Below are 72,089 nucleotides of genomic sequence, written 5' to 3'. Positions count from 1 at the left end.
AAAACTTTGAGGCGTGAAAAAGTAAGATCTTTCCAGACAGTTTTCACGCCTTATTTTGTTCACTTGTCAATAAATTACTAATCACTTATCAATATTTAATTCAAGCAGAACTAAATTCTTGAAAATGAGCCAAATTGAAGTTTTCAAAAAGGGACGAGGTTGCAATTTGTATTATGACGGATATTTTTATTTAAAAAATCGAAGCTACAACCAAAATTTTTTTTGGCTTTGTACTGAAACTGAAGGCAGTTCCAGGATCACTTCAAATATTGAAATGGATACCTTGTTAACTCATCCAACTTCTCATACCCATATGCCCGACTATAACCGCTATAAAGATCTCACTTTAAAAACTAAAATTCTTTCGGAAATTTCCCAAAACCCTCTCGAGTCAGTTGCCCAAAATTACGAAAAAAATTGTAGCCGCAACCAGTGATGCAAGTCTCGTCTCATTCAGAAACGTAAGATCGACATTGTATAGCCAACGATACACGATGATGCCTAAATTTCCTAGAAGTATCGAAGAATGGGCAGAAACACAGGATGGAAAATTTTTTTGTTAAAAATCGACATCGGGTATTGCGATTTTCTCAAGCGAGTGGCAATTGAAAGCGCTGTCGAAATGTAGTATTCTTCTTTCTGCTGGAACTTTCAATTCATCACCGAAAATTTTTTACCAAGTTTACGTGATTTTTGGAGTATTTGAAGAATCAAAAACTCCCTTGGTTTGGTGTTTGCTTCAAAATAAAGGGACAGGAATATATCGACGAATGCTACAAATAGTATCAAGAAAACTTCAGAGAGAGGATATGCAACTAAAAATCAACGAAATTATCGGTGACTTTGAGCTTGGATTCAAGGTGAGATACAACAAAATGTTTTTTTTTCATTTATTTAAAGAAATTTTGTCAAAAGGTAAAGATTTGGGATTATCTACACCTTACAAAAATGATAAAAGACTAAACCAATTTATTCGAAAGTTGATTGCCATAGGTTTTCTACCAGAGTTTTATGTCCACCAAAAACTTCACAGGGTACTTCAAGAAGCATCGACAAGATAACTGGTTTCCCGATTTACAAACCTTGGTGTCTTTTTGAACTAATTTTAGGTAGCTTGGTTGCATCAATTTCCACCAAAAATCTACAATGTTTCTGCAAGGTAGAGCATTCTTAGAACAACAAATGCATGTGAAGGCTACAACAATCGGCTGAATACACGAGTAGGTCGTCGAATTCGCCCAAATTTTTGGGTGTTTGTTAAAACTTTTTAAAATGAAGACAGCTTGGCAAGAAGATCTTACAGGCGATTCCAACTGGGCTACCAAGCTAATGTTTCTCAAAGAAAAAAATGGACAAACTTAAACGCAATGATTTGCAACGTGAAACAGAGATTCGAAACCCAATCGCTTGATATTGACGATTATTGGGATAGTATTTCAGAAATCTGCCAAAATCTGTAAAAATTAAAGTTCAATTGATTTATTTCTTTCTGTTGAATATTCCGGTTATATTGTTTACAAGTTAAATTAAATCTTTCTGTAACTTTTCAAAAGTTAGACTGTTAATGCCATTTGGGAAGTTAACATACTTTATGCCATTTGGGAATGTTTTGGAAACTTATGCCATTTGAGAATTTTTTGAAATTTATGGCATTTGGAAAAATTAAAAAATTTTATGCCATTTGGGAACTATGCCATTTGAGACGTAATCGAAAAAAGCATGCTCATGAAAAAGTGGTCCAAAAAATGTAAAGAACAGTTTTATAGGCCTAAATTGCAGTTTTATAGGCCTCTAATAAGTCCTTGCTAATATCATTACACTAGATGAAAAAAAAACCCAAAAACTTGACTCAAAATTTCGAACATAGCCAAACAAACTTGAGGAATTTTCTTGAAAAACATCAATGAAAATGTCATCAGGAACTAAAAGAGAATCGGGAAAACGATCATCGACTATTAAACATTAAAAGGAAGACACTGAGGAAAATAAAAAATGTAGTCTAGTGCTAAAGAGATCCGACAGGGATCCTTAGGGGTGAGGCCTAATTTGAGACGAGGCCTGCCATGATCCTTAAGGTGGGGCATCAAACAGTTTTGGAGCCAAAAACTAAAATGTCTTTCGCCTACCCATCACCGAAAAAATGCTCTTAAACTAATTTTAGGATTCAAAATTTTTTCGGTCTCCCAACTAAGATTTTAACAAACAGTCGCAAAATGCTGCTTCACTGGCAGATTTTTTTTAGGTCTTTCAATTTTTTTCTTCCTTTATTCGAATTTTTCCTAATCTCAAATATTGTCTCAGCCACCACCTTCTTTTTCAAACATACTTTTCTACCAGCATCCAAATTTTCAATTAGGTGGTCAATTCTTTGTTAAAAGTCCGTTTCGATCTTGCGGATCTCTTTGCTTGACTGAACTCAATTACTCCCGCTGAGATTGTTTAGTGAAACTAGAGGGGCTATTTATATTCAAGTGAACTAAAAACGAGTGGTATTAATGAAATAAAGTGGTATTAATGATAAAAACCAAACTTTAAGTAAAGTGAGCAAATGTATAAAAATTGAGTATGAAAAATTTGTTAATAATTAATCGTCCTCGAGATCACTTGCACTTTCTATTCTATTCTCTTTGTCCCTTTCCTCACGTGCTTCAAAAAATATATAAGGGTTTTGGGCATATGGTCTTTCTACAACTCTTTAACTACCAGTAATATCTTAATCAAGCTCTCTTTTACTGTAGCGACGTTGTCTGAAGCCTTGATTAGGCATAGAGTAAATCGGACTGCAACACAATTGCATATCCAAGCTAACTGAGATTTGCTCCTCATAATTTTGGTCCTCTTGCAAACTGCCATCACAATTTTCTTCCTAATCAATTGTTTTACGAAATTGAAAAGATCAATAATCAATTATTTGAAAAAAATTTAATAAGATCTGGCAAAGTTTTTGCATTAATTCATTTTCGTTATGAACAATGGTGAGTTTCTTCCAATTTCGTTTTGAATCCATCGTTTTACCGAAAGCAGAGTTCACAATGAGTTCATAGAAACACTCATCAAATGCATTCTTTGCTGCCTTCCTCAACTGTGTGTTCACATCAATTAATGGAGTCATCCACTTAGCATGTCGAAACTGCAACAAACGGTGAATGTGTGAGAATTTTACATCTAATTGTACCTAGAGTTGAAGAGTCAAGTAATGTAGCTCATAACCTTCCTTCGCGCGTAGTGACTGAAACAACTTTGGTACTTTTGACTAACTTAAGATAACTATTTTTCCAAGCGTTTCAAATTGATCGTTACTCGTGTCCGCCAGTTCAACTACTTCTTTGGAGGGCGCTGGTTGGTAATCTTTGAAGTAGTCATGTAGGTCTTCGGTAAGTTCCAGATCTACTCCGAGATGTACCCCCATTCATTGTCTTTTTCGGTCAACATTAGTTTCGCTAAGTCTAGACTTTCTTCAGCCCACGAAAACTCTTTCAACGGCAGTGAATTATGCTGCATAAACCCGTCATAGACTTAATAGCGCCGATGTTACTTATCTACGACGAATCTTCTTTTCTATCATAGTCTTCTAAATACTGGTTATTTGCTTTCCAGTACTTTTTTACATAGACTGATGACATTCCACTACATGTAGCAAATCCTCCACAAACTCGAGGTGATCCCGCTCAGTGTGCAGTTGAACATCTGTACTTCATACTTTCAAGAATATGTCACCGGCTAGGATGCTCTAGTGTAGAAGTGTGCGCAGTCGACCACGTACAAACCGATCGAAAATCTTCGAAACCGAATCTAGGAGAAAATTTGTAGCAAGCCTTTTACTATCCCTTTCACCTTTGAAACCTAGGATGCTTCGAATCTGGAGACTCTCAAAGCTAATGCCTTTCCCATATTGCATCCAAATGGAAACATGTTTGGTAATGGGGTCGATGCTATAACTGAAATTATCGAGATCAATCTTTCGATTGATTTCATTGAAGAATTTCACGAATTGATCATACTCACCTTTGTGATTTTACCTATCTCTTCATCACATGGTCTGGATATTTCATCTTTTGACACTTTTAGGCTTGCTTTACCTTTGTCTTTTTTGTAGTACACCATTTTAGTATCTGTTACATTGTTGAAATGAGTGGGAAACGTTATTTCTGCCAATTCATCTCTCCATTCGCTTTGTAGATTGATACCTTCACTCAGCATATTTTAAAAACTCGCTAGCAAGTTCTCAATGAAGATGTTGATTGAGACTGATGACACCAATAGTAAAGGAATCTTTATCAACTTTTAAGTTGCTAGACCTTGTTTAGTTTGATCCTTTCCTTTTCAATCCTCTGATTAGTTCGGGCTCATGAAATTTACCCTCTATCGGTTGCTTGTCAGCGTCGAAAAAATTATAAGTTCGCGTGAGAAGTGTTCAAATCAATAATTCGTGACCATCGGCTTTGTTGGAATAAGTAATGTTTAACATAGATAACATCCAAGCCCTGTACTTGCGCCATGCTCTTTTTGAATTTGATTACTTCTTTATACTGCCTCGGCAAGAAATCTTTCAGCGCATCCGGAATCGCTATGCCTAAAAGAAACATTCTTCATGACAATTTCTACCACCGCATACAAAAAAAAACATATCAAAAAAACTAGCCAACTGACAGTTGAACGCAAGTCAGATTAAAGAACGCAAAGAAACAGAAACATTACGAGGCCAAACTGTGCACTGGATAGGAGCACAATTTTGTGTCTGTATGTTCCTGGATTCCAGAGACAAGTCTTTAAACGTGTAAAAATTTGGTCGGAACGATCCAAGGAAGGTAAAGAACAAAAGAAGAACAAAAGGAGCGTCCTTGTTGTGGAATCCGCTTACAATGCACAAAAAGCACAGTTTGGCCTCTTAATGAACAAAATAGTGACCTGTTTTTTGAAAAAAATTCAATTTTCAAATTTCGAGGAAACAAGATGGCCTTAAAGCTCTTTGAATTTTCAGAACAATTTATGATTGGCACTTTTTGATAAAATTAACCCATTTTGGAAAACCGGATCAAGAGGTAAATTTTCATTTCGCTGGTAAATCTGCTAATTAAACTCAATTTTCAAAATTAGAATTTGATCATGCTTTTCGTGTCCTTTACACATTTTTACTGTACGATAATGAAGCATGCCTTCCTTTTAGGAAGCATGCCTTCCTAGAAAATGCTGCTTCAAAATTCCAATGAGTCTCTTTGAAATGTTTTATGGAAGCCGGACTCGATCTTTTGAACAATATGTTTCGTTTATTATTGCGATTTCGCGAACAGTCAATTGCAGTATCTGCAGATAATGAAGGTATATTCAAGCAAAAAGGCATCAAACAATCTGATCAGTATGCCCTTCGTTTTTTGCGGACCAGCAAGAATGGCCTAAAACAATACTGGAATACTAGATTATTATTCGGTGCAAAATGATTGGCGTCGATTGCAATTTTAACATTGCATCAAACTGCTGAAGACATCGCCGGAAACAATTCCGATAAAACGCAGCTCAATAACCAGAATTTTTATATGGATGTTTTTGTTCTTTCATTCAAATTCGTAGACATCGCGGGAACGTCAATCTCAAATGTAAAATCTACTTTACAAAAAGGATGATTCAATCTAACAAAATTCGCAGATTCTGTTTACTTTCGAACTACTACAGTTTCTAAAATTAGGGCCGATTTTCTTATTGGAAGAACTAAAGTAGCTCCACTGAAGCAGGAGAGCATCCTTAAGCTCGAGCTACAAGCCGCTGTGTGAAACGATTTTACAGAGTCGCGACTCTGTAAATCGTTTTAGATGAAACAAGGTTTGAGCCAGACTCTGTTTTCTAGTGGACAGAGAGCACTACGGTTCCGTCTTGGCTTAAAAATATGCCTACGCGCAAGGATTTTTGAAGCAAAAGAGTCACTGAAATAATTTCCTCTTCCAAAGAGTCACAGTAGAATCAAATATCAGGGAACCGTAATCCAGCTGATCATGCAACAAGAGGAATACTGCTTTCGGATGTCCATTAACTCTGTTTCCAGCCTCCTGACTTTGTGATACCGGAATCAAATTGATTTAAGTCTCCACGTAGTGAAGTTACGTTCTTCAACGCAAGAATAGGAGAACTCAAGCCATTTATCGATTTTTCACGGTTCTCTAAATGGCTCAAGTTTCTCAAAGTATCTATCATGATTCTCATGTTTATTAGCCTGCTGAGGAACAACGGGAAAAAACTACCTTACGCATATTAATGGGATTCAGTAAAATCCCCTATTTTCGAAACTTTTCGAGAAAAAATTCCCAGAAACCATCAAATGAATCCAAGTGAAAAAATTGAACAAAGACGTTCTGTTATCTATAATACTCTCAAAGCTAGGGGACGTCTTCGACAATCGCCAATTCGCGAAACCGCCAAGTACCCTTTTATTCTTAATGCTAAAGAACCAGCAGCACGACTTTAAATCGAACACGCCCATTGCCCGCAATATGTCCGCAATTACCTTCAGCATAAATTTTCTCATCACTCCAAGGAAAAGGGCTCGACATCTTCATTTCGGATCTTCCCGCCACTCGCTTTCAGGATCCAAATAAAAACCCTTATCCATTCAAAACTATCGAGTTAACTACTTTGGACCTTTCCATATTGTCAAAAATTCATCAACGACGAAGCAAGTTATCCGTTTGTTCACGGGCTTCACTACTCGTGCTATGCATTTAGAACGGACAATTGCGTGACAGCTATTTGCAGGTTCAAAGCACGTCGCGACTCATCACAACGACTACTCTCGGACAACGCGACATACTTTATGGGAGCGAAAAAGCAGTTGCGTACAGAGTCATTTTCATTCGACACAGATAACTAATAGAATGATCAAAATTTCAGCTGGAAAATGAATTTTTCTCACTTTGGTGGTGTGTGGGAGTGACTCGGTCAGATGATTGAACGAGTTTTCCTTCTGAATCTTGGATCTGCACGCCTTTCTCGAGATATCTTAATCGCTATCGTTGCTGAAACCCAAGGACTACTGATTGGACGATAATTGACGCATGTGAACAGTGATATCTCGGACGACCTTCAGTTGACGCCGAACCAATTTCTTCTTGGCAGACCATTTGTGTACACAACCTCAGTGACCTTCGATGACCAGTCAACCGGTAAGATGTCCGCGAAGTCTTGGAGACTAGTGAAAGAGAAGATGGACTGCTTCTGGCTCCGACTGCTGAAATAATATGCCCCGAAACTCAACCGGCGCACGGAAATGGTCACAGCTAGACAATGTCATCAAAACTGGAGGACATAATCAAAACTGGAGTCCATCGCCAAAACTGGAAACAACGAGACTTTTACCGGACCTGACGGCAGAGCGCGTTGGTGCGTCATAAAAACAGCGCCAGGGAATATAACTCGACCCGCCATTAAATTAGCTTTGATAACACCTGGGGAAAAAACTAACCTCCCACGAGGATGTTATTGATCAATAACTGTCATTTTATTATTGTCGATTGTGACTTGTGATTGTAACATCTTGACTTGTTGAATGTAATTGTAAACACTATCATTTGACTGACTGTAAGATAAAGTTGGAATTAAATATGAAAAACCATGGAACTGAAAGCTTAAAAGACTAATGGTTCTTTTTGTCTTTTTTGTAGTACACCATTTTAGTATCTGTTACATTGTTGAAATGAGTGGGAAACGTTATTTCTGCCAATTCATCTCTCCATTCGCTTTGTAGATTGCTACCTTCACTCAGCATATTTTAAAAACTCGCTAGCAAGTTCTCAATGAAGATGTTGATTGAGACTGATGACACCAATAGTAAAGGAATCTTTATCAACTTTTAAGTTGCTAGACCTTGTTTAGTTTGATCCTTTCCTTTTCAATCCTCTGATTAGTTCGGGCTCATGAAATTTACCCTCTATCGGTTGCTTGTCAGCGTCGAAAAAATTATAAGTTCGCGTGAGAAGTGTTCAAATCAATAATTCGTGACCATCGGCTTTGTTGGAATAAGTAATGTTTAACATAGATAACATCCAAGCCCTGTACTTGCGCCATGCTCTTTTTGAATTTGATTACTTCTTTATACTGCCTCGGCAAGAAATCTTTCAGCGCATCCGGAATTGCTATGCCTAAAAGAAACATTTTTCATGACAATTTCTACCACCGCATACAAAAAAAAACATATCAAAAAACCTAGCCAACTGACAGTTGAACGCAAGTCAGAGTAATGAACGCAAAGAAACAGAAACATTACGAGGCCAAACTGTGCACTGGATAGGAGCACAATTTTGTGTCTGTATGTTCCTGGATTCCAGCGACAAGTCTTTAAACGTGTGAAAATTTGGTCGGAACGATCCAAGGAAGGTAAAGAACAAAAGAAGATTAAAAGGAGCGTCCTTGTTGCGGAATCCGCTTACAATGCACAAAAAGCACAGTTTGGCCTCTTAATGGACAAAATAGTGACCTGTTTTTTGAAAAAAAATTCAGTTTTCAAATTTCGAGGAAACAAGATGGCCTTAAAGCTCTTTGAATTTTTAGAACAATTTATGATTGGCACTTTTTGATAAAATAACCCATTTTGGAAAACCGGATCAATAGGTAAATTTTCATTTCGCTGGTAAATCTGCTAATTAAACTCAATTTTCAAAATTAGAATTTGATCATGTTTTCCGTGTCCTTTACATTTTTACTGTACGATAATGAAGCATGCCTTCCTTTTAAGAAGCATGCCTTCCTAGAAAATGCTGCTTCAAAATTCCAATGAGTCTCTTTGAAATGTTTTATGGAAGCCGGACTCGATCTTTTGAACAATATGTTTCGTTTATTATTGCGATTTCGCGAACAGTCAATTGCAGTATCTGCAGATAATGAAGGTATATTCAAGCAAAAAGGCATCAAACAATCTGATCAGTATGCCCTTCGTTTTTTGCGGACCAGCAAGAATGGCCTAAAACAATACTGGAATACTAGATTGTTATTCGGTGCAAAATGATTGGCGTCGATTGCAATTTTAACATTGCATCAAACTGCTGAAGACATTGCCGGAAACAATTCCGATAAAACGCAGCTCAATAACCAGAATTTTTTTTGGATGTTTTTTTTCTTTCATTCAAATTCGTAGACATCGCGGGAACGTCAATCTCAAATGTAAAATCTACTTTACAAAAAGGATGATTCAATCTAACAAAATTCGCAGATTCTGTTTACTTTCGAACTACTACAGTTTCTAAAATTAGGGCCGATTTTCTTATTGGAAGAACCAAAGTAGCTCCACTGAAGCAGGAGAGCATCCTTAAGCTCGAGCTACAAGCCGCTGTGTGAAACGATTTTACAAAGTCGCGACTCTGTATATCATTTTAGATGAAACAAGGTTTGAGCCAGACTCTGTTTTCTACTGGACAGAGAGCACTACGGTTCCGTCTTGGCTTAAAAATAAGCCTACGCGCAAGGATTTTTGAAGCAGAAGAGTCACTGAAATAATTTCCTCTTCCAAAGAGTCACAGTAGAATCAAATATCAGGGAACCGTAATCCAGCTGATCATGCAACAAGAGGAATACTGCTTTCGGATGTCCATTAACTCTGTTTCCAGCCTCCTGACTTTGTGATACCGGAATCAAATTGATTTAAGTCTCCACGTAGTGAAGTTACGTTCTTCAACGCAAGAATAGGAGAAGCCAAGCCATTTATCGATTTTTCACGGTTCTCTAAATGGCTCAAGTTTCTCAAAGTATCTATCATGATTCTCATGTTTATTAGCCTGCTGAGGAACAACGGGAAAAAACTGCCTTACGCATATTAATGGGATTCAGTAAAATCCCCTATTTTCGAAACTTTTCGAGAAAAAATTCCCAGAAACCATCAAATGAATCCAAGTGAAAAAATTGAACAAAGACATTCTGTTATCTATAATACTCTCAAAGCTAGGGGACGTCTTCGACAATCGCCAATTCGCGAAACCGCCAAGTACCCTTTTATTCTTAATTCTAAAGAACCAGCAGCACGACTTTAAATCGAACACGCCCATTGCCCGCAATATGTCCGCAATTACCTTCAGCATAAATTTTCTCATCACTCCAAGGAAAAGGGCTCGACATCTTCATTTCGGATCTTCCCGCCACTCGCTTTCAGGATCCAAATAAAAACCCTTATCCATTCAAAACTATCGAGTTAACTACTTTGGACCTTTCCATATTGTCAAAAATTCATCAACGACGAAGCAAGTTATCCGTTTGTTCACGGGCTTCACTACTCGTGCTATGCATTTAGAAAAGACAGGAAGCCTCACAACCGACAATTGCGTGACAGCTATTTGCAGGTTCAAAGCACGTCGCGGCTCATCACAACGACTACTCTCGGACAACGCGACATACTTTATGGGAGCGAAAAAGCAGTTGCGTACAGAGTCATTTTCATTCGACACAGAGATAACTATTAGAATGATCAAAATTTCAGCTGGAAAATGAATTTTTCTCACTTTGGTGGTGTGTGGGAGTGACTCGGTCAGATGATTGAACGAGTTTTCCTTCTGAATCTTGGATCTGCACGCCTTTCTCGAGATATCTTAATCGCTATCGTTGCTGAAACCCAAGGACTACTGATTGGACGATAATTGACGCATGTGAACAGTGATATCTCGGACGACCTTCAGTTGACGCCGAACCAATTTCTTCTTGGCAGACCATTTGTGTACACAACCTCAGTGACCTTCGATGACCAGTCAACCGGTAAGATGTCCGCGAAGTCTTGGAGACTAGTGAAAGAGAAGATGGACTGCTTCTGGCTCCGACTGCTGAAATAATATGCCCCGAAACTCAACCGGCGCACGGAAATGGTCACAGCTAGACAATGTCATCAAAACTGGAGGACATAATCAAAACTGGAGTCCATCGCCAAAACTGGAAACAACGAGACTTTTACCGGGCCTGACGGCAGAGCGCGTTGGTGCGTCATAAAAACAGCGCCAGGGAATATAACTCGACCCGCCATTAAATTAGCTTTGATAACACCTGGGGAAAAAACTAACCTCCCACGAGGATGTTATTGATCACTAACTGTCATTTTATTATTGTCGATTGTGACTTGTGATTGTAACATCTTGACATGTTGAATGTAATTGTAAACACTATCATTTGACTGACTGTAAGATAAAGTTGGAATTAAATATGAAAAACCATGGAACTGAAAGCTTAAAAGACTAATGGTTCGGCAATATCATTATCAGGCTTAGCCGCATATGCAGAAAAGATTCAACCAACCTGTAAATTCGATTGAAACCACACATCCAGGTTCTGCAGGGTAGTTCTCGAGAGAAGTTGAAAGTGTGGAAAAACTGTCCCAAATTCTAAACTCTTACTTTTCGAGGGCCAAAAATTTTTGTGTCAAAAAATTTTGAGCGATTTGGGGTAAGCAAAGGAGCTTCCTCAGGTTTGGGAGGTTAGTTTTCGAGTGTCAAAAACAAACGGTAAAAAATCTGAAATTTTACCATTCCTAGGACCATTATTTAAAAATTAAAAAAATTTCGAGATTCGCCGCTCATGGAGGGAAGCTTTCATATCCGCACTATTCAATGAGAAAAAAATAAATCATTTGTTTGGTAAGTTTTGGAGAAAGCGAAAAAACTCAAAATATCGGTCTCAAACTTTTTCGAAGGCTATAGACAAAGGGGTAAATAAAAACAGACCAGGGGGAACAGGGAGTATGCAGCCAGACAAAAATATAAACGGTCTTGTTTGCAAAAAATGAAAAACAAGGCCGACCATCTTTGAGCAGACAGCAGTTGAGCAGAAAAAGAATAAAAACATTTAGTAAAAAAAGTTTTAATTCACCTTGAGACTACAATGAACAACACTTGCAAACATAAAAAAAGTTGCTTAATGCACAAGAAAAATCAGTGATGTGGCAACAGCCGACAAAACTTGAGCAGATAAAAGAAACTCCGACAATTCAATTATTAACGGAAAAAACAAAATTGCAAACATACTGAAAAAAAACAAGGTCCGGTGGGACTCGAACTCACAACTTAGATGCAAAGTTAACCACGTCATCTAGGTTCAAAAAGAAGCAAGCAAAAAGGCAACTAATATTTTTACGAAATTTTTCGACGGAAAAAGTCTAGTTCCCAATTACAAGACACTTGCTCTCACAGGTGTAATAACGATACAGCTAGATAATTTAGTCACATGCCATTTTGCCCCAAGTCAACTTTTCACAGCCCAACTTGTTCGTTTCCACCATGCCCCAGATGACAACTTGTCCAATGCCACCTTGTCCCAGATAATAGAAAAATGAAACTTGCCCCAGATTCTTTGATATCATCTTAGAACATAATGTTGGCATAAAGATGAAAGATATTTTTGTTGAACAATTAAGCTTGAAATATAGGCCATGTAGGGCAAGTTAGTATAGTACAAGTTGGCATAGGGCCGATTGACTTAGGGCAAATAGTCCTGACACCGATCACTTGCATCTGCTGGCTAATTAGCGGTAAACTTTGTTTCTAAATATGCAACTTTATTTAACCTACGGCGTTTAATTACGCTTCCCATGACTAATCACTGAATGCTTTGATGTGGAAGAAGTGTGCGCGAAAAAAAGCCAGAGACCCGTCAAGGCCAGCTCAACTGGTGGTGCTACTAGTCATAACCTGAAATTCTCGAAGCTTACGGCAAAGGACAAGCTGATCAGGCCAGTTAGAAATAATGTATTACCAGACCCGTCAAAACAACCCCTGGATGCAATAATTTACAATTTTACACAAGATGACAAATATGAGAAAGAAACTTTAAGCTGCCACAAAATAGTTCATGCATTAGCATAAGACCCTCATCATCGGAATCTAATTCAACAGGTGTATTTTTGAAGCATTCAATTGATTAGCAGTAGCTCATTCTTCTGCTTTCGGCTTTTGCTTTCCCTTGTCTCCAGCCACACCCGTTGGCAGTTTGTTCTCCTCCTGTACTTGCGCCATACTCTTTTTGAATTTGATTACTTCTTTATACTGCCTCGGCAAGAAATCTTTCAGCGCATCCGGAATCGCTATGCCTAAAAGAAACATTTTTCATTACAATTTCTACCACCGCATACAAAAACATATCAAAAAACTAGCCAACCGACAGTTGAACGCAAGTCAGAGTAATGAACGCAAAGAAACAGAAACATTACGAGGCCAAACTGTGCACTGGATAGGAGCACAATTTTGTGTCTGTTATTCTGAGCTAGCAACCATATGTGCGCCGGACAAAACGCTTGCTAGGAATAAAGGGTCCTTTCTACTTTCTATCTTAGAAAGTAAATCTAAAATTCGCTGAGAAATATTTTATTAGAAAAGAAGTTAGTATGAATTTACAGCAAGTTGCCTTTTGACTCAACATATATTTTTTACGGTGAGATTAGAGATATTTTTTCTGAGATTGGATATTATTTTAGAGAATGGTGGGGGTGGTTGAAGAGAGTGGTGTTGGTGTTAGAAGAGATATTGTTGGGATATTAGAGAGGGAGGTTGTGGTGTTAGAAGAGATATTGTTGAAATCACGCCACTTTTGGGATCAAATAAGAAGTTACTTCTTAACTTCGTATTCTCTATTCGTACATTCGTATTTTACGAGAAGAAAGTTTCGTATGCTCGTACTTGACGAGAGGAATTGTTATTATTCGCATTGAATGAGAATAGTCGTTTCAATTCTCAATGCTTAAAACGTTATACGAATTATTCCAATAGCATTTCCCTTCCTTTTGCAAGGGAAAAAACATATTTCTTTTGTGGTGGCATTTTGTGAACGCAATAAAATAATTCATGTTTCTGTTTCTCTTTGAAATCAGAACATATCCATCCTCCTATTTGGAGGGGAAAAAACTAAAACTTTCATTTTTTTACTTTCACTTGAATAGTGGGGTAATTGTTGATCGATCGAAGCTTTTTCTTTCAATCTCATAAAGTTGGTTCAATAGTTTGTTGGTATTACAGGTAGCAGATGTTATCGAACAACTGATAATTTGAGTCAGGCTTGAATGAATATAAATACATCAGTTACATTAATAAATCAAAATAGAGTTTACACAACCAAGAGATTTAACTATAAAATTAAATACATCAAAATTATTTGTTTCTCAAAAGTTTGCAGGTCAGTTTAAAATTATCATTCCTTGAACATTCTTTTTCCGAAGTCTCCTTTTTGTCCTGAAGTATGTGAAGTGGATGTCCATATGCGTAATAAGGGGAGGACTGGTTCATACAAAAGGGTGTATTTTTTGTTTTTTTTTTGTTTTTTATAAAAGTCAAAATTGTTGAGAAAGGCAAAATTAATAGCTATACTACATAGCTATATAAAACGAAAGAATAAATGTTTAAATGAAAGGATAAATTTTTACAAATTTCCTTCCAACCGGGCTATAAGTTAGTGATTTTTTGTTTTCAAATTGTGGATTTGCTTTTTCAGCTACCGGATTTGATGCGTTTCATGTATATGACTGCGCTGAATTTGTTCAGTATATTCATCTAACTGGGGGGTTTGTAATTTTGCTGTCAGATATTTTGCTGGGACATAGATTTTTTGATATTCAAGAAGGGAATTAGTTATGGAGTACATTTTTTTTATCGGGTGATAGGCTTCTAATTTAAGACGGTTGATTAATGGATTCAAAGCATAATTGAGATCCATATCGAAGCCGCGATTACTGTTAGAATTAATGTATCGTTCCCTTTCTAACTGAATATGTAATTTAGTGTTTAATTCAGTGGGGTGTAAGGGCTGTCGCCTAATGGTCATTGGATATTGAGAAATTGATACCGGCGTATTTGCCGTTAGTATCGTATATGGTCTCACAATCTGGGTTCGCTTTATAATTCGAGAATTCGAAGGAACCAGGGCTATTTTGAAATCAGGGGGTGAAACTTTTAGGGGTGGTGGCTTTGATGCTGTAGTTATTGGGACAGCTGAATTGGTTTGAAGTAGTGGCTCAACGAAGGATCGTGTTGAGGTCGGCGTTGCAGTGGGGGTTGTAATAGTAGAAACAGTTGGTTGTTGATTGAGTGCTGAAATTTGTGAATCCAGCGGATCGGTTGGTGGCAGGAGTGAGAGAAGATCCTCAAAATCTCTCAAGTCGTCATCAAGTGTTGCGTCCATAGTTGAATCTGTTGGTATATCCTAGAACAGTAGAATTTTTTTATTAGACTGAGTTTTTTGGGTGATCCAAGTTTTGAGTTCTTCTCTCGAAACTTGTTAATTGGATGTGAGGATACATGCGATCCTGGTTTATTTTATCAATTTCCTCTAAAAGAGGGGCTTGTATTTTTTGATCACATTCTTGTTCAATTTTTTAGTTTGCTCATCTTGAGTGAAAATTGAGGTCACTATGGAAGTGAAAAGTATATTATATGAGGCGGCAAGCAATACTTTGCCAAAGTGTAGTGAGCGGCCGGTGATTTTGTGAATAGCCTTTCTTATGAATACTAGGCAATCTAGTATGAATTTCATAAATAGAAAAGAGGCGAAAACTATTCCGCATTTTTCTAAATAGTATTGTACTTTTCCGAATATACGGGTGTATTCGTTTTTCCAAAAGTTTGGAGAGATGAGATAGTCCAAATATATTGTTTGGGAAGAGCCTAGTGGGCTATATGAGTCCGTGAAAAGAAATTTTTTAGCATTTAGAAAGGACCTGGATACTTTTTGTAGTATTCCTTTCATCTGAATTATCGGAAATCATATTCCAGAATTTTTGCATTTGAGCATAAGTGTAGATTGAAGCGCCTTGGCTAGAGGCTAAAGAATGCTTAACTTTTTGAACTATCAATTTGTTTATAAGAGATATGGTCCTGTAACCCTTGTAATTTGAGGGGTTAATTCAATCCAGGACTTATCATCATCAACATCTAGTTGAAAGAGATTTGAATGTTTGTCGGAGCAGTCTTGTAGATCTGCCGACTAAAAAGTTTGTCGCGTAATTGGATCGACAAATCGAACATTTTCCTTATACATAATGGGAATGCGATTATAGCATTCATCCATTAATTGCAAAGGTGAATAAAATTTCGGACAATGGTAGAGCCAGGCAACATTGCCATTGGTCTCTAAGAACATAGAGCGGTTCTGAGTTAAAATATAGCCAGCCAAACGTGGGCTTTCAAGTGAAAGCATTAAAGTATTTAATATTGAGGAGCGTTCTAGCTCACATTGATTTTGCAGTAGGGCTAACTCGGCCGTTCTGAGCATGTAGAAGCTATAAAAAAGAATATAGTCCAATTTGGTTCCTATATGAGCTTCGTAGTCAATTTGATGAGTTGAAAATTTGAGTGGCGGCAAATCATCACTTGTTGTGAGAAAAGTAGAATTTGGTTGGCCGGCATTATGAATAGTTCCCGTTTCTGGGGTTGGTTTAACTTGGATTCAAGTATCCATATTGAAACCGTCAGTGTATGCAATAAAAATTGAATCATATGAAGTTGGATACACTATTCTGGGATGACCACAAAGAGATTGCAGTTTATTCATCACCTGTAGCATAAATTTTTGAGAATCCATTGTTTGGGTAGAATGAATGGACGGGCTAGAATTGCCTTTAATTATATAGTATGATTCTTCGTTTTGAATCATTTTAGCCGGAAATCTGTTTAAAACAGTGAAAATGCAATTTTTGGGTTCTTCCCAAGTATAAGCAAAAGCGTCTAAGGATGTTGTTTCACATCCATTTGTAGACACTGGACAGGGCAAAGGAATGTTTTGCCAATTATTGACTGTTCCATCTTTGAGCTTAACAGTCAGAGTTACATTTTGCATGTAAGTTTCAAAAGTGTCCAATTTAATCCAAGAACGGCCATCACATTCATTATGATGTTTGCCGTCAACTTTGCCAGCATGGGCATTAGTTACTGTATTAACATTAAATTTGAAAGGAATATTTCCAATACTAGCATACCCTAGGTTAAGATAGCCTCTGTCGGCGGCCGATTTACATTGATCGGCAGATAAATGGAGATCAGTAGTGATATATTTTGTCGAGCGTCGATACCACTCGAATCAAAAGAATCGCAGAAACAACGCAATGATTGGTGTTTGATTCGACACATTGTCGCATTTACTTTTGTGCGATAATGTCTCTGATATAGAGTAACATAAGCATGGGTTACTTTAAAATTTTCTGGTTGGAATTTGCAAGGTGCTACTTTATTTAGAGAGAACATTTTGTTAGAAGTCATTAGTTGACAATCATAATGAGCAACCCGAAGATTATTTGCAGTATTTGCATACAATTGTTCTTTCGGATCAAATGCTGAGTTTTGATTCGAAAGTATTATTAGAGTTAAAAGACCAACCAAATAAATTTTTTGCAAATTTATTTTTTGGTGGTGAATGATAGCAAAAGATTTTTTAAAAGTACTCACTTTAAGCATTTCCTCGAGAGTAGTTAGAACAGGATCTTGGTCCATTAGTTCACCTTCCTCTAGTTCACTGTTTGGATTTGTCATTTTGATGGGGAATCTGAGTTAGATTTTTATTTTTGTTTGAGGAATTCAGTAGATTTATTTTTTTGGAGAGAGGAGGTTTTGAATGCAAGATGTGGAATTGAGCAAGAATGAAAACAACTGTATATCAGTTAGTTTTTAAAGGCTGTTTTTGCTTTTTTGCAAATCTAAGCTCTGATTGGCCGTTGTTATTCGGCGTCTTTCGGAAGTGACTCTTTTTAAGTCGTTATTCCTTCGCCATTCGTTTTGTAATGTTGTGTTTTTTTTTCACTCTGGTTTAATGTCGTAGTTTTTCCACTTAGTTTTGATTTCTTGAGATCTAGCAGTGAAATGATTTTTATTCGTTTATGCTGATGTTAATTTTTAACAACTGCATTCCCCTTCCCTATTGGAGGAGGAAAATGAAAAAAAAACTCTTCATAAAAGAGGACTAAAAGCAACATCATTTGTTTGCTTTCCGTTCAGTTTTAACTATCTTTATTTTATTCTCAAAAAATTTTTCTTCGTCCAAAATGAATTTTATTGATCCTGAAGATAATCTGGTGGACTTCCCGGAGAAGTTTTTGAACTTACGGGACGAGCTAAATTTTAAACATGGAGCCTTGCTGGAGGACAAGGAAGTCGAGAGAAGGGTGGCATATTACGATGGGCTAGTAGAGAAAGGGGTAAACTTAACGCCTATGGAGTTTATGATTTTTATGGACTGGAGCTATGTCTTTAAGTATCCGGTACTGAATGCCGAGGAATTATTCGAGCTGGGCTCAATTCAGAGTAAGTTCCTTGCCAAGAAACTATGGAGCCCATGGAGTGGAGACAATGTGGTTTCAAAAGAAACAATGGACTTTTTGTCCTTATTCTTTGGAGAGGATGTAAATTTGTTTTACAGAACACCCAATTTTAAAAAATAAAAAAGAAATTTATTCAAGTGGCATGGCAACATAGAAATAGTATATAAATTTGTTTTAGTTTCAAGAAGAATTCTTCAGAAAACCAGCAACAGAAGAAGTTTTCAGGAAAAAGATAGAGCTGGACATCATGTTAGAAGAAATCTATCAAGCTTGGTGGCGGCCTTATTCAGCGCTGCAGTTTGCAGTGAGGAGCCTGAGTAGGGCCGCTGAAAATTCTCCGGAAAATATGGCGCCTGTTAAACTAATCAAATCCTACACGGATATAAAGTCTAACCTTTATAAAATTTTTTTTAAAATCTATTTGTAAATATGTTTAATTTTGGTGTTTTTGTGGTTTTATTACAGACAAAACATTTATGAAAGAGAAAAATAAAAAAATAAAAGGCCAATAGAAAGAATTTAAAAAATATTGAGTTTGGCCAAATAAATAGTTAGTGGTTATTATTTCTTTTTAAATTTGCCAATTAAACTAGATGGAATTGTAGTTCCATAAAAGTTTGTAGGACGAGTTGTCCGTTTAGGTCTTTTAGATTCGGAAAGTGATCCAGGTGCGGATCGAGTGTTCTCATAGAAGCTTTCTTGAGAGCTATGGGGGATATGATTTCTATCAGTAAAGCTTTCTGATGATTCAGATTAACGAGGGAAATCAGGAGGACGGGGAGTATTATATTGTGTTATTATATTGGGGTGGCGGCGGCCAAAGTCATTTGAGAGATAAGTGTTAGGACTTATACTGCGGCTAGGTAGGCGGCGGTGGCCATAACTACTAGATTGACCAGTAGAAGGATTAGGGGTTTTATCAACAGGATAGGGAGTTGAACTTCGAATAGGTCGAAGATTTTGGTCAATCGCAGTCGCATCGAACAAAGTTCTTAGATGCATGGTTTCTCTGCCTGAATCCAATGATTGTTCATGGACAATGGTTTTATTTTGATCCTCATTTGTAGGGGTATGATCAGTCATTTGCTGATAACCATTGTTGACTACTGGCCAAAACTGGTATTGTAAGTTTTCAACCTGTTTAGGTTTATTGAAGGAGTTGCTTTGTTGTATGATCATAAAAATCACTGGAAAATAAATCACTAGAAAACTCTTGCAGTAGTTTGGGCATTTGTTGTTCTTTAGGAAAGTATTCAACAATATGATTGCGGTGGACGATCTTTTTTCGTTAGTGAAATCATTTTGAATTCCGTATGTTACCTCCGTGATTTTTTCAAGTAAGGTGTAAGGTCCAGATCTCAAATTCAAAAGCTTATGAGATTTCAATAGTGGTTTGGATCTATTTTCTAGTAACACTTTTGTGCCTTCTTTTATAGGCCGTCCTAATTTAAATTGATTTCGGAACATGTGGGCCTTATTAGTGATGCGGCGGCAATGTGTATAGGTGTTACTATAAATCAACTTAAAATCATTTTCCCTTTTCAGTATTTTGGCGGAAATTTGATTTTCTAGAAATCTATCTATGGTCTCATTTTTTGACTTATGCTCGGTATGAGCATGATTTTCGAGACCAGCGCAAAATTCAGAGGTACATCTTTTGTTTTGGTCGCGGTAGAGGCCTAATTTAAGGCTAAGGGGAACCTGAGGTTTTATGCCAAAGACAATCTCATATGGAGTGCAACCTGTACTTGAATTAATTGCGGTGTTATGGAAAAAGCAAACTTATTTGTTATTTCAGACCAGTTTGAGCCTGAGGTACTCAAGAAATGTCGAAAGTACTGGGTTAAATGTTTATTCTGGACTTCAACTTTTCCGTTAGTCCAAGGCGAATAATTAGTTCTTCGTCTCAGGGTTATTCCCAATTCAGAGGACCAATGAGCAAAGTCATTACTCATGAATGCGCTTCCATTATCATGAATAATTTGTTGTGGAATACCAAAGGTTGTGATGTTTTTCTCTAAGAGCATCTATCACAACTAAGCAAAAGTTTTTGCCGTGACTTGATTGTCTGAGTGGACCTTTATGATCAATGTGTATCGTTTTCATTGGGATTGTTTCTAATTGTCCCCATTGTTGTAATGGAGCTTCATTCAGGTCTTTTCGTTTAGGCTTATTTTCTGGCATTCTAGACAATCATGAAGAAGCATGTTGACCCATTTATAGAGTCCGGGTCAATAGAAATATCTTTTGATTATTTCCAAAGTTTTTGTTTCGCCGTGATGACCGCTAAAAGGATGCTTAGGAGCTAACTCAAAGCGTTTTAGCACAAGGGAGATGGGTAAGCAAATTTTTAAACTCTTAGTATAATCATAATTATACTCATTAATACAGAGAAGATCGTGTTGGTTTTCAATGAATAATAATTCAAACTCCCTAATATAAGCTTTTAATCCTTTTTCTTCTCGATAAGGATTTTTTTTTGTTTCTTTCTGGTTTTTCGTTTTGCTTTATGCAATTTTTGATGTCTATGATTACAGTATCGTAACACTGTTCTTGCATAATTGTTTCAACGTCTAAATTTGTTTCTTTAGCAAGGTCGGTCATTTTTGCTATTAGCTCAAGAGAATCTGATTTATTCTCTTCAGATTGGAGACTTAGGGGTTCGATTAATTTCAAAGATCTTGTTTTGGCAGCAAACTCAGTTTTTGCTTTAACCAGATCGTTGAGAAGGTTGTTCTCAACATTGCCTTCATATAAGTCAAGCCATTCTGAATTTTCCAAAGGATCATCAAGTGCAGATACTTCATCTGGAATTTCTTCAAAAATGTTTTGATCGTTTATATCTGGTATAGATAGTCGTTTGATTTGATTGATTTGTTTGCCAAATCGGAAGAAATCTGTTATATTCTGAATCGCACTACAAGATTCTTCAAAATATTCAGGAGCATCTTCAATGCTGAAGTCTCCTCTGTCACTTATGTTGATTAATTTCTTTTTTCCGCCTTGCACTTGAGCAATGACTGGATAGCAATCGTTTTGAAATATGTTATCATCTTTGTGGAGCACTGAATAACAAAATTGTTCTCCATTGTCCAGGATGAACTTTATATCATTCGGAATGGTTTTGTGTTCGAGTTGATATCTTTTGATATTAGCGATGGGCACATTTCGGCTCAATAAGTCAGGAAAGGCTAGGTTTGAACCTGGGGTATAGAGTATTTTCAAATTGTTGAATTTTGTCAATACTACTTGATATTTGAAAAAACTATGAGAAAGTTGTCCTTTTCTGGACCATAAGAAGAGAATAGGTCTGTGGTCGCAATAAAGACATAGAGGAAAGGGTGAACCTATAATGTAGAATTCATAGGTTTGTAAAGCAGATATTATTCCACATAGTTCACGATGTTGAGTAGACATTTTCTGCTCAGCTTTATCAAAGACTCTAGAATTGGCAGAAACAATTCTTTTCCCTTCAGGAAAGTCTTGGATGAGTATACACCCGGTTCCTTTATTTGAGGAGTCCGCGTGAATGTGGAATGGGTAGTTTACATTAGGTATGGCATTTGAAATATCATGACAGAATTTGTCTTTCAGTTTTCGAAAAACTTCTTCATGGCATGGTAGCCATTGAAACTTATCATACTGTTTGCCAGTTCATATAGACATTTTGCGTCCACATGAAAATTGATGATGTATGTGCTGTAGAATCCCATGACATCCAATACACCTAGAACTTCTGTTTTTGATTCAGGTGATTTTAATATTTTATATCATTAATTCTTGAAGCGATTGGGGAAAGACCATCTTTAGAGACAACATGGCCTAGAAATTTAACTTTTCTCAGGAAGAAAAAAGTTTTATCAGGGGCACCTTTTAAGTTAGCTTTCAGTAGAAGAGAATGATATTCTCGAATTGTGTCAAACATTTCATCTTTATTTTGACTCTGTAACAGAGTGTCGTCTATGTAAGTAATTGCTTTTTTTTCTTTAATGAGGGGTCCGAAGGCATATCTCATTAATTTACTGAAGAAATTTGGAAGTGGTTTCAAGCCATAGAAACCAACTTGGTAGGTATATTGTCTACCACCTACAATAAAGCTTGTTAATTTCTGGGCCTCATCTGTTAGAGGTACTTGATGGTAGGCGCAAGAGAGATCACTACTTGTGAAGTATGATCCGTTTATTTTGGTCATGAGTATTGGGTAAACGTTTCGTTGACTAGAAAGGCAATTAGCCGATCATTATGTTCTTTGTTTCGGTACTTTTTAAATTGTTCTTTCAAGGGAGGCCTGCAAAGGTTCTTTGGATCATTAGAAAAGTCGGTTGCTGTTTCGTTTTCATTTTTGCATACTTTGACTATACCTGAACCAATTTGTTCAAATATCTCTGATACATTTTCTGTATCAAATACTTCAAGGGCAGGCATGTGTTTGATTTCTTGTCCTGAAACATAGATAAATATAGTAATTCCAGAATGTTGGAATACATCGACAATGATTTTGGAAACTTTTTCCCAATTCATTTTATCTAAGCCACAAGCAATTTTGGGCATAGCGATAGATCGAATGTTATTTGCTATAGCATGATCTTTCATTTCGGACAAGGTATTGAATATAGCGTCGTAAGTGGGTTTCTGAAAGTACCTCTGTTTGGTAATCAGGTTATATATGATTTGTCCAGATTTTGGATCAGTGAAGATGAGAATATCGTTAATGTTAGCATGTATTGATTTACAAAAGTGTCGTAGCTCAGGATACCTTTTGCTAATTGATTCAGCAAACCCTTTTTTCATTGCTCTATCTGCAGAGATTGCATGGGCAACGGGCATATTCGATTCGAATGTAGACCTTTTTGTGAAGTCTACATATTGTAGACAGGGATCGGATAATTGGGTATTGCTTTCCTGTGTTGTATTGACAACAGTGTTCAGCATGAAACAGCTATCGAATTCCGAACTTTCGTTTAAAATTCTCGTTGTGAACTCATCACAATCGTGGATCCTTATCCTCGTATCTCTGAATATCAGTTACTGCATAACCTAGTACACACTTGTTTAGTGTGACAGGATGATCTTTCTGATTCTCAAATAGAATAGGTAGGCTTTGCTCAATTTGAGTACAAATTGTATTAATGAAAAACAATTCGGTTTTGGTTGTATTTTTATGAGGCAGGAATGTAGTCCCTTTTTCGAAGTATGAATTCGGTTCAGCCGAGTGTTTGTATAAGTATGTAGATCGTGCTGGAATGAACAGGGGTTCTTTCAAGTTAATTGAGACAATTTTTGAAACATTAGGATATTCTTTATCATTGTTCATCAACCCGTAGGATATTACACCTTCTTTTGATTTTAACTCAACTGCGGGGATATCAAAGTAGAGAGCTTTTAAGAATAGATGACAAAAGTCTACTCCCAATAGATTAGCAGTCTTTTCTTCAGTTATCCACACTTTGTGGTTAGATGGATACTTTCCATCAGTGTCGAAACAAGATTGAATAGATGTATGGCCAAACATACGTATATCAGATCCATTATAAGTTTTTGCTTTAATTTGGGATCGGTAAATTGTCATTTTTTGACCTAATTTTTCCAATTCCTGATAAGTTGGGTAGTTTATGATACTACAAGTTGATCCTGGGTTAATCAAGAATTCAATTTTGAGTCCACTATTATTATTTTTGTCTCCGGTGGCAAAATGATATAAGCTTAGATATATCCTTGATTTAGGATTACTATCACCGCTCGGTTTCGGAGACTTTAATAGTTTAAAGGAAAGAAATCAGTGATCGCATCACAGTAATTGACTTCTTCCTCAACCCAGTGGGTAGTTTCAGACTGTATTTGATTCGATCTAAAATTTGGTGATTGAGATCGCGTCGAGTCTCGACTGTTATTGTTATTATAGCTTCCAGTGCTATATGGTCGACCTCTAGGGTTACTATTGAATTGCCTATTTTCTTGGTCGTAGAACTGTTTAGCAACTTGTTCCTTTTCTCTGAATTTGTTTTCTCTGGGATACCTATCATCATAGGTTTGGGGCCTTTTGGTATTGAAAGACGATTGTGCATTAGCCTTTTGGAAATTGATTCCGTTGTAGTTATAATTATGGCGAATGCCATATTTATTTTGGCTAGGGTTTGAATTGTTAGTAGATCTATTTTTGTTATCCCAAAACCGGTTGCTTGGGTTAGGGTTACTCTGGTTAGGGAAGTTATTCGGTCTTCGATTTCGTTTATAATCAGTTTCAAATGAAACTATTCGTTCATTTTTTGTTGTGAGCTCTTTTCGCAACTTATTTACTTCGTCCTGAACTTGCTTTTTTGAACATCTAGATATAGAATGTCCATTCATTCTGCAATTTTCGCAGAATCGTGTACTATTAGGTCTTCCCTTGATGTCAGGGTGACGTCGTTGAAATGAATTCTGATCATTGATTGCACTAACTTCTTGATTCTTGATCAATTTAGTTAGTTCTTTAATTTGAGTTTCTAATGAAGTCATTTTATCCGTTGACTTATTAGCAGGATCAGTAGCAACAATGAATGTTAGATCCTTTGTGATTACATGATTTGTGAATTGATCCCAATTGGCATTTGGATGTTCTATCATGTATTCATGAGCTTTTTGTTTAAGGGCTAGAGGTCTTAGTCCCTTAATTGAGAAATCAATATACTTTTGACTTCTTTGTCTGGTTTGTATAGTTCTCAGCATTTTGAGCATCTTCATCAACATGAACTGTTACATCAATACTTTCGGGCCATCCTCTATCTACAGAAGATTTGATTCTGTGGAAATAATTTTTTATTAAATCGCCATCTTGGCGAGATGCATTTTCAGCATCAATTCTATGTTTGAATTGATCTCGTCTGTCAGTGAATCTGTTTAGGAAGAGATCTTTGAGTTGTGCCCATGTGGAAGCATTGGTTACATAATCATTGACCCATTCAAGAGATGTATCAGTTAACAATGATCCGAATAGGGATCGTTGTCTGCTATCATAGCTGCGTCGTGCGTCGCCATCATTAGGTCTTTGACCTAATGAGAAAAGAATTTTGTTTTCAACTGAATTCCAAAAAGCTGTGATTGCAAATAGGGTGATTGCAATAAGGGTGAATAAGCAGCTGCCTAAGATCTCACCTTATCAATTTGGGTTCCGAAGCCACAGGTCAATGGGCCAAGCTATCTTGGCAATTAGATGTTTGCTGCAAAGAAGGATTGAGAACCAGCAACCTCTTTGTATGACTTTCATCGACCTGAAGAAGGCTTTTGATTCAATTGATAGGGAAGTGCTGTTTATTGCCCTAAGGGATTTTGGAATCCCAGGAGATATCATCAATTTGATTGAAGCGCTCCACACCAAACCCATCGGTAAGCTTGATAAAGATAACACCTTTGTAGTGAACCGAGGGGTGAGGCAAGGGTGCGTTTTAGGCCCACTGTTGTTTATCATCCTTTTTGACTTCCTCCTTAGTAAGACCAGTGGGGAGAAAAGAAACTTTGCATACGCTGATGATCTGGCTTTGATCTCTGATAACCAGGCAAATGCTACCAAGTCGCTGAATGAGATGGCAAAAACTTTTGGATTGGCTCAATTAGAAATCTCTGTCGAGAAAACTAAAAGTATTGTTATTAACACCAAATACAATACTAATGTCCCTATCAATGTACTCAGTGAACAGGTAGAACAGGTCAATCGCTTTGAGTACCTCGGCAGTATCATAGCATCTGATGGGAGCGCTGACAAGGCTATCAGCGCTCGCATTTCTAAGACAAGAATAGCAATGTTACGTCTTGGACCGGCCTTGGTGTCTAAAAGGTTGACACTAAGGAACAAGGGTCTCCTCATTGAGACATTCCTAAAGCCTGTCCTTCTATACGGCTTAGAGACCCTTGTCATCAGATGCGCCGATCTTGGTAGATTAGAAGCGGTGATACACCGCGCTAAAAGAATGTGTCTCAGGCTAGAAACCAGAAATGAAATGAAACTAAAGGAACTGAATGAAAAAGTAAAAACAACGCCAGTCGCTCTCCAACTATGCAGGAGAAGGGTACAACTGTATGCTTCCTTTAAAAACATCGGGGCCGATAGCTTGAATGAACTACTTGAAGGTGCTAAAGTTTGGCAAAAAGATTGGGTTAGGCAGCTCAGGGCTGATCTTGACAACCATGGGCTCAAGACCAAGTGCGACCAGGATAACTGGTTACATAATTCGACAACCAAGTTCACAGACGGTGGGGATTTTAAAGCAAATGCTATCGGAAAGAGGTCGCAAACAGTTCAATGTGCTAATGAAAACTGTGGTAGAATGTTTCATAGCAAAAAAGAGATGTACAGGCATCTCAGAGACAATCATTCACCCTCGGTCCAGACCTCCGCTAGTAGTGAAAGTGAAATTAAAACTAAAGGAAATGAAAGAACTGTAACTAAAGGAACTGATGGAACTGTACCTAAAGGAATTGAAAGAACTGCAGAGATCCCCCAGCAGCCCAGCGACGAGGGGTCCAAAAAGGGTAAATTCGACTGCCCTCTGTCTGATCAGCGCATCAGAATCGACCATCTCAGCACCGCAACTGAGTCGGCAACCCTTCGCATCAAACCAAGACACTAGCACAGGTGATGAGGTGCTGAAGTGTCCGCTCTACTCCTACCGGTGCTCGGTTAGAAAGTCAATGATCAATCACTGTTATGTGAAGCACCGATACTCCTGGGTCAAAGCGAGGCCAATGCCCAAGCCGCCAAGTCATGCTGGCGTTGTCCCGGTGCGTACAATCAATAGGCAAAATTGTGCAGATTGTAGCGTCATGACCACCACTGCTACCTCGGAAAGGTAGAACGGGTTCCCGGTGGTGACTTTCATTTCGTTTGAATCAGTTCTAATGATTTGATAAAGTCAGGACCATTGCCCCTGGCCTTGACCAGCTGGGTTGCAGATGGGAGGAACTTATTATTGTTGGGATATTAGAGAGGGAGGTTGCGGTGTTAGAAGAGATATTGTTGGGAATGAATTCCCGTAGTTTTGATCTTCTATTTATACTCAAATGGGGAAATCACGCCACTTTTGGGATCAAATGAGAAGTTACTTCTTAATTTCGTATTCTCTATTCGTACATTCATATTTTACGAGAAGAAAGTTTCATATGCTCGTACTTAACGAGAGGAATTGTTATTATTCGCATTGAATGAGAATAGTCGTTTCAATTCTCAATGCTTAAAACGTTATACGAATTATTCCAATAGCATTTCCCTTCCTTTTGCAAGGGAATAAAAACATATTTCTTTTGTGGTGGCGGCGGCGTCACATTTTGTGAACGCAATAAAATAATTCATGTTTCTGTTTCTATTTGAAATCAGAACACTGTATGTTCCTGGATTCCAGAGACAAGTCTTTAAACGTGTGAAAATTTAGTCGGAACGATCAAAGAAAAGTAAAGAACAAAAGAAGAACAAAAGGAGCGTCCTTGTTGCGGAATCCGCTTACAATGCACAAAAAGCACAGTTTGGCCTCGTAATGAACAAAATAGTGACCTGTTTTTTGAAAAAAAACTCCCCAACTTTCAAATTTCGAGGAAAAAAGATGGCCTTAAAGCTCTTCGAATTTTTAGAACAATTTATGATTGGCACTTTTTGATAAAATTAACCCATTTTGGAAAACTGAATCAACAGGTAAAATTTTCATTTCGCTGGTAAATCTGCTAATTAAACTCAATTTTCAAAATTAGAATTTGATCATGCTTTTCGTGTCCTTTACATTTTTACTGTACGATAATGAAGCATGCCTTCCTTTTAAGAAAGGAAATGAAAAAACTTCAACAGAAATCAAAAGACAAGCCGCAAAAATTTAAAATTGAGCGTGAACAAATTTTAGAATTTTTCCTAAAAATAAAACAAAAAATCATTGAGACCTATGTAAGAGTGTTCACTACGTTCCTTACTCTTAATCGATGAACATTCTCATTTTGACATGTAGATACTCACGGATGAACTCCACTTCGAGGTAATGACTATAACTAGGACTCAGTGGTGAAATTAGACACTTGGGGAGGGTGTGCGGTCAAAAAGTAGACAGGTCATAAAGTAGACACGTCATAACCCAATCAAAATCGAGATCAAAATGAAATAAGTTTTTAGTTTAAATTTATGCGTACGACTGTTTCCGTATCTCGAATCTGATTAATTTATGACGTGTCTTCTTTATGACCTTTTATGACTCTTTTAGCTTCGTAACCCTTGGGTAGCAAAATTGCATAAGCTAAGCTCAGCCTTTGATTTATTCCAGCACCCGAGAAAACTTTCTTTGGTGTGCGGCCACTAAGTAGACAACAGTGTAAGCATACAGGTCACACAGCAGACAAATTTGACATAACTTAGCGTAATTGTTGTGATGAACTTCTTAACTTGTTTCAGAAGGTGGAAACCCAGAATACATTCAGAGAGTGGAAACCCAGAACAGGTTAAATGGAAACCAAAAATGATGCGGAAACTCATCCACCTACTATCGGGTTTCAAGAAAAGACTCCCATTCAGAAAACAGAAAAAAAGAAATCGTGCGAGGTACAAGTTACACAAAAGCATCCAATAAGACACTGAGATCAAAATACCTGAGGATTTCAAAGTAAAACTATTATGAACAAAATTTTGACTGCTAGAAAACAACATTTCTTGAGCTAGTTCAAAATGAATAGAAACTTCAGGCAACAAAAAAATTGCGAAAGCCATGTATAGGGAGGAAGAACTACAACCTGAGGGATAATTTAAAGATAATGGAATATCCAGAATTAATAAGATGAGATGCAAGTGGAACGAAATAATAGAAAACTACGATCAGACTATCAACAGTGTCATAAACATATCTATGAATAGATGTTATTCTTCGGGTAATTCTTAGCGCCCATCGTTTGCCGACGCGCTAATCTAACAAAAACGTACCGATCACAGTACGATACTGGAGAAAGGTAGCAAAAAGAGATGAAATTAGGGCGCTAAAAACAATGGACATGACTTGCGAGAACATGACCAAAAAGCAGCTCTATCACGTGAACTAAGAAAAAGCAGAAATAAGTAGAAATTAGCAAAAACTCTGCAACAAATACGATTCGAATCTGCGACCTACTGCAATCAAGAGATTTTGAGTCTCACTCACTATCCCCTCAGCCACGCAAGCTTAACAACCGACAAGCGCTAGTCACGAATAAAGCAGCAATGTATGCTAATAAATTTTCAATGCGATTCAGCAAACATGGCACCAAATAAAAACAGACTCAATTTTTCAAGTAATAATTTGGAATATAACAAACTGAAGGCATCCACACTAACTTTGCATTTCAAAAAATTGTTAGATATAATGAGTTAGAAACAAGTCACTTTTTTCGGTTCATTTGATAAATTAAAAAAAGTATCAACTGTGTTGACTTATTACTATTCGAATATCAAAGCACATGCTATGAAAAAGCTTTAAAAATGCCCCCAAAAGTGGCATCAAAATTTGCGACTAAGATTGGAGAAAGAAGAAGGTTCGAACTAATTCACTAGCTTTGCAAGTGTAATCAATGGAAAAACAAAGAGCACTGCAGCTGGGTTACTCAGTAAAGGAACTAATAAGTTGTTTTCCCAACAAAACTAGTGTTTATGTGCAATCCGGGATCTCTGAAACCTAAGAGCGATGGCAAGTTAGTGTCGGATGTATTCTTTGATTTCCCGGTGTTATTTTGAAATACGGAATCTATCAAAAACACAGCAAATAATTGGAAGCACTATTTAATTATCTCAAATCTCCATATTTTCTACTTACTGTAGGAAGACAACAAAGCACTATTAACGATGACTAACTGCACATCCTGTGCAAGCAATGAGCTAAAAATAGCCGCGCTGGCTCGACGCTTTAGCTTGATTGTGAAAAAAAAAACGCTTTATTAATAGCTTGGAACTTGCCTGCGAGAAACGAAAGTTTTATTAGCACAACTTCCATAGTTTCGAATTATGATAAAAGTTACTTATTACCTAAAACCTAAAACCGTGTTTTCTGAAAAAGGTTCTTTCCGTGAATAAACGTATCGATAACCCTGTTTGCTGATAGAATTATGCGTTCCATGAAAAAACTTACATAAAATTACTTGGAGGATACATGGGCATAGTGGTAGGACTGTTGCTTCTTCAATGGCTCAATTCCGGCAAGCGGAAAGAAGCGCGGAACCCACCAGCGATGGAGGGGGAGCAAAAGTCGAGCCAAACGGGGGGGGGGATGGGGCCCGGCGGTGTTTGTAGCCTAGGCTGCACTGTCGGGCGGATACCCTCCTATGCAACCGGTTGCGGGGTAGCCGACCACAACTGGATAACAAAGGCGATAAATGGAGATAGGCATCGGTCAAGCCTCGTTGCTATGAGCCTGAGGTTCGACGTGGAGGTGAACCCGGGCCCGGGCAGACCCTGGCGGTGCACGGTATGCACAAAAAACCTGACGAGAAGGGACTGGAGTGTTAAATGTAACGGCTGTCAGGGCTGGACACATTGGAACTGCACGGAACTAGGGGATAGTGGACGATGGAGCAAAACGTTCAAAAGCAAGTGCTGTGAACCCGGTCCTTTCACCTCCGAAACCAGAGGATACGAACGGAAGGTACGGAGGAAACGTGAGCGGGTCGCCAGACGAAAAAGAAGGCAGGTGAAACGTGACGCCAAATGGAGAGCTGCGTTTTTAGGAAAGCACAGAAACACTACCGTTTGGACCTGGAAGATGCAGCGAGCTAGAGTGAGTTTCCCGAAGAGGAATAGATTCACTGAAATTCTTCGATACATATCGAAAAGCCAAGCGGAGATAGTCTTGCTATCCGAACTAAAGGAGGAAGAGCCTCGTATAAAGTGGATCAAAACCAAGGACCTCTATGGCGTGCTAGTCCATGGGAAGCGAAGCGGCATCATACTGGGAGACGGTTGGGCCACCGACTGGAGAGAGCAGGGATACGTTAGAGAATATGGAAATCGATGCTGCTCAGTAAAGGTGAACAACCTGAAACTCGTGGCCATATACCAACCGTTATGGAACACGGACCCAAAGGAGTTCGAAGAATACCATGAGGAACTGTCGAGTATGGTCAAAACCAGGAAAGGGATAACTCCCGTTGTCGGAGGGGATTTCAACGCGTCAGTCGGCAACAACGACAACAGAACGGTCGACCAAGCGATAGGGCCTTACGGAAAAGGACGAACAAACGCTGCCGGAAATGATCTCACCAACTGGTGCCACGCAAACAACATGTGTTGGGTAAATTCCTATTTCAGGCAGGACAAAAGAGGAACATGGAAAAATCCGAATACCGGAACATGGCATGAAATAGACGGGTTCTGTATCCGACAAGAGGACAGAAGCCGGATGGTCAGTAAGGTCGGGACGAGGAACGACAACGGCAGTTTGACGGATCATCTGCCAAAATGCATGACTATCAACCGTAAACCGGTGAGACGATGGCCAAAATCCCCAAAGAACCCTCCGGTGAACTGGGAAAACCTAAGGAACGAAAAAGTCCAAAACGAGTATCGAAAAGCAATTGACAAGCGGACATCTGACCTGGGGTCAAACATCAACTGGCAACAGATGATACAAATAATCGCCGAAGAGGGTAAACACGCATGCGGGGTTAAAAAGAAGAGCACTCTGAACCCATGGCTAAATAACCACGAAGAAGAGATAAAAGGCTTCCAAAAGAAAATCTCTGACTTGACATCCAGAATAAAAGGCTCTCAGTGCCCTAACGAAACCCGGACAGCAACGGAAGCACGGGGGGAGGTTAGGAAAGCTTTCAAAACAGCAAAAGAAAGCTGGGAAGAGGCCTGGTGGTTACAAATCATAGGGGAGGCAAAGGACGCCGAGTGCCAAGGAAACACCAGGAAAATGTACCAGACCCTGAAAAGGATAGGGGTGAAAGAGAACAACATCATACAGGAAGAGTTCTTTAGCCCGGAAGAATTCAGGCAACATTTCATGGTGGTTTCCAAAGACCGTTTTGAAAGAACGGAACAAGAAATAGCGTCAACGGCCTCAATGACCGCACCAAAGAACGTTTCGGTTAACTTGGAAGCAGCTACCGCTCTTGAGGCGCCAATAACCGAGAGAGAAATGGAACGAGAACTAGACCTGATAAAGGACAGTACTCCGGGTAATGATGGTGTGAGGATGGCAGCTCTGAAAGTTGTATCGGACGGGGTAAAGGACCTTGTCTACAAGTGCATTATTGACGTTCTCAATATGGACCCCGAACTATGGCCGGAAGAAACGAAAGAAGGATGGCTTATACCCCTGCATAAGAAGGGCACGAGGAACGACCTCAATAATTACCGAGGGGTATGTTTACTGCCACTAGAAAGTCGGACCATAGCGCGAGTTTTTGCTTCCAGACTCAGAGTCTGGGCAGAAAAAATTGAGGTTATGGAAGAGAACCAGAATGGCTTTAGGAAAGGGAGGTCAACGGCCGACGCGACTCAGGTCATTACTCGCATAAACGAAGAAACTCGTAGAGTGTTGGGAGAAACAAGCGAGGGGCAAGCTAGAAGGCCAGGCGCGGTGCTACTGGACATAACGAAGGCCTACCCTAGAGTGAACAGGGTCCTACTGTGGAAGATCCTTGAGAATCTGAGGATGCCGCACTCTGTACTAAAGATACTAAAAGGCCTACATGAACAAACTCAATATCGAGTAAAAGGACGCGAAGGCCTTAGTGAACCCTGGACTCCACAAAGAGGTCTAAGAGAGGGATGCGCCACGTCTCCGATATTGTTCAACGTTTACCACTCAGAAGCCATGAAGAGAGCGGCTGAAGAGAGAAAAAAACTAGCAGCCAGTAACAACCACGACTACGGTTTAGTGTGGTTGTGCAATCGAGGAAACAAACTCCCTCCTACGGACATAAATAAGGGTATCAAGAGTAGTACACGGGAAGAATATAGAATATCGGAGTCGCTCTTTGCCGATGACTCTACCCTTATAGGTTGGACTGACGAACTGGTACAAGGTAAAGAGGCTGTCAAGAAAGCTATGTACGAGTTCGAGGAAAGGTGCCACGACGGAAAAGAGGAGAGCGCTGCTTTTGGAACGCATGAGATGCGAAAGATAAAGATGCTGGGAACCCTAATAGGCAAGACCGAAGACCGTAACGCGCGGACTAAGCGAGGATCGCAAGCGTGGTTCAAAGTCAAGAAATGGTTGTGGAAGTCCACATTGTCAAAACGCACCAAAGCCCTGATTGTCCAGGGAGTCGTCGAGGCCTCATTACTTTTTGACTCCAATGTGAGATCATGGTCAGCAACCGACACGGACAAACTACAGAGTATAGCAGATCGATGCTACCGTTTTGTGTGGAATAATGGCAAGGCGGGCGCGCTACTACGGATGCAAAATGAAGGAATCAAAAGCTTCCAAATACGGAAGGATCTGGGAATTGAAAGCATCAGAACAAAAGTAGAGATACGAGCCCTCCAGAGACTCGGGCATGTTTTGCGAATGCCGGATTGCCGCTCCGTCAAGAAAATTGTACTCGGGAACTGGGCTGAACCCCAGACAAGCTCAGGCTACCTGAGGAATGGCCTCATTAGCTACTGGAAAAGAATGGTTCAGGAGGCAGGGGAAGACTGGACCAATGCAGGAAACCTAGCAAGCGACCGTATGAAATGGAAGAAATTCATACGAATGAGGCACCAATACCTACTGAAATGGGAGGAAGCAGTAGCGGAACATGGTAGGAAACAGGAGGTGGTAAATAGAAAGCAGCAGATACAGGATGATGGACTGACATGCAGGGTGGAGGGGTGCGGTAGAACCTGCAAAAGCAAATCGGGCAGAGCAACACACGAGAGACGCGGTCACCGCCAGGCGGGAAAAATATTCGAGTGCCCCGGATGCAAGCGAGCCTTTCCGGAAAAAGCCCAGCTCACCAACCACTACAAAACCTGCAAAAATCGTGACCAACAAAACGACGAAATCACAACCAACAAATACACAGGTCTCAGACCTAGAGTGAAGTGCCCAGGTTGCGGTACGCCTATCACATCGAACAACCTGACCAAGCATATGACGCGACACGGATGCCAAGATCTCCGAACCCAAGGCCCCAGGGCGTAAATGGGAAACAAGACAAGACAAGACTGTTGCGTTTAGATTGATCTTCAAGAAGTTCAAAGAACTAATGAATGAAAACAAACTAATGCGTACGCCCTTTAAGTACGAATTTAAAAAATTCATTTAATAGTTCGATAAGCTTCTTGACAAAATATCTAAACACAAGGAACCCAACGCTATGTCAATTCATCCTCATAGCATTAATAAGTAAGAATTTTCACGGAACGATTATTTCATTCAGCAAACAAGGTTTTCCCTATCGCTTTCTGTGCTATAGTTTTCTATTCCTTTTTAATACAAGTCTTCAGAGGATCATGTTAACTTGCTTTTCGGTTGTTTTGTCTTTATCATTCGTTTCAACGCAGTTGTAGTGTCATAAATTATTATCAGGGGTTGCACTCTGAGATAGCGATTCGCGCAGTCAACTGCAGCAGTCAGACACTTAACCTCATGGCTGTGCTGACAAACTTTAACAACCAAAAGACAAACTTAGCAGCCAGATTTCATGCAAATCGCAAATTACGAACTGAAAGGGTGGCGCTTTTCGATTTTTTGTGAAGGTGTGATCCGTGTGCAGAATTTGTTTTTTTTCGTGGTAAATTGGTCGCAATTCTCAATTTATTTACACAAATAAATACCGCTGAACCTTACTCACTTCACATAAAATCTGTATAAACCTTCTTCAATCTTGGTAGATTTCCAATCTTTTGTCTCCCACTCTATCTTCCCTGTGTTGAAGACGCTGAAAAGTTATTGCAACGCCTAACTCGGAGCCTGCTTCCTTTTCTTTTTCAATTTTTAGGCTTCAGTTTTCGGCGAGTAGAATTTCAGCGTCAGTTAAAAGTTATGCTCTTTTTGCTGTGGCTCAATATTTTCCGTATATGCTCCCTTTGTTGCAGTTATCTGACTAAATGAGGCGTTAATACTGGTCAGAAGCCGATTGATACAGGGAAATTGCGGTTCGGTATGTTTACTACTGTTTGGTATGTTTACTACATGAAGAAAACGTTCCTTATGTAGTTGCTAGTTAACATATAGTTGTTGCGGGATCAGATTGAATTCCAGAGCAGTCATCAATGAGAATACTAGGTAATTGTAAAAAAAAAACTTTTAACTAACTAGGTAAAATGCTTACCGACTTAAATTATCAAAATTTGGAAACTTGACAGGTACGTTTATTTTCTTACCAATCGCCTCGGCTGGTCAGCTTTCAATTGTACCATTTGCTGTAGAATAGACAAATTTCTCTTTTTCAATCGAGATAGGGGTAGTTTCTGATTTGGATAAAGGTTATTAAAAATGTTTGACCAGGCTATGTGACAATTGAGCTATATTTGTAATGTTCAGACTTACGCGCGTCCAAATACATTATAAAGTGTCATATCTTGTCTCTAGTAGCTAATTCGTAACAGCACTTCTCAACAAATGATGTCCTAGTTGTTATCTTACTAAATGATCTAGTAGCTGTACGTCAAGATATGTGAAATGTTCAAATCAATCGTACTTGACCATCGATTTGTCGAAACAAGTAATGCTTGACATATCGCATCTACCATCATATGTCAACTGGCTGCAGCTAATTCGAACTCCTAGCTGAACTCCTAATCATTATAGATGTCTTCGCATATATCAAGACACAAGCATAGCATTCCAATCTGTTGTCTCCCACTCAATCTCCCCTACATTGAAGAGTCTGAAAACTCAGACCCGTATTAACTATGTGAGGAGCTAATACGGGTCTCCAAAATCACTAATTATCTACAACATCATTGTCTCCAGCATCAGACAGCGGGTTCTTAAAGAAGGAGCAGCACAAACCAGCCCTATTGCTCTTCAAGAGCTTCGCTACTGGAATCATACTGGAAACAAGCCACTGACCTGAAGCCTCTAATGTGTGCAATCAACAAGAATTGCAGGCAATCAGACAGATAATTGAATCACCAAGTCGAGAAAAATTTCAAAATCATTTTTTTGGAATAGATGAAAAATTCTTTTTCCGAAAACAGTCGAGAAATGCAACTAAGCTTTTGCTACAGTTCGAGCTGCCATCATAAAAAAAACTTAGGTCGAATTAGTTTCAAAACTTTGCTCTTTTGCGCAACTGACTGAACTAATCCAAAATGTCATTATAAGCAGAAACCAGGAAGACCGATTGAAACTATCAAGTGAAAAAAACAGAAGCAGAGAAATATGCAAACAAAGTTTAAAAAAATTTATTACAGGAAAAAACTCTCTTCAAACTTCTAGAGTAATTTATGACTGACACTTCCTTGATAAAAATTAACTTAGTTTGAGAAAAACTGGACTAATAAGTAATGACTTATTAGTCCAGTTTTTCTCAATTTCGCTGGGAAATCTGAAAATAAAGTTCCAATTTTAAAACTAGAAGTCGATCACGTTTTTCATGATCTTAACAATTTCGCTGTTCGATAGTGGAGGTCGCCTTCCTTTTTACAAAGGAAATGAAATGCACTTGAAAAGAAATCAGAAGTCTAGCCGCGAAAAAGTAAATTTGAGCTTGAATGAAGGAAGATTTTTCCTGAAAAAAAAACAGAAAAAAAATACACCGCGACCTTTATAGGAGTCTGAACTACGTTCATCGACTCTCAAAATTCGCCTTATAAGCAGACAAGCAATAGTTCGACAATGCAACTTTTCACGGAACAATTTCAAAGGCATACATACTGATGAAAAAACAAGGTCCAACCGAGACTCAAGCCCCAGACCTCAGAATCCCAATGCAACCACATTTCCTCCATACCAAATGAAAAGCATGTTTGAAACTATTGAGGTTCAACACTACAGCTAGTTCGATTTCTTTCAAATTTGTAACCAAAAACTTTTTACGGGAAAAAAGTCAATCTTCCCATTACAAGACTCAAATCCGGTGTTAGTCAATCTGAATCCGGTGACTAGTCAATCTGAATCCGGTGACTAGTCAATCTGGTTAAGTTTGAGGACAAAAAGGCTAAACTCCTCGCTTGCTAGCTATTGTTTCGTATTAACTTGAATCTTTGGAAGCATACAAATTGATCAACTACTCAAAATCTCTTCAGTTTAACCAGCTCTCCGTCTGAAACTATAGAATAATCCATCCCTTGAACATTTTGGCCCTACAATCGATAAGTACTGTTCTACTAAACGAAATTTTTATTTCACTCTTTGAGTCATTCATGCACAAAGCATTGAATTTTGAGATGGACGAGACTTAGATCACGCACAGCACTAATGGACCGATTGATTTGTTGAAACTCACTCAAATAAACTTCTTCTTTGAAACTCGTCTAGTATTCTTTCTTTGATAGATTTTCGAAATTTTTGATAACTAGGGAAGACAGGAACTAAAAACAAGAGCAGAGCCATTCCATTTAGCATTCTGTCGAACATGCCAACGAATCAACAGCAAGAGAACCCTTAAACTTGTTCCAAACTTACCCTCTGCAGTCTGGTTGTTTTCCAATATAGCGCACATGACTCTCGTGGTTGCACACATTGTCGCATTCAGCATGTGCACATATTCCGTATCTTCATTCATTCTCTTTGTGAGTCCGAACCTGATTTTAAGCCTCCTTGCTTGATAGTCGAGACAGTTTGAACAAGATACCAGTTCCCGGTAAGCTTTTGAGCCGGCAAACCAGCCCTCCAAATCATACTTCTTTGCAGCCGCGTTGTTCAGCTCTCCGGAGACAATATTTACTACCCTGTATGGGATTTTCAACTTCTGGTAGAACGCTTCGGCCGTTGCTATCATTTCTTCCATCATTTCCCACGACTTTTCATCATGCGGGGAGGTGTAGCAAAACTGTTCGATCTTTTCGAACTGGTGAACTCTGAAAATTCCTCTCGTATCGCGACCATGGGACCCGACTTCCTGTCGGAAGCATGTAGAGAAACCAGCATACCTAATTGGAAGCTCATCCGCATTCAGCCACTCATTTCTATGGTAAGCCGCTATAGGTTGTTCAGAAGTTGCAATGAGATATTTCTCGTCGTATGATTTGTCTTCCTTCAGTTCCGAACCCTTCCCCACAACCTTGTACAGCTGGTCGTCGAAATCTGATAATTGTGCAACTTCTTTCATAATCTCTTTTCGCATGAAGAAAGGCGTGTATAGTGCTGTATAATCACGGTCCAGTAAGGACTGCAGCGCCAGTTGGATAAGAGCTTGCTCCAAAAACACTATGGGACCTTTGAGGAAATAGCCTCTGCTACCTGACACCGCAGCACCCCGATCTAAATCAACGCCATCAAGCATCAAAATCAAATCTACGTGGTTCAAGGGTTTGTCCGGATACAAGTTCTCCATGCTGTTTTTCAGCGACTCTTCCTCCTTGACTTCGGAGATGACTCCTTTTCCAGGCACGAATATCCTCTCAACTCTATTGTTGTTTTCGTCGTCGCTTACTGGCACTGATTTGTGCACAATGTTTCCAATCTCCCATAGAATTGAGTCTCTTTCAGAAAACAGTTTGTCCATCAGCTCTTTATTCTCCGCTATCTGTGAGGTTATGTACGTTGAGAGACTCTTCAGCTGAGATATTTCTAAAGTAGCGGCTAACTCCGAGTTGAGGTTGAGCAGGTCGCTTTTTATTGTTTCCGGAATCTCATCTGACTCTCCTTCTGCTTCCTTCAACACACACTCAGTATTAACACAGCACACCACTTTCGCATAATTCGAACCAACTACGAATGTTGCCCACAGACACGCAGACAGTAGCAAAGGAGCTGTCACTGCTCCATTTAAAATACAGCCATACAAAAAACTACTGCTTTTTAATACAAATAACTTTCCAGTTGAAAAAAAACACTTCTCTCAAATGGAAATCAATTTTAAGAGCAGCTGTCAAAAAACACGATTGTCAGCGTCAAATTAGCATTGAGACAAAATTAACCGTGCGTTAACTAAGCCGTCAAAACTTAGGTAGACGTAGCGAAGCCAACTTTTATGTCCTCCCAAAAACAAACGACCTAATATACGACAACTTAACCGACATAACAACAGCTGAAACCATTTGAGCCAAAGAAACCTTTAACTCAGAAATGGTAAAGAAGAGATGATACAAAACTATTGAAATCAGTTATCTATACCATTAGAACTGTTAGATATGTAATTCTTAAACAGTTTAAACAACATTGCTACGAAAACTAAGCGTACGAAAATAAGCTGACAAACAAAAATCCGAATACAGGATTTTGTAAGGTAGAAAAATTCCAGTTAAAGCAGCCAACCGATTCAAAAGTGCCACAAAAAGTAGCATTTTTCTTTGCTACTTAGGTTGGGAAAATAAGTTGCATCGTGCTTGAAACCAATTTAATGTTGATGCTTTTCTAATTCATCAATTGAACAGGAAAAATCTTTGTTTCATACAAGAGAATAATAAGTAAAACCCATTTAAAAAATTTTCCAACTTCCCCCATTTCAGAGATTTGTGAAATGCATAATTTATACGCAATTTGGTTTACAATAGTAAAAACTCAGGAAATAACATTGATTGCCGAGGAATCGATAAACGAAGCTTTCACAACCAAAGTTTCCATACCTAAAATTGCAATTTTAATATGACGACTGTTACTCGATCGCGTTTTTTGCTCGAATTTCGAATTTAGACTCAAATTCAAAAAAACTCAAACCCGTTTTTCTCGACACTGAGACACAGTTTTGAAAACATTTAATAGCGATCGAATCACGACTGAAATGACTTTATTGTGACATATCTATCATACAACATATCCAGATGATTATTAATGGTATCTGAATTTGCGAGGAAAAATGAAACACACCAGAACACAAAGTTCCTCTCTACTTTCAATGAGCGAAACAATAAGGTCAAAAATTTGAACAAGTTCGGCAAAATTATATGAAACACGACAAACACAACCAATAGAAATGTATTTCCAAACACACTTTTAACTCAAGAGCTATTTATGCCGGACCGTTACAACGAAAAAAATGATTGTGAAGGACGAAGATCAATTTTGAAAACAATTTCAAATGAATAAGAAAATCGACTTTTGCCACTAATTTTCAGCTCAGAACAACAATTTACATCTTGCACCATTGTCACGTTTATCGCGACGCTTGAGGTGACATTTTGCAAAACAAGGACACTCAGGAGCAGTGGCCCTTTTAAAGGGACGTTTATATAGTACATCAATTATCAAAACAAAAAAAAAAACATTTTAAAAATAAGGAAAGCATTTACAAACCGCTATTCAATGAGTTTAGAATAAAAAAAATGGTTGTTTTGCTCTTTTTAGAGTTTTGCTATTTCTTAGGAGCCACCCGCCACCAATAGTAAGACCACAGTAATAGTAAGACATCCGCAAACAAGGTCCCTCCCCAGTTTCAAAGGTCGGAACAAAACTATCTATCAAAAAACTTGAACGAGTGCGACAAAAATACCTGAAACAGGACTATTGAAACCAATAGAAAGATATTTCCAAACATACTCTTTACACAGAAGCGAAGCATCACTTGCGATACAACGCAAACCCTGCATTGCAGGCTAGCAAATAGAAAATTTGACGTAAAAGCAAAACCAAAGAAAATATACAACGAAAAGCTTTTAAATTACAACTGAAATGACTAAGTCAAAAACACTTGTATCTACGATGAAATTGATGACAGCACAAGAAAATTCCTGATATTGCATCAAAGCCGAAAAAGCATAAGCAAACAAACGAAAGTCCAATAACGCATTTTTCCCGGACAAAAAAATATCCATTTCAGACAAACTGAAAAAAACAAGGCCCGGCCGAGAGCCGAATCTCGCACTTTATGGTGCAAAGACATCTGCGTTACCTCTGGGCCATGCGGAAAAAGGTATCGAAGTTACTAAGGTTCACTAGTAAAGCAACTTCAAAATTTCTTAGAAATGTGTTAGAAAAGATGTTAACAGGAAAAACGTCTTGCTCCCGATTACAAGACACTTGCTCTCGCAAGTGTAATAAGTGTTAATTATGCTAGACAATCGCTACACAGTGAAAGATTCTGAAAGATAAAATTCAATTTTGAAAAACGTTACCATTAATAAAATAAATTGACCAACACTTGCAAATTATTTTTGCAGATCAGAAAAACAACTATTTACATCCCGGACGGACCAGCAGCACATTTATCCTGACGTTCAACTAGAATAACAATCACAAAAACTAAATAAGCAAATGATTAAGAAACTAGGAATGGATCGGAAGACCGCTGGTCATTCATTTGAGTTTAGAACGAACTAAAAATGATTGCTTCCGCTTTCATTACAGCTTAATGGGGGTATTTCCCAAATAAGACCCCATATTAAAATCGCAGAATGGTGGAAGATATAATTTTTGTTACTATGCGGTTGTATATAATGGGAAAAACCCCTAAGTGGATTTTAGATCAGATGATAAACAGAGGAAAAACTAGTCCTTTTAAAAGAGCCTTATTTTAATTTGTAATCATGATCACATGGCAAAAAACCATACCTTATTTTTTTTCTTTGAGCCAATTGCCTTGCTGCAGATATTTCTAGCCGCGTTTAGTTTATCACCAACAAATCTTTTGTTTCTCCATTGTTTATCTTTTTCAATAACCTGCTCCACGGCTTCGATGCTAGAATAACGAGCTTTCTGGCTTTCCCTAACTACATCCGGGTTTCCGCCAGTCTCGAGCCTGAATGAGGCTATGTCGAGTACCATCTTAAATTCCAAAAAACTGAAACATTCAATAGTTTGATGAAATCAAGTTTTTTATTCTTTCTTGATTAAATAATCAGCTCAAAATTATCAAGCTCACAACAATTATCAAGCTTACAAGTAAAAAATTTCGTCTAAAGTTATTTTGTCATTTATTGTTCCGTGTACGCAAGCGGCGTTCGCAATCTGTATTGCCAGGGAGATTCTCTGTTTTAAAAAGCTGCCTGCTCTGGGTTCCTCAGTGCATATGCTTAGGTTCTTACAAAGCTTGCTCAAAAAAACTTCAGGTCGCGCCCTGAATTTCAAAAGCTAGCGGTTGAAAAAGATATCCATCATTTACAAGATCTTTATACTTGTCAATTTTTCGCTCTTCCGCTTCAGCGGCAGCCGTACCAGGGTTACAAACAGACCCGGCATTAATCCTACAAGGAGCTAAGGAGTCTACTACCATTACATCCCACAAGAGCTGCTTACCATCAGCCCATGGAACAAGCGTCAAACCGTCTGGTCGCTTCTGATCGGCCCTGTAGAGGTGTCGTGGTTCTAAAACAGACGGAATGTGAGTAGATGATATACTCTGCTTTATAAGGGCATTCAGGTTTGAATACCTAGAGAATCTCCCTGGACTTTTGAGGCAAGAAAGACCATGCCAACCATCCTCGGTAACGTCTTTACCGCACACGCATTTATGCCGTTCGCATATTTTTGATCCTATTCGAAGTCCTATCGCAATTCTGATTTGTTGGTTCGACAGTTTTAACCTTAAATTTTTGCACGGGATGACGTTCAACCATTGGGAGCCAAATCTATCTTGGAACGCGTTGAACCTTTTTACGTCCGTTGGTTCGAGTCGTAAAATCAAGTCTGCAATTTCGCTGTCAAAAAATTGGCTCCGTCAAATTTTTTTGGATTTCATTTTCCGGAACCATTTCAATTTTCCCAAGGTCAAACCACCGCTTAAGCGCATCAGCATAGGTTCCATCCACATGCTACAAACCAAAGATTTCGCTCAAGGCATCTTTCGCTCCTACTGCTGAGGCTAAGAAAGCGGGTAAAGGGAGTAGACGAGCGGAAGAAACGCCCAAGCCACCTTTGGCTGCCGGGAGAACTGCTTGTAAAAATTGGTTATCATCCATTTTCACGTTAGTGACCTTGCTTAACGAATTTCTTAGTAATTTATCGTAGCGTTCCAAAAAATCATTTTGCAAAAAACAAGGGCTCGTACGCAAAAAATGTAGGAGTTTTGGCATGCTAAAGCAATTTTTCAGGAGATAAAAACCATAATGGGCGTCTAGTTTGTCAATGACATCCGAGATTTTTTCAAGCTCCTTAATTTTTTTGTCGAGAAATTCTTTTCGGCAAAGTTCGCCGATTGGAGATCCTAAAATGAGGAGTTCTTCTTTTGTTTTTATTTTATTTTGGGTCATATTATTCGAAATTGTGTTAAAATTGAATTATACTGTGTACTAGTAGTCGGTCCCAAAAGACAAAGTTCACACTTCTCAGTGTTTAAGCTCAGGCCGTAAATTTGTTCCGATTTCAGAATTTTTATAAGGTCCCGGAGTACTACCTTATAGTCGTCGGCTAAATTCCCATCATCTAAATACCAGATGTTAATTTTCGACTCCAACTGTTTGACTAGTGTATGAATTGTTTCCGCAAAAAGGGGTGGGGCTTCAGGATCACCTTGCTGAGTTCCGTCTTCTGACACTATGACAGAGCTTCCGTAAAAGAGATAACTAGGTTTACCATACGCGCAATGGGTGTAATTATACAATTCGGGGCGATTTGAATAAACATGATTCAGCATTGTTTCTCTGTTTAAAGAGTTAAAGGCACTCTTAAAATCTAGTTTTATTAGAAGAGTGCATTTTGGATTGTCGTCGCGTTCAATTAGGTTTCGAAACGAGTGCGCAGCTGTTTCTGCTCCTCGTTTGGTACCGCATCCTACCTGTACGTTTCCGAAAAATTTTGTCGCTCGGAAAGGGCCTTGCTTCCAGCGCATTTAGACGCGATACGTCTCAGCGTGTTGCCTATGGCAATCGGTCTCAACCCTCCGTCTATCTTTATGAGGGCGATAAGCTTTGCGCCAAAAAAGAAAGGTCTTAGTGGTTCGGGTATTTTGCCATCTCCAATGAGGTTTATCAGCTTACTAAGCGATTTCAGAAAATTAAGTCCTGCACTGCCATTCGACTTACTAACAAGATCTTTAAAAATTTGAGGAACTATTTTATCAGGACCTGCTGCTGATCCGTTTGGAAAGGACATTATCGCTTTGTATAGGGCGAAATCGGTTACGAAAAAACTATCCAACTTTTCTGGATTTGGAGCTGCAAATTTGGCTCGCTGCGGGTGCTTAGACAACAATTTTTGATAGTTATTAGTTGAAAAAGCAGCTATTTTGTCATCCGAAGCAGCAAACCTTATTCCTCCCTTTACATTTCCTTCATCGAGCTGATTACTTCTAAGCTTTATTCTCTGCTCGAGGTCATTCGGAGGCGGGCTTGAAACTTGAGGATGGGGTTTTGGAAAGGACATGTCATTTGCTCGAATTTTTTTATTTATCAAAGAACTCATGCTTGTGGTCTGTTTGCGTCCACTTCTTTTCTGTTAATTGTTGCTTTATTAACAGATTTTACATCAACGCATAAAGGACACTGAAACCATTGGGTTTTCTTAGAGTCGCTAAGAGAAATATTTACACAACTGATATGATACCAACTAGAACAACAATCACATCTAATCCAATTTATCAGTCCTGAAGGTTTTAAGCAATCTTTGCTTGTACACTCTTTGTTGTTTTTCCTCATCTTGACGCAGCATAAAGGTAAAAAAAAGGATTTTGACTGGATTTTAGGGGACTGAATTAACCCATGATAAGCAGTTAGTGGGATTTTTACAAATCAGCAAATAAAAAAAAGGCAACAAAATTAATTTAATTTTTAAAATCGAATTATAAAAATCAAAAACAAGTAACAATCTCAGCCGAGCTCAGTAGGTCCAGCGGCGCACCACCAGACTCCTCAAGCCAGTTCCAGTTTCCCACCTCCCCACAGAAAGCCACTTGACAGACCTGTCTCTAAAATCCCTCAGAGGGCGCTCCATATACAGGCACAAACATCAAACATAACAAATCTATTTAATAACTTTATCACAACAATTAGGCTAAGTAAAGAGAAATCGACTTAAATTTCCATGAAACCATAGCAATCTAAGGAGAGCTATTGAAGGCAAAAAATGTGAGCGAAACACCAGCAGAACATTCACCATGTAACATTCGCCCGGAAGATACATATCGACGGAAAATAAAACTAAGTCCTAAGACGACTGCCCAACGTCCAAACAGAGCTTTACATGCTTTTAACCGTCTCTACCAAGCCAGTACTTTCGGTGGTCTTTCTAACATCGGGTTACTGCTTTCGGCTTCGGTCAAAACACTCAAATTGACTAGATTACATGCAGAAATATTGCGCTCATGGCTGGGTCTCAGTATCCCCAGACCACGAGGTCACTCCTAAAATCAGGGCGACTACTATTTATTGAATTGTTATTGTTTTTGTTCAGTAGTAAAAATTATCATCTTCATCGAAGATGGATCAACCCTTTCCCCCAATTCCTAGCTTCTCATTCTTGCAAAATTAATTCAGATGTTAATTAAATAATAAAAATTCAGGACATAATAGGGAAGCTAAAAGTTTGTATAAAATGATATAAGTTCCAGTCCCGAGACTCCTCCGGATTCTTGAATCCGGGGAAATAAGACTCTTATTCTCCTTCCGGAAGGCTGTCTTCCACCCTTCACCGTTGTTCGCAACGGCCTTGCAACTATTGTAACGACACAATAATTGCAACTCGGATTGGTCTCTGCTAACTCTGCAATTTGTTGTTGTTTTCCAATCACAATTTTCGTCATTATCGCTATCGCAATTAATGTTGTTGTGTTTTTCTCCGGTTTTCTTATCAAAATGGCCGTTTTTGACGTTTCCTAGAATTGTTACGTCATCAAATCGAATTTTTAAAATTTAGGAATTTCCGCATACTTCAGTCTTCACGATTAGTCCAATCGTTCGAATAACGCTCTTATTCCTTCAAAATCGCCAATTCGGATGGTTCGCTGCTAAAAACTCGAATGTGCTGAATCTGCATTTTGGTCCACTCTGGTCGAATGTCACATACTCCCAGGACAGTCCGGTCAATGTCCTCATTGAATCTCGCAATGCTCGTAAAATTGGTACAGTGTCATCGAACAGAATTTACAAAATGCACGAAATTACTTTTATCCACGTCATATCGACTCACCGCAGAATATAAATGGCATCATACTACATCACTATAGCCTTCAAATTCTTTCATTAATCTGCACATTGAGGATATGACCTAAGATAAAAACATCTTTTCCGACTTCCAATGTCAATGAAACTTTTTCTCCTAGATTTTTAAAAGATGTTGGATTGCAGGACAGTCCTGCCAACCAACAAGCTAAAATTATCCTACTATGCTTCTTCCCTTCGGAAAACTTGCTTGTTATTGTCCTGAATATTAAAACTGAGAAACTCTGTGATTAGAAAGAACAATGAAAGAATCCCCCTCTTCGAGAGATTACCCAAGCCTTTCATATCACCACAAAGTGATCAGTTCTCCTAGTTGATTAAAAACAGTCATGCAGGCTGGAATATTTAAATATACTCTTTACTCAAGCCTTTCTAAATAAATAATAAGTGTCTCTAAAGCCACTTAACTAAAAATCAAAATGCAAATTTATAAATGCAACAAATTCTTTAATGTTCAAAACTCAACTAAATATTTCAGTTTTCAATTACAACTTGGTTGCTTGGTTTCTCATTTGAGTTTTTTCCCACACCTAAAACAATTTTGAGTTTTAACTTCTTCTTCTTCCACATTTCTTTGTTTTTTTCTCTTTTCGTCGTTTAGAAGTTCTAAAACTTCTAAATTCTTCTAACTTTCCTTATTTTTGCAGCTTGTTCTTTCGACCATTCTTCAATGTTCCATCTCTTCCTCCTGTGATACTGACTCTGCACTTTCAGTTTCTGTGTCTTGCAACACATCATTTGCTATTCTGACGCTGTTGGAAGCAGTCCTCCAACACTTCTGCTCTTCTACCCTCTGTTTGCAACAAGGTAGAGGATCCACGTTAGATTCTCTGTTCCTGCAGAAGCTGTTGTGGAGACCCAACGTCACATTTTTCTCCAAATCTTCCTTCAACACATCTGCCTTCTCCTTTCCACTACGTTCACTTGTCCTGGAAATTCTTTTCACAGCGGTGGTCACTGCATTCCGATGAAACACGAAAGCTCGCTTGAAAGCTCCTGCTCCAATGTCCAGCTGATATTCACTGTACACTCTGCCGTGCTTCGACATATGCTTCTTAGCATATTCGTACAACCATGCAGTCATGTTAGCGCTAAACCATGGCATCAATCGTTTTATTGCCCAAATCTTCTTCACTTCCATCGGAATGCTTAGAATCTTGCACATTGTCTCAAAAAGATCTAAATCTTTCAGACAATCCAATTTCCGCAACTGTTCTCTCGTTGGCGCTTCATGTCTATTGTTCTCTCTTACGTGAGCTTCCAGCCATCGTATCGCCATCATAACTCCCAATATCACTATTGTTATGGGATGTGATGAGTCTGGTAAACCCATGGAGAGCAGCTCTCCAGAGTCCCAGATCAACACCAGATTACTACGCATGGGATACCGTCATGTGTCAACATGATGCTCCTCCAATTGCGTTCTCCCGAAGCTTCCAGTAACGGTTCCACTTCCATCATCACTCGGTGGACTTCATCATTCTCGTCTACTGTATTGTAATCTGTAACAGTTGGTCCTCTCTGTTTCTGTCTATCAAAGTCACTGAAGTTCCCACTCACGTATCCCATGAACTTCCTTCCCAGTATCAATTCCAACTCCTCCTTTGTTCTCTCTGGAACTGCTGAGAACATCTTACATAGCAACTCTTAAGATTTTTCGGACATTCTCGTTAGTCTCACACACTTTGGCACGGAGAAGGCTTGATCCACGATAGTTCTCGTACTCTGTACATCCACAGCTACGAAATGCACCGGGTATCTGCTCTTGCACAATTGAGCCAATGTCGAGCCCACCAAATATCGTGCTCCTGATGGTCTAGAATAAGTCTCACTGTGTCTGGTGTTCATTTCCGCCTCGATCGCTTCCCTCCATTTTCCTATGTGTTTCTGCTCGGTTTGCAGAACTCCTGGGAATACTTCTACACTGATGGCAGTGACCATCTCATGTTTCTGTTCCAGATTCAATAGTGACTCTAAAGAACTAAACATGCTGTAGAATCCTAGTGCAGTCACTAGATTCACCTCGGTTCCTCCATGGCAATCCGCTATCAGTTCTGTTTTCGTTCTTGCTTTCATCACGACATTCCCAAACAATACCGTCAATTGCTTGTGTTGTCTCTCTAGGGTCTTCACACAGTCCAGACCTCCACAAACGTGACCTTCTAGTCCACAGAATTCCGCGAGACAGCTACCAGGTTTGACCCAGTCTTCTGGTCCCCAGCCAGGCAACTCCACTTTATCTTCACTGTTGCTCCTAGAGGCCGTTATCATCACATTATATATGATGTTAAGGTTACGCAGGTTACAGTCTGCATTCAGCTCCCTCTGCAAGTCTTGTGTCGCCCGTAATATCGAGTCAGCGTTGGGACTAGGACACCATGACGGCCTCATCAATTCCCACACTACCATCAAGCTCGTTCTCAGTAATTCATCTGAGAATCCCAACCCAAACTCCACTCTTTTGTCGGATTTTGGTACGGAAGGTGGAGTCACCTCTTCTTCCAAGACCAGTCCCAGTTTGATCTGAGGACTGGTAGCGCTCCTAATCGTTACAATTCTCGACGTCCAGACTCTTAGCAACACTGCCTGCTCGTAATCGAAGAAGCAATCGCGTATGTCCTCACTCAGGAAAGGGTTGTACGCTATCCCTATGATTCCGGATACGTAGCTGTACGACTTCTTCTTGATCGGTCCACAGTATTCGCTGGCTTTCGGCAGTGCCCCCATGGATTCTTTAGTGAGTCTCAGCTCCTTGTTTGAAAATCTCCTGATTTCGTCTATCTTTCTCATGGGCTCTAACTCCTCGGATTCTTTCATATTCACCCTCATCGGTTTGCTTTGCTGCATATCCAGCAGTGCTAACAAGAGTAAGGCTTTCGCTCGCTCATCGCCCTCCCTCAGCATCTTGACACAGGTGTTCAATGCAGGTACTAAAATCTGCTCTCTCATGAATCGAATGAAACAGAGAGCGTCTCTCCGCTTCGCACACGCTACTGCTGCTCCCTCTTGGATTATCAGATCCCTCAGGTTCGTCATAAGGAGAACTTTCTCTTCTTTTGACCTCTTCCTTTCTTCTGAATCATATTCTTCGCGAGTCAGTCCCATCATGAACTAGGCAATCCTCAGTTGTAACTCGGTTCTCAAGTAAGGTACTGCCATGAGAACGTGTATTCTTGGCGCAGTCCTCATCTCTTCTTCGAAGTACCGTAACACCACTGCTTTCCATGGAAGGCTCACCAACTGCCCCATCGTTTCTGCCTGCATCTCAGACGACGCTGAAGTCCCGTACGCCTTCTGCTTGAGGGTGGTGCCTTGCAACATTGTCTCCAGATAACCCTCCATGGCAGTCTTGTCTTCCAGAGCTATCACATACCCTCTAGCCGAGTTTCGGTACTCCAACATCTCCATGTATCCACCGGCGGGTTCATCTTTTGACACAGCCTCCGATACTGTCAGTCGGTTATACTCCACTGGTACTAGTTGTCCTGCGACTCTTCTCTTTCCGTGATTCATGGGAGATGGCTTAAAGTCTTTCAATGTGCTCTCTCCACATTGGCTGAGTATTTCCATTTCTAAGGTCGCTCCGGTCAGAGTGCGGTCACTCCTTTTGGATTTGTAACCTGTCGACTTTATTCCCGCCATGAGAATGGGTGGCACCATCGCTATATCAGTCAATATTTTATCCGTGCCAGGCAATTGATAATCAACTTGTCCCAAATCCATGATCTCGTCGACTCGTTTCCTTTTCGCTGAATTGAGAGCTTTTATCGATATCTCCGAATCCACCTCCGTCTTTGCTACTCTCCTCGGCATCATTCTGCTGCCTAACATCATTTTCATCTCGTTGACCTTATCAATCACCAACTTCGATCGCATCGTTCCTTTCCTGGTTCTTGACAGATACACCACCTCTCCTTTATCGTCCTGCGGTGTCATCTTGATGGGAGATTTCGCTTCACTTTCATCAGTGGCTGAGTCAATCAACAACTAACTCAATCTCCCTTCACACTCATCAAGCTTATCAAGGACTTCCCGCATCATCGGTCGGTTGAGACCTTTTTCAAAATGGACTGGGTCCCAGAGCTCTGAAATACTGTCCAGACTTCTTCCATGAACGCCACTCTGTCCAATCTGCATCCCGTCCTACTTTCATGGTCTCGTTGATGTACTTCCCATTCTTCTTCGAGCAACGTTCCCAAGAAAGGTACTCTGGCTGAGCCCTTTATTCTTCTTCTTCTAGGCGATTCCATAAGGAGTCTTTGTTCGTTATTTCTTGAATTTCCAGGAGAGCTGCTCTCCGGCAAATTCCGTTTCATTTCCATAAAGGCTGACGGAGGCTCCAGTGTCGAAATGCCTTCATCCTCTGGCTCATTCGTCTCCAACGTATCCGCGTTGTTCTCAAGATCACTGAAGATATTGAAATCCAAACTGGATACTCCTCCTGTCGATGCCCTGTCGTCTTCCCCACCAGCTTGACTTGCATCTTGTTGCATGGGTTCTTCAATTTGACGGCTTCCTCCCTGTCCGTCATCTCCTTCTGACATATTTTTCTTTGAGCAAGAGGGTCCTTGCTTATTATTGTCGGTTCCTTCCGGTATGATCAATGCACCGGCCGATCTATCTTCCTCTTCTCCATGGACCACTTTGATTTCCTCACAACCGAAGGGTGCTAGGAAGGTTCTCGTCCGCAGCGTTCCTACTACCGTCAACTCCGGTTTCACACTAGTCAGGATCAAGGAGGCCTCAGGCAGTTCGGTCCTGCCTCTCATCTTCATCGGCGCTAAGCCCAATCCCGCCCATTCCTCGTCAAATCTTCCAGGCTTGGGAGTCGCGGCGTTGCTTATTCGCCTTCTCGTCGCTTGATCCGTATAAGCAAATCGTGTGTACTGTAACACGGCGGCATTTCTTCCCACAAAGTATGTATCCATCGTTGCTATGAAATTCCCTATTCTCCTTTCATTGGTTTCGAATGCTCTCAACCTAGGAGTTTGTACCACGGAGACTGCTCCGAGCAACATCCTTCTTATCAGAGGGAATTCAGGGATTGCCTCCGGCAGCTTCTCTTAATCACCCCAGTCTTTCGTCTCTTCTCTCACTTTGTGATATGCTGCAGTGAGACGAGGAACTCTGGTCATCTCACCATTCGTCTTGTCATAGGGTCTCAGGTTCCAGAGCTTTGGAAACACCTCGATGTGCCCTCTCTCTACCTCTCCCATGCGATCACGGAAGTGATCGTCAAAGTTGATGAATGTCATCTCTGGCTCTGATATTTTCGCAATTAACAGATCTTCACTCATGAGCTCCCGCAATGTGCGCTGCTCACACCAGTTCAGTACACTACCGTACACTGCTGATATGAGGTTCAGGTGCAGCACCGACCTCCTATACGCCTCCACCTTAACGTCAGGGAACGCGAACGTGACTGCTGGTCCATAGATCACTGTCACAAACTCCGTGGCTCCTCTGATCAATGTTAAGGGATCGGTTCTCATAGCCAAGCTCAGATCGGTTAACAGGGGCATGCCTCCAACATGTCGTCTAACATCTTCTTCTCTTTCGATAGTCTCATCTTCTCCCGTTCCAAAGCGATTTTGTTGTGAGAGATATTGGATAAGAGTGTGTCTCAGGTCTCTTATCTTTTTCCACGAGTCCGTGGATTTCTTCATATCTAAATTCCTCACTCTGTCTCTCATCTGCTCTGGACAACGTGTCAATTTCATTAGTCCTCCCAAGTTTCCGTGGGTAATCGCAATCAGTGTTAGAAGCCCATCTAACCGCAGGTTCTGGATTCCTTCGGTGAGCAGCATCGCCGGTCCTTTCACGAAACTCTCTGCTCCAAACGTCACGAACAAGGCTAGTAGTTCCACTATTGACACTTCCACTACTGCTTGGAGGAATTCTTTTATCAAGTAACGAGAGACTTTCGGGTAGACTTTTGCCAAGAAGGACGCGGTCAATCCGGCTGCCAACCCTTCCAGCATGCTGTCCGTCCGTTCAAAGCCTTCCTGTCCCTTCACTTCCTGGGTCCAGAAGGTTTCCAGGGTAATCTGACACATTCTGTTTACAAATTCAGCGGTTTTTTTTTTCAGCATTTTCCGCCAGGTTCACCTCCTTTAACAAGTAGGCATGGATCTTCGTGATCATCACAGGGCCTTGCTCAAAAGCATCTGCACCCAATGCCGCTACTCGAGGACTTAGGTGTAGCCACTGGTTGGCTTCCGGCTTGGTTCTCAAAACCATCGCCTCCAAATGAGTTCTAGTCTCTTGGGAATTTTGCCTTCTCGTGTTTTCACCTGTCACTTCCATTGCTCGGAAACATAATTTGTTGGACATCGCTACGACCACTCGATGGTCGTCGTCTATTTCCGGTTTCAGTTTGAGCTTTCGACTGAAATTGGACAGTTCCAACCCCAGCACCTCGTCCAACACTAACATGTGCAGCGCATGGTCCTTGAATCCTCTCATCGCGTTCGAGAAATCTGACCACACTGCAGGTAGTTCAGCCCTGAGCGGCCTCAGGTTCTCCATCTCTATCATGCGATTTGGGGCCGATATGATCACATCATATTTCCCTTCCGAAAGTAAGGTCACGATCGCATACCCGAATTTTAGTCCATCCGGGAGATATGCATACCCAGGAAACAACGCGAATACTACTCTCGGTGTCACCTTGGTGAACGAACCCTCCTTCGTCGCATCCACCACTTCACCCATCGACTCAAGGATATCTTTTATCGCTGGCCACACAGCATTCTCTGCCGTTGTAGGATCTCTGAGTCTGCTCAGAAAACCTCTACTGTGTAGATGGTCATTGATGCCAGCAAACACGATCGTAATTGGGTTCATGTCCGTCTGTCTTTGTACCCCTATAGCCAGAGATACCGATTGCAGTAGGTCCAGATCGACCGCTGCCAACATAATGACGTCCGGCCAAAACAGAGACTTGGAAGTATACACGAACTCTGATTTCGCTACTATCATGATCTTGGCCTTCCTCATTTCTGCTTTGTCATAGGCGGCGAAGATTGTCTCATCTTTCTTTATCGCTTTCAATCCGCCGTATCTTTGGACATCACCGTCTTGACCCACTAGTTTCGGGTATATTCTTTCCTTCACATGACCTGTGGGTGAGCTCACTTGCCTGAACATCTTCACATGATGTCCGATCGGCGCCCTTGTCACCAGAAATCTTCCAGGTCTCTCTTCTGGATTCCCTTCATCATGATTCATTCCCACGTCCTGCAATGGTCTTGCGTTCACTGGTCCCATCGTGTTATTAGAGGGCAGTCCCTCTAGGTCAGCAAATCTCAAGGCCGCGTGGAACTGAAGTTTTTGCTAGCGGCTATCAACCAGTCTACGCCTGTTATCGAGTACAGTGTGCTGACGGACAGCCTCGCTCCATTCAGCATCCTCCTTGCATCTTCGATGAAGCTCACCCTCTGGAGATCCAGCTTCATTAGTTCATCTTTGTATACATGCCAGGGAGATGGTATGGGTCTTGACCACATCAACGAGCCTCTGCCCGGGCGTCTCTCCTCCCGACTGGTACTTATCGCCTCCGATCTCGTGTCCGATCTAGACGTGCTGGATGTCTCTTCGATTGGGTTAACAGGTCCTATTCGTCTCCTAGGATGGATGGTCCTCCTCACCGGCGCTTCTCCCAATCGATCCTGAACGTCTGTCCTTTGACCTGGTTCGCTGGAGCTCTGTTGTCTGTAGCTCGTGACGGCCGGGACCGTCCCCAAGCGTGTTTCCAGGCTAGGAGGCAGAAAGGTGGTAATCACCGCGTCATTCGATGTTCCTTCTTCCTTCAGCACTCCTGTGTCAAAGAGTTCTGCTTCTAACTCATCCAATCGCACCTGGAAGACTCTGTTCAGCCAAGCTTGTCCTTCTATACTATCGAAGTGGATGCCGTCTGTGGTCAGCCTGGCCTGATCCATCGCTCTTAACTCATGTTCGATGTCCAGGAGGATCATCTTTCCGGCATTCCGACTTGCGTGATTCCTCAAAATATTGTTCCACCTGACCACTCCTTGGTTGTGCCTTCTCCCTGCTGCTGTCAAGCTTCTTGCATTCAGAGGCACAGTGCAAACGGTCAGTACCGCGCAGTTGAACTTCTGCCAGAGAGTAGTGAACAAGCACACCATGATCGATTCCCATAGTGCTTCCTCCTCATCCGAACTTCTCGAGATATTGTTCGTTCCAATCTGGATCATCACACTGGGGATCCTCCCTGGATTCATTAGTTCCACCATCCGGTATAACTGGGCTATAGTCGCTCCTCCGAAGGCCGTCACCGTGGTGACCCAAGAGGTTCTCAAATTCGATAGTACTCTGACCAAGCTGTCTCCCAGTATCAGATGTGATGTCCCCAGTGGCGGTTGTTGCAGGTTTACTGCCGGGTTCCAAGTCGCTCGATTGAAGCAAGCTCTCGGATCTGTCTCCGGAACTCCCGTGAAGTTAGATCTCAATTGATTGTTCTTTTGTATGTCTATTACACGTGACACTTTCTTCGCTGGCATCTTCTGTTTTCTTCTTTCTGGGGCCTTAGAGCTCCCCATTAGTGGCGTCACATCGTTTATTCCCTGTCTGATCACTGTCTGGGAGAGTCGTACTCTGCCCGTGTCATCGATCGTTCCTTAGGGTGCAGTCACCCCGGAACCTGGCGCATTCTTGTTGGCGACCAGTCTTCCAGCTGGCTCTATTAGCTTCCTCACCGTTTGTTCCACGACGGGGTCACCCAAGGTGTCACTAGGGTCCGGGATTGTTACTCGATCTGTCGCTGTCGGGAGCCGTGTCTCCGTTGTCTGACTCTTTTCTCGAGGCGTCAAGAGCTCCATCGGGGACTGCCCACGAGGAATACTCCTTGCAGGTATCACTTTCTCCACGGCCGTTGTCAACGCCATCTGTTCCGATCGCTCCTTGTAGTCCTGCCTCAAGCGCTCAATTTTTTTACCCTGCTTTTTGTTGCAGTCTTCGAACAATTTCTTCCATATGTCCCGATCTTCCTCCGTACTGAGCTTGGTTTTGGTCATCTCGTCCAGCTCCCTTTTCGTTCTTTCCAGTTCGTCCTTCATCCCATCCAGATCTTGCATGGTTTGGTTCGTCTGAACCTTCTGTTCTACTTTCGCCCTCTTTGGTGGCACAGCTGCTCTCAGTGGTGAACCAGACGGGGCAGCCTCGCTGTTCATCTCCTGATGCATTCTCGTCAGCCCAGGTTTGGGCTTGGAGGGCATAGGCATTTCACCTGGTTGATAAGTCCTAGAATTTCCCAATCCAGGCTCATTCGCCAAGTCACTCCCTGAGAGAGCCCCGTTTCTCCACCTCATCACTCTCATGTTCGGGCGGTCTAGTACTCCCCTCTCTCCGTATGCTGCCATCAACAGGACTTCCGTGGGGCGGTCCCCACGGTTGTCATGCCCCAAGATGTTGATCAGGGCGGTCAGCAACATGACTACCTCTGGGTCCTCCAGAGCAAAGTCTCGATCCATTAGCCGACGATAGATCGCATCTATCATCGGTCCTACATATGCCTCTGCCAGGTCCATCAATTCATCCAAGTTGAAATTATCCATTCTTTTCTTCAAGTTCGATTCGGTTTGATTCAAAGGTTTGACTCAAGTGAGTAATTAAACGATCAATCAAGATCTAGAAAAAGGTTCACGAATATCACACTTGTGAGTTCCGCCTTAACTTCTCGTTAAAATTCATTTAAAAACAGTCAGATAAAAAGATCTTTATCCTAAAATTTATTAAAATCAATCGGTCTCTAAAATGTTGGAATTCGACCTAAGATTGGACAGTCCAAACTTTGGATCTATTCCTAAGATCGTCATTCAGTTGTTCATGGTCACTAACCCCTTCTTACCCACAATCTTAATAACATAACACATAACATAACACACATATCACAAATTACATACCACTTAGTCTTTAGCCTAACACCCTCTCGCACGTCACTCAGCCTATACTTAAGTAATATTTCTGATGTAAATCTACTTGTATATTAGTATCAGAGAATATCACGTGTACAAGCGCGTACAATTCCCGAGGATGCAGTCGTCCTCTGGGTCCGACGTAATTTCGTTCAGCCATTCTAAGACACGCAGGTTCGTCAAGTCTTGTTCATATGACTGCTGTTGCTCGACGTCGAATTCTACCTCGGGTTTCGACCGGTCGTCGACCCACTCATCGTCGTGATCATCGACTATGTCAATGTCTTGTGACACAGTTATTTCTTCTAGCCCCACTACTTCTTCCACTATCTTCTTCAGATCTATCCTATCCACTACAAAGTCGTCACCGTAAGGATTATATTTCCTTCTGGGTCTTGTCCCGTCCTTCTGACGAGTCTGTATCGTGAACGGAAGATCCGGTTCCAAATTCTTGGAAACCTCTATCTGTTCGGGATTCTGCCAATCCTCCTCTGCGTAGGGTAAGGTTTCATCGTCCGCTTCAATCACCTCGTTTGGGTCCAGGTCCAGCGGTGTATTCGTTCCTTCCTCCACGACTTCGTTTCCATCGTTCTTCTCCCCGGTGCCCTTCTCGTTGACCTCACAAGCAGGATCCATCATTAGATAATCCCCTTCTTCCATGTCTGCAGGTATAAACCAGTCTTCTGTCGATGGATTGTGTGGCTTAATGTTCTCATAGTGGGCGGCTCGGCCAGTACTCAGTCTACAAAAGCGTCCCTCCTGGTGCACCTCTGTAATCATGAAGGGTCCCCTCCACTTTTTAGGAGCTTTTTTGCCCTTTTGGTGGTATAACGTTTTGAAATACCCATACGTAGTCTCCCACCGAGTAAGCTTTTGCACCAGCTGCTTTCTTGTCAAATTTTCTTCTCTGCCTTTCCTGTGCTTGCTGAGTGTTTCGTCTACACAGATCGTTCAACTCCTGTTGACGTTTGATCACATCCCTCACGTAGACCTGTGGAGCCGTTTTCTTTCCCTCATATTCTGGGTAGAAAAAGGTTAAGGGTAAAGACTTTTCGTGTCCAGTTAGCATCATATGTGGACTGACTCCGGTGGTGGAGTGTTGCGTGCTGTTATAGGCTCCCATCACCTGTGAAAGGTATCTGTCCCAATCGGTCATGTACCTGGAACAATATACTCTCAGCATCGACACTAACGTCCTATTCTGTCTTTCCACTAAGCCATTCGTCTGAGGGTGGTATGTCGTGGAGTGAGCCTGAGCAACCTGTGAGCGTCTCATAAGCTCTTTCGTAAGCTCTCCTACGAAAGCTGTTCCATTATCCGATTGAAACGTCATCGGACAACCATGTCTCGCTATCCACCTTTTAATCAGGTGGTCGCATGTCTCTTCCGCCGAGGCAGTTATGCAGGGCACGGCCTCTGCATACTTCGTAAAATGATCTATCATGACAAACACCTGATTATAACCACTGTCTGTCATGCATATCTTTTGGTGATCTATCTGCACCACCTCGTTGAATTCAGACGACTCGATCGATTGTAAAGGAAATCGCAACTTCCTTGGATCCTTGACCTGTTGGCATGACAGACATGCTGTTACCCACTTCTCGCATGCCTTTTTCATTCCAGGCCACTCAAAGCGCTTCAGGATTCTCTGATACACTTTATCGATATCCTGATGGCCCATCTGATCATGCGACCTGAATAATAGTTCTGTCTGATAGAGTTGCGGCAACACTATCGCGTTATACTTGTATAGGACTCTGTCTTCTTCTCTTATTTTGCAAGCCACTATCCCGTCCTTGTTCAAATATAACCTCCCTTCCTTCTGCATGAAGTACTGTCTCAGGATACGATAACTATCTTCCTCGAGGTCCCCTTTATCCGGAGAACCATTCTCGATCCACCTTTTCAGGTTGCTTGTCATGCGATCATTTCTCTGCGCCCTGAGAAGATCCGAGAGTCTGTATCTCGCCTTCAAGTACGTCTTCATAACCCTCATCTATTCAGCTCATTGGGCTGGTGTGTGTCTTCTTCCATCTTAACGCACCAAATCTTCGCCAGCGGCTGTGTTTCTTGCTTAAACGGCTGAAGATCAATCCTGACTACCTCTTTCTGTGGCAACAGACTTATCGAACATTTCGATACCGCTCTTGTCTCCAAATCATCCGCTGCGTTGTCAAAGACTCTTTCGCTTGGTATAAGGTAGCGATCACTGTCAGGATCCTGGTACACCTCTCTGTCCAGATCCCTTGCCCGAGTTTCCACTAGTAGTGTGTGGATCGCTAGTTCGGACAGTTCTGATCCCGAGCTCGAGTTCCTGTCTGAATAGGTGTCAATTCCTGAGTTTCGGGAATTGTCATCTGTTGAAGAGTTTGTGATGGAGTCTGCACGCTCCTCTAGATCATGTCTGTGCCTTCTTCGCATCCATCTGAACTCCCCGGACAAAACCTTGTTCTCCAGGTCCTGTTTCTCATCAGGAATTTGTTATCTATCTTAGACTCCCCGGACAAATTTTCTTGTCCCGGGAGTTGATCTTGTGCTCGCTGGCTCTTCTCATCGTTCATCTCCCCGGACAAACAGTCTTTCAGCAGGTTTTGATCTACCTTCTCACCTTCTTTATCCTGGTCCACAAAGGTGACGGTTTTTCTTCGCGTACTGCTTCCCTGTTCTTTCCGTCCGTAAGAAGTACTGGTTAAAATCTCGTGGGGTATTGAGGATACTAATTGCTGAACTATTGTCGTACAATCCCTCTCGTTCTCTTCGTGTTGTCGTGTGGACGGCATGATCTTCACCTTCTCACTGACTGTCAGTGATGCCATGGCTGCGGTCCCCTCGGGGTCATCTCTGGTCACTTCTTTTTCTAACAATCCACCCAGCGGTGTGACCTGCACCGTTTTATCAAATAATGAGAGGCTGTTTAAGTTCATGCGAGAGAGTTCTTGATGGACCAGATTCGAGTGCAGCAACCGATCCAAGGGGAACGGGTCCTCCTTGGATAGGATCTTTATCTTGGCTGCTTTCTCTACAGGTAACTCAGGGTGTCCTGGAATTGGATGTCCAGACTTGTCCAACCATCTCGTTAAGGGAAGCGCTTTTCTTAAGTTTCTTTGTCCAGAAACGAGAATCCCTCCTTTATTTCTTCCTGATCGGCTAGCTTCTACTCCAATCTTTCATAGAACTGAGTTTTCTTACTGAGGCTGTCAGCATTCTGGTGTTTGTCACGCATCCTGTGCTCGATTATCATGTGGTAGCCATCCTATCTCACTATCCATCTACCAATGTAACTCTGATCCATCGAGTAGGTCTTCAACCAGGATAACGCTCTGTTGTCCACGCGTAACTTGAAGGGAGCGCTCCCCAAGTATGCGCGGTATTTTTCCACAAATGTGACTACTGCAAACATTTCTGCTTTTGGTGCGTCATATTTCATCTCAGTGTCACTCGAGACTTTGCTGCCGTATGCGATGGGACGGAGAACCGTTCTTCCATTCCATTCTTGCTCCTGATGCGATATTCCTGAGATGGCTACTACCGATGCGTCTGTGTCAAGAACATACATGCCCTTTTCTGTAGGCATGCCTAGCACTGGCGCTTCGCACAGTTCCCGCTTTATGTTCTCGAAGGCAACTTGTGCTTCATCGTTCCATTCGAACTTTTTCCCTTTGTTGCGCATCAGCTTCTGCATCGGATACACCTTGTCCGCATATCCTTTTATGAACTCCCGGTAGTAATTGGCAAACCCTAGGAAGCTCAGGAGCTGTGTGTCCGTTCTGGGAGCCTTCCATGTCAACACTGCTTCTACTGCTTCCGGGTCCGGCCTCACACCATCCCTGTCCACCATTCTTCCCAGGTACTTGATTGAATCCCTAGGGATTTCACATTTCGATGGTTTGCACTTCAAGCCTGGTCTTTTCATGCATCCAAAGACCTCATCGAGCCTATCAATGTGGTCTTCCAGGGTCGGTGTCGCTATGACCACGTCGTCCACGTAACACATCACAAGGTTCCCGTACTTCTTTGTCACTCTGGTCAAAGCCTGAGCCATCAGTCTTTTAAAAGTGGCCGTTGCGTTGCACAAGCCGAAGGGCATCCTCTTCCACTGGTACAACCCTAATTCGCACGCGAATCCGGTTTTCTCTCTATCCTTCTTCCGCAGAGGGACCTGCCAGAAGGCAGAACCCAAGTCCAATGTGGTGAAGAACTTGGCATCACCAAGCTTAGAGAGGCTCTCGTCTATTCGCGGTATCGGGTACGCATCTTTTATCGTTACCGTGTTCAAGTAACGAAAGTCGCAACAAAACCTAAGCTGCCCCCCTTTCTTTTTCGCCAATACTACCCCGCAAGCCCATGGCGAATTCGAGCGTTCTATCATGTCGTATTCAAGCAACATTTCTATTTCCGCTCGGCACGCTTCCGACTTGTGTGGCGTCATTCGTCTTGCGCCTTCCCTATGAGGAACGGCGCCCTCTTCAAGTTCGATTTCGTGTTCGACGAAAATACAGAAACCGATATCCGCCTTATGTTTTGAAAATACATCTGCGTTCCGATTTAAGAGGTCCCGCAATTTTCCGAAATCTCCCTCACCTATTTTCCCTTTTAAATGTTCTTTCTCTGGCAAAACCGGTTTGTCAGATTCTAGTTCATATGACGAGGGGCGTTCCGGAAAATTCGAGCAGCTCGATAAGCCGTCGTCCGTTTCGGATTTCATTGAAAACAATTTATGACTAGATTTTAATTCATTAATCTTCTTTAAAATTTTATCTTTATTGGCATGATAAGGACAGTCTTTCACACTATGTTTCTTCAAGTTTTGTGTCTCCTCATAGTCGGTCCTCATCGGCAAAGCGTAACCAAGCTTCCTTCCACGCTGGATTGAAACCGTGGTGTCCAGTGTGTTCAACAACACACTGACACACAGTCCGTTTCGCGTTACCGAAAATTTCCGGCCTAAAATCACCGAACTCTGACTATTTGGATTCGTTACTAAACAAACCTGTTTATTATCGCTTAACGAATTTAAATTTCTCATTCTAAAAATTGCCACCACAGCTTGTCCTGGTTGTAGTTTTACTTTTCTATCTAAAAAAATTGGCACCTTGTTTTGGTCTGTTATTAGCCTATTAATTGGTTTCTTAACATACTTCCGGTCCGGGTTTCTAATCCGTATCAGACCGTTGTTCAAGTCAATCATCACGTCAAAATTCCTGACAAAATCTCTGCCCAAGATGAATTGGTCGGCGTCGTCTAAATTCTCTACTACCAGGAAGCTCATCCATAGATCTCGTCCTCCCATGCGGAGAACTGTTATTGGCGTTCTTCCGGCTACGTAAATTGCCCCTCAATTGGCGGCCAGTGGGAGATTCGTTGGAATCAGATCTTCCCTCGTGAAGCCCATTCTTTCTCAAGTTTTTATTGGCTTCACACTCACTGCCACTCCTGTGTCCAGAAGCCCTGTGACTCCGATTTTCGTTCCGTTGATGTCGAGCAGATGTGCGGTCACATCTGCTTCATACCCAATGTGTGCTGCATCTTGTTCCATCATGGCGTCATGGCCTATCTTGCGGACTTTGAGTTCCTCCTCACCCAATTAGATCTGCCCTATCTGTTCACTGTCTGTTGTTACATAGTCCTAGTGTAGATACGGATCCCATCCACGTTCAGCATCACTTGATACGGCCCATAGACCTCCAGGTAGCGTCCATGAAGTTTCTTTGTGCGAGGGCCACCCGTTGTTAGTAGTGCTCGCACAGCTCTCGACTCAGTGCGTGTCTCCACCTGCCTCAGATAATCTGCATATGTGTCCAAATTCATCGAAGTGAACTCTGATGGTTCACTCAGATTTCTGATTACCTGGTGTCCAGCCACTGAAATTATCGACTGTATCTTGCTTCCTTGTGGCACGATGCCGAACCTCTGACCGGAGATCACATTAAGTTTCATGCTCAAACTGCTTGGTGCTTTATTCTCCTCGACCTCCCTTGCTTCGAAGGTATTCAGTTGCTCCTGTAGTTTCTCATTCTCCAGTTCGAGTTTCACTTTTTGTTCGATCTCCTTCGTCACCAGTTCTTGCTGCACTCTATTTAGAGCATCCCTCGCGGCTGCCCTGTAATCAATCTTGAAGTCATCGGCCGCAGTCACTGGTTCTGGTTCACGTGTCTCTTCAGTTACCGCTTGCATTTTCTTCGTCGCCAGCTCTTGCGGTTTGTCTTTTCTGCGCGCCTCCGCTTCACTCAACAGGCAAGCCTTGCTGGCTTTCACTCCTGATAAAGCTTCCTCATGTCTTGGATGCTTGATGTCTGCCACTGTATCCCATAATTGTGGACAATCTGATTTAAAATGACCTTCCAAGTTGCAAAAGAAACACCTCGGGCCAAATTTCGCAATTACTCCTCTCATGACATCCTCATGGTCATTTTCTGACGCATCTTCGTCCTCGCTGCAAAAGCCTATTGCCTTCATGCCTTGTTTGTAAGTTGGGCATGCTGACACATGATGGTCCGTTGAACTGCAATTGGCACAAGAGCGTCTCTTGTCCATATCATCCCTCGGTTTGTACCAGTTGTTCCCTTGGTTTGCTGGCCCATTGTTAAAATTGCCATAATTGTTCTTATAATAACCAGATCTCAAAGAAGGTTTCAATAAAAGATATTCTTTTGACTTGAGCCTCAACTCCTCTGGTGTTGGCGCATTGGTTGATAGTGGTGTGTAATGCGTTGCCAGCATTGTCCGAAGTTTATCGTTCTTCACACCATCGATGAATTTTGAGGCTACTGCCAGGTTCATCCTTCGGTTTGACTCATCCGGTTGGCTGCGTCTTCACAGCATTTCCAAGTCGTCTAGAAACTTGTCTATCGTTTCATCCTCTCGTTGTCTCCGTTTCTCGAAGCGCATCATCGCCTGGTGTCCCTGCACCCCTGATCCAAAACGGTTTAACAAGATTTCGAAGATTTTCTCGGCTGTGTCACGCTGATATTGCTTCTTGGCCATGACACAGTTCAGGGCTGTCCCTTCCAAGTTACTGGTGAGCGCACTGCATTCTTGTCTTTCCGACAAGTCCTCTTCCTCGAAATGCAGTTTCATTACCTCAATCCAGGTATCAATACAGCCATCAGATTCGTCTTTATAGCATCTTGGTTTCTTAAAGACTCTTCTGGACTTCTCACTGCGTTCATTGGTTCTGGATAACCTTGTAAGGAATGTCTCCAAAGACCTGTTTAGGGGTTCAAAGGCTGTGGCCATTGCCGTAGCATCCCTTGAGCGTCCCGCCTGAGTGTCCTCACACCTTATCAAAGGCTGTGTATTCGGTGCATCCCTGCAATCCGAATCGCCGTGAGTGTTCCCCCCTTGGCCCACATGACTCCTCCCTGGGCTTTCATGTCTCCTGTTACCGGAATCACTTCTCCCAGTCGCATGTGTGCCTTGCGTTGGTCGTTCGTTAGAGGTCTGTCTGCTCCCCGTTGAACTTGCTCTACTGTTCGGGCCCCATGTTCTATTATCCCTTGTGGTATAGCCTGATGAACTGCCCGTACCTCTAGTGGATCCATATGTCCTCCTCTTTTGATGGTCATTGAAGTTCACCTTCGGCTCCCTGCTGGGACCTCCCGAGTTCGGTTCCCCTTCTTTTGGTCCACTCTTGCTGCCTAGTAGCCCGTCCAACCTATCCATGATAGCCTGAGTTCGCCTCTCCATCATCGCGTCTATCTTTGTGTCAAGAGTCCCAAGAGATTGCTCTTGCCGAATTCTTAACTTCTCCATGTCGTCTCTTAAGCGTAACTCTCTCTGTTCCGCTTCTCTTGTCATTCGCGACAAGTTCTTTACCATGTGCTCGTCCGTTCTTTCTTTCAAGCGTTTTTCGCTCCTACCAGCTTCTTGTCTATTGCGGTTTATTTCTTCCCGCAGACTTTCTCTTTCAATGTGAACTGCTCTTTCTAGTTCACTCATTCTTATGGATATCTGTTCATTTTGTTCTCCCATACTGCCCACTATGTTGTTCAAGGCTTCTTCTAGTGCTGCCCCGTTATCCACGAGTGGCGTCACCAGTGGCGGTGTAACCCTGTCGGTCCCAGGTAGCTTCGTGCTAGTCGAGAATCGGGCGTTGACTCTCTGCCTCGAAGTCTTTTCTTTATCCACCTCAGGATCCGCCAATGCGTTGCCTAGCCCTTTTTTTCTACTCTCCCCAGTTCGCGGCTCTGAATTTGTCATAATCGCGAAGCCTCTCGACTGGCCCGGTGTGTCTACCTCCTTGCTTATCGTTCTCACCACACCAATATCGTCCATGGTTCCAGTCTCTCTTTCGACGTATGCCTCATTCTCCCGGGTCGAACTATTGAGGCTGACTTGAGACCCAAAGTCCACTTGCTCTTCTTCGTCCTCCTCCTCCTCCTGGGATTCACCTTCATTTCCCGTGCCCACTCCCATGGTGAATGGAAAGATGTTTCCTAAGGTGTTCCTCATTCTTTCTGAGAACGATGAGGACGTTGTTTGTTGGAGATCTTCTAGTTGCCACTATTTCAGTTGAAATGTCGGACAGTTCCGACATCTCCTCTCGATCCAATGTCCCGGTGGAAGTGGTAAAATCATGGCCTTGTTCTACCGGAGTAGATTCACTCGCCAGCCTTCTACCTCTCCCTTCCAGCCCATGTACTTCCTGGTTGTCATTCATGGCCTGGTCCGTATTGACCTCCACTTCTAACATTTCTTTTCTCTCTTCTGAGGTCTTTTGACTCCTCGTTTCAACCATTCTGCCTGAAACCGTCTCCCCTTTGTCGGTCCGGGCCCGTTTGATCCGATCCACAAAAGGGTCGGTCATTGTTTTTCTTTGCTTTTTAGGTACGAATTTCCTAGAGCTATTACCTCGTTTAGGTATCCTTGACCTGTCTAGACTCATTCTCAATTTGTCACTTCTTAATGCCTATACACTCAATTCGATTGCTAGTGACCTTATAGTTTGACTACCAATAATAATGACACAACACAATAAATTTCACAAGATTCTATAAAATAGTGACCACGAATCCCTGTATGTTATCAGAGTACAGTTTGTATATAATTTATTCACACTAACCGATTATCGGTCGTAAGATTTGAGAACTAGCACAATATGATGTTATCAGTCAATTTAAAAGATAGTAAGCTCACTACCTAATCAAGCACAAATTATGTTGATTTAAAATCAAAAACAAAAAAATATATATAATGACAGAATATGAATACCTCTATAAAAAAACGTATGTGTATTGTACTTTTAGTTGGTCGCAGTACAATAGTCGAAATTGTCTTTCAAAGAAAAAGCTTTCCCTGCTTGGTGCTGCACCAAACAGACAAAACTTTGAAGGCAGTAATTTTCTCAAGTGGGCGTCTATTGCACCCACCGAGTACTGTGTTACCTATCTGCCTTTGGACTGCCCGAGCTAGACCTACTAAAATCCTCAAGGCAGTCACTTTTCACAAAAACGTATTGGGTTTCAATCCGCACCAATGAATTACGCTTTTTTTAGCTTAGACTTAGTGTCGCGAATATCCGAGTTCGGACCTGTTTTGTTTCGGTCTGGTTTTTATTGATGGGCAAATTACCAGTTCAGTCACTGATTCCTAGCCTGTCTGCTAATAACCTAATACCTCTCACTGTAGTCTTTCTTCTGTTTACCTAAGTCCTTTAATAAAATAATACCCCTCCGGATTGGCAAAAGTAGGACCCTTCCGAATTGGCAAAAATAGGACCCTTCCGAATTGGCAAAAATAGGATTCTTTCGGATTGGCAAAATTTAGACCCCTCTGGGATGGGACCCCTCTGAGTTAGCAAATATAAGACCCCTCCGGATTGGGACCCCTCCTAATTTGAAAAAAAAACTTTGACCCCTCCGGATTGGGAGCCCTCTGGTTTTGTAAAAGTAGCTTTTCGGAGATTTCCTTCTTTCAACCTATACCACTCCGGATACGTTCTCCGATGCTATTTTGCTTTTTCAATTAACTAGGAAGTGTATGTTATGCTTTCCTAGACCCTTCCGGATTGAAGTTAAGCCTCTTATTTGACAATTCACGCTAACGGTGAAGGGTCTTATCGCTAGCCTAACTTCGGCTCGAATAAGGTTTTCTTGTGCCTTTAGCCTTCCCTTTATAGGTTCCGCTTAACTTTTTCCGCAATTCTGTTCTTTTCGACCTAAAAATTATTGATCCGATCTCAGAAGGCCTATACTCTTCTTTTTCAATGCAAAAAACCCGATCTAAAACGCTTTAGTTTAAAAAATTTGCGAAAAACTATGCTACCTGTACCCATCCGGATTGATGAATCCACCAAATCAAACACGTTAAGTTCGATTTCTCTGCAACCCGGAAGGCTTTCGGGAAGCGGAATTTATAACTTGTAGATTCACTAGTGGACGTTGACCGAACAACTATTTTTACTGTCCTTACTCAACTGTCCTAACTCAATTTTCCGTTTCAAAAAATATCGATATTTCAAAAATCGCGATTTGTGGGGGAATCAAAATATCGCTCTTTTGACCCTAAAAACCGGTCTGCTTTCTGTGTTTTTCACTGAAAAACGGTATAGGAGTATTAATATAGGCTATGTAAGTAATAATATTAGTAATACTATACCCCTCCGGGTTTGTTTAATATCCGAATTAAGGTGCTTAACTCGGATATTTGCAGTTCGGTGAAGGGTCACTACAGTGCTGCACTTTCGAGCCACCCACAGATTCCTATCTTAATTTTTGTACCAAAAGAGATACAAAACTTGTTAACGATACTCAACAGTCGATTTTTGTTGTCGTTGAGCCCCTTCTTGTTGCTCCTTGTACTGCTTGCCGGATCAGTCTTCTCCCAAGACCCTTCCGAAATGAGCGCAAATCAGCTGACCCTTCCAGATTGAGCGCAATTTATCATTAACGTGCTTAAATGCTCAAATAACCCTACAGTACAAGCCTCACAAACGGGCAACAAAATTGATCATAACGATCCTGTTTGATATAAATGCCTGTAACAACAATATATCTATCAGCTACAAACGGGGGTCGGATCACATCTTGTCTGGGGGGATGATTTCTACTGATTTTTTACTTTTTTTTTTACTGTTTTTGGTTTTTTCAGTTATTTTTTTATGATTTCTGTTTTTCTTGGGTACTATACTACTTTTTGTTTGGTTTTATATATAATTTTAACTGTTTTTGGTTACGGACCACTCAGGAGATGACGGGATCGCGAATCCTCCCACCCTTCCTGGTTCGTGAATTTTCGGTCTTAACTAGGTTAAAAAGCTATTCACGGTAATCCGGAAGGCTTCCGCGTTCCGAGCTACCCTTCCGCCCCGGCGGTTTAGGCCTATTAAGGGCGTTAATGTGAGCATCCGCTCAGCGCGGAGTGCTCGTTAACGGTTCTGCCGGTCAGGATGTTAAAAATGAATAAAAACATCTATGTAACATTCGCCCGGAAGATACATATCGACGGAAAATAAAACTAAGTCCTAAGACGACTGGCCAACGTCTAAACAGAGCTTTACATGCTTTTAACCGTCTCTACCAAGCCAGTACTTTCGGTGGTCTTTCTAACATCGGGTCGACAAAAACGTTACTGCTTTCGGCTTTGGTCAAAACACTCAAATTAACTAGATTACATGCAGAAATAGTGAGCTCATGGCTGGGTCTCAGTATCCCCAGACCACAAGGTCACTCCTAAAATCAGAGCTACTACTATTTATTGAATTATTTTTGTTTTTGTTCAGTAGATAAAAATGTTCATCTCCATCGAAGATGGATCAACCCTTTCCCCCAACTCCTAGCTTCTCATCCTAGCAAAATGAATTCAGATGTTAATTAAATTCAATTCAGTACATAATAGGGAAGCTAAAAGTTTGTATAAAATGATATAAGTTCCAGTCCCGAGACCCCTCCGGATTCTTGAATCCGGGGAAATAAAACTCTTATTCTCCTTCAGGAAGGCTGTCTTCCACCCTTCACCGTTGTTCGCAACGGCCTTGCAACTATTGTAGCGACACAATAGTTGCAACTCGGATTGGTCTCTGCTAACTCTGCAACTTGTTGTTGTTTTCCAATCACAATTTTTGTCGTTATCGCTATCGCAACTAATGTTGTTGTGTTTTTCTCCGGTTTTCTTATCAAAATGGCCGTTTTTGACGTTTCCTAGAATTGTTACGTCATCAAATCGAATTTTTACAACTTAGGAATTTCCGCATCCTTCAGCCTTCACCATTAGTCCAATCGGTCGAATAACGCTCTTATTCCTTCAAAATCGCCAATTCGGAAGGTTCGCTGCTAAAAACTCGAACCTGCTGAATCTGCATTTTGGTCCATTCTGGTCGAATGCCACACCAAGATTGTCTAGAAATGGGCCCTTCCGTCATGCGACGAAACTGTGACATTCGACCATAATGTACGAAAATGCAATTTCGTATTCGTATTCGCTGACCTGGAAGATTAATGGTTAGCAGATTAGCAACGTTATTTGAACGATTAGACAAATCGTGAAGGTCAGATACTCTGGAAATTTTTAAATTTCAAGAATTCGAATTGTGACGTCATATTTCTGAAAAATGTTGAAACGGCCATTTCGGAAGAAAATCGGAAGAAAAACAGAACAACAATTGTCAGAAACAAAAACTGGAAATTGTCAGAAGCCGCTCCGAGTTGTAACGATTGTGTCGCTGCAACCGTTACTGATCAATTCACGCGAATGGGGAAGGGTGTTGAGACGGTGTGTCCAGCCTTCCTAAAGAAAATAAGGACGTTATTTCCCCGGATTCCAGAATCCGGAGGGGTCTCGGGCCCAGAACTAAAACTGTTTTATACAAATTTTAGCTTCCTGGTCATGCCTGGAATTGAACTTAATTAACATCTCAATTCATTTTCAGATAATGAGAAGCTGGGAGTTGAGGGAAAGGTTTGAACAACTTTCGATGGAGATGAAAATTTTTATCTACTGAACAAAAACAATCGTAATGTATTGAGAATGCGTTAAAAGGTATATTCAAACGTTTTGCACCTGCAGGATTTAAAAATTCTAAACTATTTGTACAAAACGATCAAAGACCATAAAAAGTGTCATACACATCAAAGAAATTTTAGCTAAGAAGTAAATTTCAAACTTTTTCGCAACTATGTGCATCGTCAGGATTTTTACAATAAACTAATCTAAATGACGATAAAACATCAATTTACAAATGTTATTTACAATAATTCACATACAATTTGGTTCTAAACCATCATGTTAAAAAATTATCCAATCACTGTTGACCTCTAAATTACTATTAAGATTAAAGTTTTTTTAACCTCTAAAATTATTTAAACATTTTAAAATTAAAAGGAAGTTTGGAAGTTTCTGAGTCATAATTTCGATTTAGACATGAACGTTCAAAATAAAAAACCAAAAATATTTTGGGACTAAATTTTCAATGTTCACTCCCTGCTCTTAAACTCATCGCGCGTGTTCAAGCCCGGTTTCTCTTCCCTGATATGGGTTGCCTCTAGTGTTAACAACTTTGTTTTGTTGCTTGACCAATCTATAATTTCCCAACTAAGATCTGCGCTATTTCCCTCAAATTGGCCTTGCTGAAGGCGGAGGCCTGCCGGTGAGTCTGTTTTCTTATGTTCCTCAATTCTAGTGGTCAAATGTCGAACAGTTTGTCCGACATAGATGGAAGTGCATCCACTACAAGACAGTTTATAAACCACTCTTGACTTGAGGTCATTAGAAAATGCTGACTTCAGTGATGGTCAACATGATTCTAGTTTTCTTGTGGTGAAAACCACTTGCACATTAGTTGATTTTCTTAACCTGTTAGCAAAAAATTGGCTCTGGTTACCTCTATTTTGCACCATCAGCATTGGGGGCTTCACATCCTTTGGTGATTGAATTGACAAACACCTCTCACTATCCAGTGGCTTGCCTTACCCTCGATGATCTTGCACAAGGAGTCTGAAGAAACCTTTGCGGATCAATTTTCAGTGTACTGATTTGTCAGCCATTGCGCCTTATTAGTTTCCATTGCCTTAACAAATTGCCCTCAGCTAGATGTACTCCTAAAAACCCTGTGTACAGTGCCTTGGATAAAACTACGCTTACACTGAGTTGGGGCGCAGATTCTATAGCTCACTATAGTCCCTGTATCTGTTGGTTTCTGATACCAACTGCAAATTACATGCCTACCCTGCGATAGATTTATGTTCAAATCCAGGAACGGCAAATTCCCCTCCGAATTAGTTTTCTCTAGAGTGAACTGCAGATTTGGATGAAGAGAAGACGAGAAGACAACTCGGCTCTCCTCTGACTGTTCTTACAATGTCATCCACATACCTGAGGCGCCATTTCACCTGGGGAGTATCCTTCTCCTTGTTCTTAGCTCGGCAGCAGTTTTCACAGTACCAGGCCATCTCGGTTATTGATGCGTGTACGTCATCTGATATTTTTCCGCGTTTTAGATGATACCAGTTTCGACAACTCTCGCATTCAACCGCCTTTGATCTATATGTGACTTTACTGCTGCAACATGGGCACAAGCCTTTTTTGTCATCAATTTGCTGTATCTCCGTTCCCACCGCTATTTCTTGTCTTAGAGCAAACTCGTAATCTTTCAGCCATAAGTTTGCAAGAATTACAGCGAGCGACGCGCCCATTGCTAAACCATCAACTTGTACATACCATGAACCATTACACTTGAAACATACTTTGCTGACCGCCATTTTCAAAATCCTTTTTATCGCTGCTCTTTGAATTTCAGGAGGAGACTCCTGGCTCTACAGCTTCTGTAAAGCAACTTCAATTGCCTCCTTCAGGGGAACGTTGGTGTACAAACTTTTCACATCAAGAGATATTATGGTTTCATCCGGATATAGAGCAATGTTTTCAATTGTTTCTCTGGCTTCTTTAGTATTGGTTTCTTTATTGGCTCCATCGGTGTTGTCAAAAAACTTTGCAAGCATTTTGTTCAGATTCTCATACGAGGTGCCTGGAAGTGATAGTACTGGTGGTAGGGGTGTCTCAGCCTTGTGTACCTTAGCTAAACCGTACAAACGGGCGGGTTGCCCCCCCTGTGACCTCATCTTAGAAAATAAAGAGACTTATCTCGTCTCTTTTGTTCATGGCTAGTAATTCGTTGTTAAGTTTTTTCTCGATTTTCAGTATAACCTCATCAGTGGTTGCATATTTTTTCACAAACTGAGCAGATTGCATCAAGGATTCCAGCTTTGATTAATACGTTTGTTTCCTCATTTTGCAAAAACAACCCCCTTATCAAAAGGCACAGCCAGCAACCCATTATCTCTGAGATATTTCCTCCGCTTTGCCTCTTGAGGTTTGCATACGTTTTTTGCATATGCCTTTACCGCGGCTTCTATTTCATATAATGTTTCACCAGATGTTTTTTGATTCTTCAATTGTGAGAGGAAAATGTCGATATCCGCCAAATGCGTGTTTCGTTAAATTTGTCTCTAATGGGATGCCTCGGACCCATTGATAGCACTTCATACCACCATCCAGGCAGCTCAATGTTATCAAGTACCTTAACTGATCGCTCATTTTTCCCCCAATAGGTTTATCCTGTCTCTCGGAAGTTTTTTCTAACTTTTTTCTATGGTTTTCTGATGTTGTCTTAAAGATTGCTTCAACTTGACGACTCACGAAGCGGAAATTGGATGCCCACCACTGTTCGTCAATTTCTTTTCGCACCAGTGATCTTGCTTTTATTAGCATCTCCTCGTACCTTTTCCTATCCTCATGTGCCCAAGAAGTTTCAGTCCTTAGTAGTTTCAATTGAAAATTATGCACACTTTTGTCCGAAAAAAAACCA

General features: G+C 40.9%; 1 protein-coding gene across 1 annotated transcript; it reads right to left on the bottom strand.

Moving 5' to 3' along the window:
- Nucleotides 1-12,678: 12,678 nt before the first annotated feature.
- LOC134851525 (probable serine--tRNA ligase, cytoplasmic) lies at nucleotides 12,679-42,040 on the bottom strand. Its single transcript, XM_063867651.1, has 3 exons — nucleotides 41,812-42,040; nucleotides 37,786-38,977; nucleotides 12,679-13,039 (listed from the first exon to the last, which is right to left on the bottom strand). The coding sequence occupies exons 1-3, from the start codon at nucleotides 42,022-42,024 to the stop codon at nucleotides 12,882-12,884; spliced, it is 1,563 nt and encodes a 520-aa protein (XP_063723721.1). The 5' UTR covers nucleotides 42,025-42,040; the 3' UTR covers nucleotides 12,679-12,881.
- Between the last annotated feature and the right edge of the window lie 30,049 nt (nucleotides 42,041-72,089).

This window comes from Symsagittifera roscoffensis, chromosome 7 (assembly GCF_963678635.1).
Source record: "Symsagittifera roscoffensis chromosome 7, txSymRosc1.1, whole genome shotgun sequence".
NCBI classification, from domain to species: Eukaryota; Metazoa; Xenacoelomorpha; order Acoela; family Convolutidae; genus Symsagittifera; species Symsagittifera roscoffensis.
Note: the sequence above shows the minus strand (reverse complement) of the source record. Positions and strands in the feature narration are given on the sequence as shown.

Coding starts and splice junctions, on each gene's coding strand:
- LOC134851525 (XM_063867651.1), bottom strand. CDS start 42,024: ATGGTACTCGACATAGCCTCATTCAGGCTCGAGACTGGCGGAAACCCG. Junction 38,978..41,811: donor GCTCAAAGAAAAAAAATAAG/GTATGGTTTTTT, acceptor TGTGTGTTGAAG/GAAGCAGAAGGAGAGTCAGA. Junction 13,040..37,785: donor AAACAACCAGACTGCAGAGG/GTAAGTTTGGAA, acceptor TGTTTCTTTTAG/GCATAGCGATTCCGGATGCG.